General features: G+C 38.9%; 1 protein-coding gene across 1 annotated transcript; it reads left to right on the top strand.

The window, feature by feature from the left end:
• Window positions 1-7,689: 7,689 nt before the first annotated feature.
• On the top strand, window positions 7,690-37,730 carry LOC140233015 (chloride channel protein B-like). The gene is made up of 19 exons (XM_072313122.1): window positions 7,690-7,820; window positions 8,604-8,837; window positions 9,485-9,614; window positions 10,897-10,977; window positions 11,917-12,092; window positions 12,598-12,690; window positions 13,178-13,301; window positions 14,477-14,596; window positions 15,159-15,353; window positions 15,917-16,002; window positions 16,785-16,924; window positions 17,476-17,647; window positions 18,584-18,764; window positions 19,708-19,874; window positions 21,093-21,275; window positions 22,570-22,669; window positions 25,286-25,381; window positions 26,610-26,870; window positions 37,535-37,730. Exons 2-19 carry the CDS (start codon window positions 8,611-8,613, stop codon window positions 37,589-37,591), a joined length of 2,589 nt encoding a protein of 862 aa, XP_072169223.1. The 5' UTR covers window positions 7,690-7,820; window positions 8,604-8,610; the 3' UTR covers window positions 37,592-37,730.
• The last annotated feature ends 27,014 nt before the right edge of the window (window positions 37,731-64,744 follow it).

The raw sequence follows: 64,744 nt of genomic DNA, 5'->3' as shown, positions 1-64,744 counted from the left end.
CTTTGTGATCTATTTCATAGTAGGACCTTATCGCAAATGAGCATTTATCGCTAGGTGGCGCTGTTCACGCAAAGGATTGTGGGACTGAATAGGGGGCAAACGCCGATTCGATTTTGGGGATCGCGAAGCCACGCACCGCTGCCCGCACGCAACGAAGTCTCCCGTTTAGGGTTTGGAAAAGAGACTAATTGCGACGAACGCGCCGCATGAGTGCGAGATTGCGTTGGGTTACCCGTAGTCTGGCTTCCAGACCCTCTGCCCATACTATTTCGCTATCCATGATATTAACGCCCTCAACGTCGAAAACTAGTATAGTTTAAGTTGATTTTCTCGCGTTTGGCAAAGGCGGCGACTTCGTCGCCGCGGAGTCCAGTTGGCAAAGGGTCTGGAAACCAGACTAGGTTACCCGTAGCACTCGTACCCTTATGAACTCGCAATGGTCTTAGTGGTGAGTTAGTCTCAAATCTTAGCCACGTGGCTTTGCTAAAATTATACGCAAAGCCATGCGATTCGCGGAGTGACAGTGTTCAGCGCGTTTTTTACAACTCTGATTCTTCAACCAAAGGCAATAAAACAATGTTTGTTTCATTACTGCACATGACAATAACGACATAGCTTCTCGTAGGTTTTTACAGCTTTTTATAACTGATTTCAAGCATTTTTTTTTTAAGAATAGGCGAGTACAGTACCGTAGATAGCGAGTATAAGCCCATGCGGCATGAAGCACAGCGAACACTGATACATGTACATTTTATCGCAAAAACTAAGTTTTTTTGTAATAATTTTCATTTGTGGAACTACCAGTTTATCCCTCATTGCCAATAATGTTCCCCATCCGTGTATACCATAATAGATCTGCATGAGCTATGGCCTGGTGATCTGCTTGCATTTGTTCGTTGTTTTCAATAAAGTACACAACAATTATGGTATGATGTATGAGGGAAAAAGATAAATCAGAGAACAAAGAATGTGTGTGTAGGTGTGTGTGTAGGTGTGTGTGTACATGTGTGTGTTTGTCTGTGTGGCTTGTTATTCATTAAATTTTAAAAAGGAATAAATTATATGTACTGGTGTGTAAAGCCTTGCAAAGGAGGAAATAACATTTAGACATTATGTTGCAAATCTATTTTTAAGAGAGCTACTATGAATGTTGGTTGTGAGTAAATATTTGGAAATATTTCTTAATGAATTCTGATATGTATTGCCGTGTGATTTGAGTTTTCGAGTGTGTTGTGCCAGAGAAAAAATGAGAAAAGGAATATTTATACGTGTTGAGACATAAGATTCGATTGAAACAAAAGATTGAGCATTACTGTCATGGGTAATCTTTTTAGTTTCTCATTTTCTTTTAGTTCATCGTCTCTTTTTCACATTCTGATGTCCATCTCATTTTTTCTATGTAAGTATCTTTTCATCTTAAGTATTGGAAACCCACCGTTCAACAGTTCAAAAAAAAAATAAAATTATGCAACCTTTCTGTTTGATTAATTTCATTTTCCCTTCACTTACATGCCTGCCCCTCAAACACCACATCTTCTTTTCTATCTTTCTTCGCTTTCTTCTTGCGACTCAACAGAAACAGACAGGGCAACACACATGTTGCTTTGATGAAAAATCTCTTGTCCAACTCTCTCCAAAATTATTTGGAATGGGCTTACATGCAAATTCATAATTGTTACGTGAATATTCATACACCGATATATCTTGACGAAAATGCAATGAGAAAACAAGGACTTAAACAGAATGGTATTATTCATCACTGTGACAGAGCGAGTGGATCAATCCTGTGTCATACATGCACCACAAATTGATGATATTGAATATCAGTCATTTGAAAGGATGACATTTCATTTTACAGCATATAGTTAGTGCATCAATACTGCAGCCGCCATATTGGCTCTATGGTATAAAAGGTGATCATTCAGCAGAAAACTGTTTTCTCCTTTGCAAACCATAACATTAAGGGATACAAAGAAATTGTTGAGTTCGCAAACCATAATATAAAGAAATACAAAGAAGATGTTGAGTCTTTGGAAATTTGTGGAAAGTTTCGGCTGTTTCCCCAGTACAAACTGTTACAATCAAATATATAAGAAATGTCGAGTCTGGGGAAACTTATGGAAAGTTTTGGGAAGGGTGCTAGCCCCAGAGAGGAGGGAGAAGCACCACACATATATACATGGGATTTTCCATCATGACCAGCCAGGTGGTAGTGGACAGTCGCTAAGACAAAGTAGAGTGTAGTCTAGTGGTCAGCCTGATGGTCACTTTTGAACAGGCATGATCATGGCCTAAAGCCATGTAACCGACAACTGATTGGAGGATGGTTTGCATAAATTATTAAGGGGTGGAGCATGTAAATGCTATTATATCCATTATGTTGTTGCTAGGTGTTGCTAGGTGGTGCTAGACAAAATTTTCCATAGCACCATGTGCTGCACCCTCAGAATCATTATAAATAGAATGATTTTGTTCTTTGAAGTTAGTTGATTCGAGCATTCATGTATTCATCGGTCACTCATTGAGTGGGAGATACCCACTCTCTTATACCGCACCGGAAGACTTGTGAACTTCATCTACAAGACAATAAACGACCATCTTTGTACATATTGTACATCACTGTCTGCTTCGAAGTTCTTCAAAGTGTCATCGTGTGGTTGTTGAGCGTGAAAGGTACGCCAGTGTGCTGAGAATGCGGCATTGCTGAAAACCATCCAGTTACAATCACATATAAATGAATATGCAACCTCAGATGAGTTGAGGGATAAACTTCTTTCGGTTCTGCTGAGCTATTTATGTGTCATTGTATTCCACATTCGTAACAAAATTGCCATTGCTCTTGATGTACAAACTCTGCAAAAAAATAATAATAATAATAAAAATATCCGCGTGAAGCAGAGTAATCAAATTATATTCTGATATAATATAGGGCCTAACTGTTATAGAATAGCTTCGGCGGCCTCAGTCACGCCATGATTAGCTGTCACTCATTATTATCACACATGCACACATCGCCGCCGCTATATCCACGGTCATGGTACACTCACTATCAACAAGCTATTACGTCTCTTCGTAACGAGACTGCTTAGAAACACAAAAATGGTTCGTACCTGCCAGGATATATTCGGTCATTATTGCAATCATATATATCAAATCTAGCCCCACCATTACATTTCAAAATCAAAGTGGTCAGCGATTTCGCAAGGCAAATGTGAGGAGATGTTTTAGATGAAGAAAGTAGAAGGATGAATACGATCGACGCGATCGTGTTACATACAGCACTGTACACAGCACTGTACACATTACGTACGACGCGTCGGCTGCTAACATGTCGCATGGTCGCATTCAGACAATAGGTGGCGCTCTTGCTCCCTATTCGTTCCCATCGTCCCTTGCGTGAAGCTATTTGCGATAAGGTCTATTGAGTGCACGTATGTAGGGTTCCTCCTTAGCCTCGACGACTGAACACATTGTCGATGTCGTCGGGGCTAGCGCTTTCTGAGGAACATCATCAACAACAACACACACTGTAAAAATCAAGTAGATCTAGGTCTAAGCTGTGGTATACTACAACCTGTACGTAAACTCAAAACTGCCAAAAAAGCAGATTGCTAATTGAAAGTCGTCATTTTGAGATCCTAGCAGATGTGGTACGTTGTAGAAATCAGAAAGTGATATTTTGAAGCTGATCGTAAGTTTGCATTCGTTGTGAAAAATTATTTTTTGCGTAATGGTCATGGGGCCAAGGGGGCGTGAGGGGTTGGGGCCAGAAATATGTAGTCCCATACGTTTGATTGCAAGTGTGTGTTGGAAAAGTTGTCAATCGCCAAGAAACAATTCAGTTGTTTGCAGCTTTTTAGGGATCTAAGGAGCGACTTGTTTGTGTGATCTACATACTTTCAAATTATCTTACAGTATAGGGGATATGCACGACAACAGAATATGAGAAATAGTGAGATACGAAGAAGAATAATGTTTTTCGTAGCAATATATTGTGAATGAAACTGGCTTCGCTTCGTCCACAGGCACAGCTGACAGAGTACGGGGGGTGGAGCCGAGTGAGCGCGCCGGCCCGGGCTAGCTAGCGCGTAGCGGAACATTGATCCCCGCCCGAAGACGTAGACGTGACACCCTTGACAGTGTAGAGCATCGAGTTGCATCCCATCGGATGCAACTCGATTGATTGCAGTTGAGGATCCCAACTTCTCAAATACAGTTGTCGACCTAGATAGTCAGTATATGATGGAGATTGACAGAATATCCTATCCAGCTGACATTTGTTTTATATATGCCATGTATGATTTGTAGTTAGTATGAAGGGCACACAAGGACTAGGTCGGATTTAGTAAGAAGGGGGGGGGGGGGGGTGGCATGGCAAAAAAGGAAAAAACAACAACAATGATGTACTGACATAGTTGAAAATGAATGTATATTCATGCATGTGTAGAGTTGTGTTGCTTGTTTAAAATAGGATTACAAAGTTTCCAGAATCATACTCTGCGCGAGGACAGACAGTAGGGTACATATTAAAAAACATGGATACCAGAGTGAATTAAGGTAGGGTCAGGGTTTGAATAGTACCAGTTATAGGGTAAGGAAGAGTTTGGTTTAAAATTTTCTGAATAATGTTTAAAGAAAATAATGACACAAAAAAAAAGAAGAAGAACAAAGCAAAAGAAAAGCCCATGCCCCAAACCACTTTCACTCTACCCTTGGAAAAATGTTGCCCTCATTTAGAATGTTGGGTCAGAATCCCCCCCCCCCAAAAAAAAAAAATAGATAAATAAATGGAAGCAAACAAAACATAACAAAAGCTTTAATTTCATGGGGGGGGGGGGTACAAGTATAAAAGGAACTCTTTCCAAAAGGGTAATACATGTGCTACAATTGGCTTCACACTGAGCTGGCTTATCTCCAAGTTAACTTGAAGTTTTAGTTGAACTGTGAATAATGATATTATTGATGATAGTGGACCTCATGGGAGTTGAAGTTAGGAACTTTGTTCATGCTTTCATAGTTAGGGTGGGATTTCATGGAGCACGCGAACGATTTGCGAAGGACGCGAATAGCAAAATCCAGCATTCGTATTTTAGTCTGCAGAAGATCGCCAAACGAACGTGAGGGTTCGGAAGCGTCGTCAATTGTTCGCGAATGTCGTTTTTACTTCGGCGAGAATTTCAAAAAAGTTTTACATTTTTTGCAAACCTTTTCCGCACACTTGGTTGTGATTTGCTCGTGAATTGTTCTCGAAAGTGTCTTTAAAGCCTCGTCATATGCGCAAGACCTTTGCAAGACATGCGCGATGTTCGCAAAATGTTCGTGAAACCCCAAACAGACTCCGAAACTTTGGAGAATGTCTCGCGTATGTTACGCGAAATCTGCGAAGTTTTTCCGATCATTTTACGACGTAATCGCAAACTGTTCGCGTACCTTTTGAGATATTCTTGTGAACGTTTAGCGCACGTTTGAGGGATGTATGACCTATATGTTTTTTACAAATAAAAATCGTAACATACATCTAAACATCAAACAATTATTAACAACTATACAATCTACAAAAGAAATTAAAGACTAGCAAGGAGAAATAAATGTTTGATATACAAAAAAAAATCGTAGAATACACTTAAAATTAATCTAAAGTATGTAAAATTTCATTTGAACTATAGAGATTATGTGTTGGAGGAACTGCAAAAAAAAAAAAGATCAAAGGCTTTACTAGTGGAGATATGTCCTAGGAAAAAAAAATGTAGGCAAGCACACGATAGAGAAATGAGAGAAAAAGAAAGGAGAAATAGAGGAAAGAAAAAAATTCAACTCAAGACAGCTTCCACCTCTCCTTGGGTACATTTTCTCCCATGATTATTGAAAATTTTTCGTTGTTCCCATTTCCGTCGCGTGTTCTTCGTGTACGTAACATGCTGTACTTTAGCGATGATACACACGACATTCGCACACACGTCGTGGAAACTTCACACAAATTGCGCAAGAATAGTTTTCGGCTTCATTGTCGGAAAACATTCGGAGAAAAACTTTTCCGAATGTTGGATTTGGTCATTCGCGTCCTTCGCAAATCGTTCGCGTGCTCCGTGAAATCCCACCCTTAGCTTGTCTCCAGTCATCATGGACCAGGGAAGCTCCTAAACACATTGATTTCGTGTTGTTTGGTTGTGGAAATCTTCGTGATTAAGAACCCCTCTCTTCTCCACTCCCACTTATCGATTTGTTAGAATTTATGTATTTATTTATTTATTCATTTATTGTTTTATTTTATTTTATTTTTAATTTTTTTTTGCAGGCACTGTAAGGGATCCGTTGATATGATTTTTCTGTGTGGGCTTTCACAATCTCTCTGTTAGAAAAAAAAAAGAAATATAATAGCACATGTATCAGAAATATTTACACAAATTATACTGATAATGATGATAGAAATGAAAAATCAAATCTAATGGGATGCAGTGCCTCCATAGAGCCGCTAGCGGGAGTGCTAACAGTCATTGAGTATTCTATGACTAACAGCTGTTTGATTTAATGACTCCATCTTCTGGTTTTTCTCAAATTTCTTCCGGTTTTCAGTACACACATTTTCTATAGTAGTACTCTTGTGCACAATGTGGTTTTTGTTGGGATAACTTCGTCCTTACAGGGTGGGGGGGGGGGATGGGGGGAGGGTGAAATCTTCTACCTTTTTCTGGTCTTGATGTTCCTCAATTGGGAACTTCTGAGTATGATTCATATTTTGCCCAATTCAAAGTAAACCATTTCAGTCTTGACCTGAACAGATGTGCATTTCATTTTTAGTGATAGGAAAATGGTGATATCCAGTTGATTTTGAAAGTAGTATTAGATTTTATGTAATGTTATCCATTATTCAACTGAATTATTCTTTTGATATATTTCTCTTTTTTTTTTCATTTCACATTGCTGTCACTTACAATTCTACTTTGACATCCATTTAGTAGTTGTCAGATTTCAATGTGCCACCCCAATGCTTACCCTTTTATCATCCACTTAAGACAAAATATTTGTAAGCCTTTGTGTTGTACTGAGTGGTAATGCTATGATGTTTACAAAGCATGTCCATAGTTTTGAGAGGCAGAGGGTTTAATTAAGAATTGGCTATTAGTTTCTTATCATGAAATCTAGGCAGTGTAGATTTTTGTTTTACTTATCTCTGTGGCATGTATTGCCAAGCCTTGGAATGAACTTTGCCCCCATGGCAGGCTGTACTTTTGACTCCTAGCCAAATATTGATGTACATATCATTGTGTGTATGTGAGTCTTTGTGGTCCCTGCTATAATCAAGTATTACATTGTTTCATCGTTAATTGCAGAGTTTGGCATATATTTGGAAGATTTTGATTTATTGGTCACAAAGGTCACTGTCCAACAACATTTACTGCAGAATCAGCTTGAAGAACCAGCCTAACAAAAATACACACAAATTGACATGATATGTAAACACAGATAGCTAAATAGAGTACAGGCTTAATAGGCAAACTAAATGGATGCATATTCTGTGTTGCACTTGATTTGGATAGGAAAGACCCAACATGTCTCTTAACTACCTGATACTTGTACCAGCCTTTGATAATTTGTTCGTCCGTGGAATTTACAAAGGTAAAAGCTCGGTGTTCCTTATCCTTAGAATCTAGGATTTATTTATAAATATATTTTCAGAACTGAGCGGATTCACAGTGGAATGAATTCATCGCGACTGCATTTGGAGAAACTTTGGCATCTGGACTACAGGCTACACCATCCTAACTTTTAGTGGATGTCAATGGCAAAGTACACTTGAAGAAACACAACAAATTCAGCGAGTGAGTAATATAAATTTCTATTTCATGTGTTAAATTTATATAGGTAAAGTCTAGATTATGCCAGGCTTTTGAGCACCATCTACAGAAAAGAATCACAGATGTTTGCTATGCCATTAGTTCTTTATAGCAAATGTATGTATCACACACTACAGAGATATTTTCTGTTACACTCCTAATTTCAACTACTGTTCAGCTTGGTATTTGTTTCTCCTGTCAAAGCTTTAACATTTTGAATCAAGATTCAACATGTAGAGCATTGGGTGAATGGTTAACGATAGTCAAGAATAAACCACTCACAGTCGGATGTGCTGTTGCAGATTCTTGTACTCATTTACAGATATATGGGACAACAGGGGAAGATTGCTAACCATGGCATAATATGAATTCATCACTAATGCTTTATGATGTCACTGAGGTTATGAAAATTACTAAATGCAAGTCTAAATTTTCGTAGAACTTGACTTTGCATACCGGTATTCTAATCAGAAAAGAAAAAAAAAATAGATATAAAAAAGTAGCTATTTAAGACCTATAACAGGGCTCGATACTAACGGTGGCCCGGGGCCACCAAAAACGCAAGTCGGGCCACCAAAATTTCAGAAATGAAGAATTTGGTGGCCTGATTGGGCCACCAAAAAAGGTCGGATATTTGCCTTTGGGCCACCAAAAATAAAAGTTAGTGTGGAACCCTGCCTATAACGTGTTTTCGAGTACAGGGTTGATCGATGTACCTTGATATGTTTTGCCCCCCATTTTTCTCCCGAAATTGTTGCAATGTCACAGATTCAGAATGAAGATATCGGTTTCCAGTAAGGCTGTCATAGGAGAAGGAGATGACAGCCACCCGACAGACGACTCGAACTCTTTCTTCGCCAAGGGCCGTGACAGGGAGAGCCGCTACGACAACCACCAGTACACGCCCCAGGAGCGTGATCTCCTCGCAGCATACGAGAGTCTCGATTACTTACCTCCACACAGCCATGTCTACAGGAATTGGCTCAGGCAGCAACCGGCAAGGTGAATTTGTAAGACATTATTATCCATGGAGAACTTCAAACAGTCTGGTTTTCATACCTGGTGCCAAAGACAGTCTCCTCTAGTTCATCTTTTTGTTTTATCAAATTTATGTTCATCATTGTCATGAATTAAGATATAAGGTGCAAAAAAACAAAAAAAAAACAAAACACAGTCACAAAACCAAATGTGTAAGGTATGGGATATGCAGTTTTGTGGATGACTCACCCAAGCTTTGTAAGTTGTTAGTGTCGATGATGTTTTTTTTTTTTTGGGGGGGGGGGGGGGACGGGAGGGGGAAGAGGAGAGAAGCTTCCTTGTGGATGCCCTTCTTCACTCTTTTTCTGTTTACATGAAATCAAAGTTTGCTTGCCTAGTACTGCTACATTTGCTCTCATGGCATTGAATTGATCATGCAAAAACAGAAAGAAATGAAAACTTGAGGAATTCAGTCCAATTATGTTCGTGAACAAAAAGTTAGGATTTTAGCAGTGATTTTGATCATAGCAATCAATGAAATGTATATGGCTCTGCTGTTGATCAATGTCATGAGTCCAAACCCATGTTTCATTTACATATGTTTCATCCTTTGGAGTCTTCCTAAATTCTCACATCCTGGTTTTCGTATATGATTATTCTCATACCATCAGATTGGACTGGGATCGTTGGGTCATGATGGGTCTGATCGGATTCACCACCGGCATCGTGGGGTTCCTCCTCCATCAGATGATCGACCTCATCTCAGATTTCAAGTGGGACAAGACCGAGGAGTTCCTCCAGGTACACCTTTGAGGTCCTTTCCTCAGAAATAAAAAAGAGAAGTTTTCAGAAAATTTAGCTGGCCTTGCAACTATCTTCGTGGAACCATGGCATAAATGGCATATACTCACTCTCTTGTCTTCACAGAGGCTTCTTTTAACCAGTCCCAAGAGTGATGCAGCCTCCTTTTGGATTATGAATGTAATGCTTTAATCATGTGGGCCTGTGTTGTTTGTTTTGTTTAACTTCATTCAATGTAATGATTGCACTTTGCACACTGTCAAATCATTGTGTAATACAGTTGAACCTCTCTTATCCGGCCTCCCTTTATGCGGATCTCTCAATTATACGGACTCAATCTCGCCGTGATTTTTTTTTTTTTTTTTAAATAATTACGGGAGGAAAGGGGGATTCCCAACTCCTTGAGAACTCCTACACAAACACACATGAATTACATATTACTTCCAACATTAACATACACCTCTATTTTGGGGTCTGTTACTGAGTGTAACAATGAAAAGGTTGCAGTATACACATTACTACATGTGGTACTACAATGGGCTACATCAGTACATGTGTATGTATATGTACATGTATAAAGCATTGAGTCTCCCGTATCCGGCCAAATCCCTTATCCGGATGAGCCCCGGTCCCGACTTGTCCGGATACGAGAGGTTCAACTGTAGATGGAAAATGTCCATTATTGCCTCAGCATGGCACCTCTCTCAAATGACATAATTATGCTATCAGTGGGGAATAGCTTAAAATGGCTGCTGACTGGGATTATCATTTCAAGGTTAAAGGCTCATGTTTATGAACTCATGCAGCATATCTTGCATTACACTTACAGTACTTAGTCCTGCCTTGATAGCAGTGTCTGGAAAATGTTTCAAGGCTGCTATGTAAACAAAACGAACCAACAAGCAATTACACTCATACACCATTTTTTTTTTTTTTTTTTTTATTGAGTGTATATCACAATTCACATAGCATCCCTGTCGGCTAAAAAAGAAAGAAGGAAACAAAGACTTATCTGAAATGAATTTTAATTGCAGTGACAGCAGTGAAAACCTGCCCATCATTGCACAATACACTATTGTCACTTTCTTATGTAGTGATACTCTTTCATTCTTAAGTGCCATCAATGAACAATGAAAAGGTACATTTTCTATTTGTCACATGATACCCAATTTTGAAATGATAGATCTCGAGAGAAATTTGATGTATACAATATTTTCTGAATGAGAAAGAACGATGTTTGTGGTACTATGTGCTTTTTCTTTTTATTGTCTGTGATTTTTAGGACCGCAGTAAAGGGATAGCGTGGCTTTTCCTGACCGGCTTCAGCCTTGCCGTAGTCCTTGTGGGCACTGCCATTGTTGTGGTAATTTGTTATCCTTCCTTTTGTTTCCCATGATCCCATAGAGCAGCTTCAGTTATAATTGTTGTCTATCACTTAACAATGTGTAAGAGCATACCAATAAGTTATCTGAGTGATTGGACGAGCAAACCCACCGTCGTCTTCCACAAATATTTTGAAAATCATTTCTAGATAGATGGCAACTGATGATGAAGAGTAATGACAAAGAACTAGTTAATATGAAATGTATAAGTTTAAGCTTGTGGGTCCTATTATATAACATCTATTTGCTGGCTTGCTTGAGAGGCTTCACTAGCACTGATACAGTGTGTAATGTTGACAGTGGCTCTTCTGTTTGAAGCATTGTTATTGTAAGTCTCTTTTTTTTTTTTGACAAGAGTTTTTGGACAGTTTTCACATTCAGGCATTAGTACCCTACCTCTTGGAGAAGAAGGCATGAAACAGAGAGGCTTTTTATTTTTGGGTTTAGTGAACAATGATTTGAATGAAGTTGCTGTGCTTCCATATTTCTCAAGTATTGATTTGCCTTTGAAAATTCGAATTCATGATATCAAAATGTATATTTGATTTTCTTTTAATTCATATTTTTTCGTGGGGGCGAGGGGGAAATGCAAGAATGTCTTACAAATATAAACGTTGAGTACCTACCCATTTCTAAGGGATATGTAATCTGTGGAAATGTATGGAATGTGAAGACTGTGAAAGATTTTTTTTTTTTGTATTCTGTTTTTCAACATAGGAATCTATGTGGTAGTGTGTGCATGTAGGCATAGAGTAACAGATTTTAAGACAAAATGTGTAGGGATAATGATCAAAGTCACTCTTTACTCTGGTTCGATGGTAGATGCATTTTAATGATTCAGTCATTGGAGAGAAGAAATGCTCATACATGTATTTGCTGGAAGTTGACGTGATTCCATATTTCATCTTTTTGCATTTCAGTACTTGAGACCTTCTGCTGCCGGGTCTGGTATGCCAGAGTTGATAGGATTCCTGAATGGGACCAAAGTGAGGCATATCTTTAACGTCAAGACACTGGTGGTGAAATTCTTCTCCTGTGTCTGCGCAGTGAGTAGTGGATTGCCGGTGGGACCAGAAGGACCCATGATACACATGGGGTGAGACTACACATATATTTTTTTTAAATCTCTGAAGAAAACAAAATCGCAGTCAGATCTGCCTCAGCGGCCATCTGCTATAGCAGCCACCTGCCATATACGGCCACTAGAAAAAAAAAATCCCCTGGAGATAGAAAACATTTTAAAAACCCTGTCTATAACAGCCACCTGTCTATAACTGCCACTCTTTTTATCTCCCATGGGTGGGCACTATAGTAGACAGGTTTGACTGTACCAGCCAACATGGAGTAGTAACAGGAGATCTACTGTTACAAATTCATGCAAAACCTGCATGTAAATGCAAATATTTAACCTCAAATTTCATCTTGTCAGTGTGGCAGATAAGAAAAGATGTACAAATTGCCAAGAGAGATAAAGACAGATAGTTTGTGTAAAAGCCTGTTTGTTGTGGGTTTTTTTTTTCAGCTTTAATCAAGATGGACAGTTATGTAGCATTTTATTTTTTAATTTTGAGTTTGATTTTGATTTTGTTTTTGTCTTTCAGGTCTCTCATAGGAGCTGGAGTGAGCCAGTTCAAGTCAGAAACCATGAAGTTTGCCCTGCCATTTTTTGAGAGGTTCAGGAATCCAGAGGATAGGTGAATTGCATTTTAATTTCTCTCAATTAAAATCTCACTGTGATGTAGAAAATACACTTTCCTGCAGTACTGCATTTAAAAAAAAAAAAAAAAATTGTCATGTGTTTTCAAGTTTTTGACAAAACTTGAGAAAGAAACTTCTAAGAATTTTCACAGGAAAAGGGCCTGCTAGCACCAGACACCAGAAATGTGCACAATTAATGCTCTTGAAGAAAAAACAAAACAAAACAAACATACAAAACACCTACTGCTTGGGAATGAATAGGAACACCACTCTTCCTGACCACAAAATTAGAATACAGTAGATAGTCATTACCAGGTCATTACATCTATGATTAGCATATAGCCTTATTGAAGTACTATGGCCAGTTCTTATCAGGCATATCACAAAATATTTTAAGAGGCTGGTAAAAAAAGAAGAGAATTGAGAAGAATCTACCTTCAAAGTTTATTGAGAATATCTTGTTCTCTGATGTCTGTCCTCCAGGCGTAATTTCATCTCGGCGGGGGCAGCAGCGGGCGTGGCCTCAGCATTTGGTGCCCCGGTGGGAGGACTGCTGTTTGCCATGGAGGAGGTATCCTCCTTCTGGAGCATGAAGCTCTCCTGGCAGGTGGGTTGGTCCTACTAAATAATCACTTTGGAGTCGGAGAGATGGGACTTCCTTGACTATTTGGTTCCATATTTGCACATGAGATGTAACTTTTGCCTAACAATCACGGGATAGTCCTACGTGCTGGTGGTCTGTGCAAAATTGGTGCAGAACTGGTAGAATTATGTAGAAAAAAACCCCGAGATTTGATGGAACATAAATGGTACTCAATCACAAGACTTGTTGCTCAATTTCATTTTGCTAGTAATGAGCATTGATGGCAATGAATGATAATATTTCTCTAAGAGCTGTTTTTCCTCATGAAAGGTAAATTTCAAGTCTGAGGTAATGTCTAGTCATCATTGCTGGTATTATTGAAGTTGTCTATTTGTTTAACAGAACAAAAGCTTCTGTTAAACATTCAGAGCTTGAGTTTGGACTTTGTAAACTCTTTAATGTTTTATTTTATTTATTTGTTGTTGTTTTTTTGCTGAACAAACTATAGATTTGGCTTTTTATGTTACGAACAATTACATGTAGGTAATTTCTTCATGTATTCGTGTTGAAAACCCTGAATGATTGTTTTATCATCCTATATCTGATAAAAGAAACTGTTCTCATGGACTATAAAAGGATAGTAGGCCTACAGTATACGCATATACAGTTTGACCTCGATTATCCGGCCATGTCGGGACCGGTGCTCATCCGGATAAGCGAATTGGCCGGATGTGGGAGACACAATGTTAATGTATATAGCTGCCGTCCATGTTGCAGTCCCAGTGCACTGGCAGCTTGGCAAGTAGCGTACCCCGCAATGGTGGTGTAATCTATGCTAGCCTGCGTAAAATTGTAGTCCCTTCTTCACAAATATAAAGTATATCTTAATGTGAAAATCATACATGTTTTAACTCATTAGATATTGAGAAACCTATCATGCACATCTTATGAAATCAGTGAAATAGATCCATGAAAAGATGTTAAAGTCACTGTTTTTTTCTCAATTTTTGGATGAAAAAAAAGGTCCTTCACTGCGTGAACACGTCCGCATAATAGAGATTTCTGGATAAAAGGAGGCCGGATAATCGAGGTCGAACTGTACTCACATATAACTGGAAAATGCTATTTTCAGTGTACCCAGTGACGTGAAAAGGAAAAATTAGTTTGCGCTTCTAATTCTTGAAATGTATCTCCTGCAGGTGTTCTTCTGCTGCATGATATCAACAGTCACTACAGATCTCTTCAACTCAGCCTTCTCAGCGTTCCGCTATCAGGGTGATTTTGGCCTCTTTAAGGCAGAAAAGTACATCATGTTTCAGGTTGGTAAGGCCTTGTAATCTTCTCAGACAACTATAATAATTCATTTTGAATTTCGGGTATGCATAATTAGACATTTTGAGTTATTTTGCAAGTACATCACATCATGTAGATTCATGGTATGTTCACGCAACTTATGATGCTAGGGCAGTGCAATTAGAATGAGTTTACATTCAGTGGATTTCGAAAAGAATATCTTGCATTTGAAGCAAACATCCACTGTTACATGGCTAAGGTATGGCCCATGTGCACTTGAATAGTTAGTGGTCTTGTCTTCATGTTCTCTTTATGCTGCTTTTTATATCTAGATTACTGCTTCATTTGCTTTGACAAGGCATCAAATAGATCATTATCTAATGTATGTATCTGTTTGCCCAGAAGAGCAATTCCTATGTACTCATCATGGAAACAGTCAATTTGTTGGAATCGTTTTGTCGTTTTCTCTGTTGCCATTTTTTAGTTCCGTGTATTTTTCAAGCTCAGGTGCATTAAATGAATGGGGCATCTCTATTGATGCTCTCTCTTTTATGTTTATTTGTTTGTTTGTTTTTTCTTTGTGGTTAGGTAAGAGAAGGCCTGGACGTGAACATCATTATGTTCATCCCAACGGTCATCATTGGCGTCATTGGCGGTGTCCTGGGGGCGCTCTTCGTCTTCACCAACCTGAAGCTGACGAGGCTGAGGCGGCGGCTGCTGGCCCAGACCAAAGTACCGTGGCAGCAGAAGCTGATGAAACTCTGCGAGCCATGCATCATCATCGTAGGTCCCGTTTTATGGCTTCCATCCCCTATTGATCTTCAACATTTTCCAAAGTGTCAATCATGACTTCTTACATAGCCACAGTAAGTGGCTTTCTAATCCCGAACTATGCTTGTTATTGAAGTTCTGCAAATATGTCAAGATGCCAATGATGGCGATACTGCATTTGTTCTTGCAACAACTGCTCTGGTCTTATTTTCTCCAAGGACTTTGGGTTTGGGTTATGGTTGTGATAGGGTCTTACAAAAATGTAGGTTTAGTTTGATTTGAGGATTAGGATTAAGGTTAGGGTTATGTGTGTGGGTTGAATTCATGTTTGGCTATTAAAATGTGCAGGAGCAAATTTCATAGAAATGCCAATGATGTGTTGCTTATACATGGCATGTTTTATTATTTGATTCATGTACTTATAGTATGTTGGATAAATGTACCAGAAAGCTGCTCAGGGTCTTGTTGTGGTATATTGTAATTTGACTAGTCAAGCATGTCGCCAGCCTGATTAAGAACAGTAGTCCGCAATCCGAGTGATATTATTCTGGAAATAACTCTCACACTCTATACAGGTACTGGTGGTCACTGGCACAGTGTTTTTACCAGCAGCCTTCAAATGTTCACCCATCACATGTTACTACGAGGGTGAAGATAGACCGTGAGTGCTCAATCATTCGAAATAATGTTGGTATTGATGTCTTTTATTATGACAGTATGATACTCCCAAAAGCCTGCCACAGCAGTGAATGCTTGCTTCCCTGAAAATCAAAGTTTGAGTATTTTTCTGTACTCTGTTTATTCTTTTGCTGGATTTGGCTTTCTCATTTCAATGCATGTAATAAGGAGACTCATCAATTTGTATTACATTATTTACCTGGTGTACAAAACCTATTTTCTTACCCTGCTGAGGACAATTTGATTTTACTACAACACACATTTCCCATAGACATTTGCCTGAATATACTTGGGACTCGTCTTCAACAGGTTACATACCATCACAGTCACGTAATCATATAAACTTGTGTTTAGAATTCCTGCAAAATGCTGTAAAGCCAGAAGTATTCACAGTATGAATTTTTTGCGCATTGCCTCTGGCATTCAATGTAAATAATGCAGACAAGAACTTTCATGTGCAGTTTAGTTTCATGAATCTTGGCTCCATGCAAAATTAGTGAAAATTTTGTCTGCACAAAAATTTATGGCTTTACAGTATTCTCCTCTTTTGTCTCTTTTAGTTGTTGATTTTATAGATCAGTAAAAACGTGCCATCAGTCAAAAATAATTCACATTTGATTGGAGTAAAAAATATCCCAAGATTGTTTTTTTTTTTTTTAATGGAACTAGCTTACTAGCTGTGATTGCCAGTATTGTGTCTGAAATGCTCAGGTGATTGTAAATGTAGAATGTGATATAAGACTGCTTGCAAATTCTGGTTACCAGGCCAACAGGCTACAGCCCAAAGTGTCTGGATTCAACCAGTGCTACGGAGGGATCAGTCAGCTTATACACCTGTCCTCCCGGAATCACGGAAAGGTTCGACAACGGCTCCATCAAATTCAGCAACAAGTCTTTCAACCAAGGTTAGCATTGACGGACCCAAGTGTTGAAGTGAAACAAGACTTTTCATGCAGTCTAGCAAAATTCAAATATTTACCCAAATTTAATTGTAGAAGGTGATGACCACAAAGTGAAAAATATACAAGGAAGATGACCAAGAGGAGAAATATTCATATCAAATGAAAATGAATGAATTACAATCTACAAAACCGTTGAAATTATGTCATATTTTTATTCAGCCCTGATGGAACCACATGACACCAATCTCTACTGCTTAATCTTTAATGTTTTACCAGATACTTGGTTAGTTTGTCAGTCAACAGTGTCGCATAAAATGATTACATGGCATGTAATATATACTTCATTTTTTAATGATTCTGAGCGATCACGATTCTAAGCTTTCTGGTGATATCTTCATTTGGAAGCTTAGAATTATGATCATTCAGAAATACCAAAAACATGAAATCAATGTTCAGTGACTTTTAAAAGGTCATGTTCAGATTTAAAGAACAAAACAAAAACAAAACTACTGCATCTCTCTGTCCAAGTCGCCTATATCTCTCTGTCTGTGCAGTCGCCACTCTGCTGTTTGTGACTGGAGAGGAGGCTATCCTCCACCTCTTCTCCAGGGAGACCCACTGGGAGCTGACCTACGGCGCCCTTGTCACCGTTCTGGCCTTCTACTTCGTCATGGCCTGCTGGTCCTGTGGGCCGTCCATTTCGGCTGGCCTGGTCGTCCCAATGCTGTAAGTGCTTTTGATGATGATGATATTATGATAAGGTCTTCTTTATCCAGGGTAGCCTCTTCAGTGTTGCCACTGCTCTACCTGAGGGCCCTGCCATTATTATTACCCCAGCGTTGCCAGGTACCCATTTATACACCTGGGTCGAGAGGGATGTGGTGGGTAAAAACATCTTGTCCAGGAACATAAGCACTAGACGGGGAATTAAACTCGAGTCCTGTTATTGGGAGTTGGGAGTCTTATCCACTATGCCATGAACTTGCTGCAAATATAACCATGCTTATTAAAAAAAATAGAAAGAAGAGGAAGTACACAAAACAATAGGCAGTAAAGTCATATTGAGTCATCAGAATATTTCATTTCTTTTGGTGAAAGTTCTTCTTTTTTCTTTTTTTCTTCTTTTGAAGTGCCATGAGCACTAAAGTGTGGACCTGTGCACTATATAAATAGCCCCTATTATTATAATTATTTTTATTATTATTATGAAAGTGAAAGTATTGGAGTTTGCCTTTACATCCTTATCCTCTTTAGATATTATGCATTCCTTTCATATACTGACCTTCGAATTCTTCATTGTCAGTTATGAAACAAAAGCAGCCATTAAAGTATTCCAAGACTGGCTTACGACAATAGAATTGATTGTCGTGGGAGCGATGTGGAAAGCTGTCATGGGTGATTTATGACCAAGTTTCTTTGTACAGGGAGAAAGTCCTTAGTCCCAAGCATAATTGCTTCAAGCTCAAATGAGGATATTTTTTCCCATGAATAGACTCTCACATACTTTCACAGAGCAATTGGCTATGTACAGAAGATTTCATATTGATTTTTTATCTAACATTTTCATGCAATATTGTTTAAAAGGTGGTATCGTTATGGTGAAAAAAAAAAAACCACATGATTTTCAAAAGTGAAAAGACAACATGCTGATATCCACTCCAGTTACATCGGGGGTCTGTACGGTCGCCTGATTGGCCTCACCATGGTCTCCATGTTTGGGGTCATGACCTCGGAAGACAATGCCTACTGGGCATGGATGGACCCGGGAGCCTTTGCCCTGATTGGTGCAGCATCCTTCTTTGGGGGTGTGTCCAGGCTTACCATGTCACTCACAGTCATCATGGTGAGTGAGTACATACGGTGAATATGGTACAATATGGCCTCATTCACACACACATATAAGTTATCGGTTTTTGCATCATTATGCGAAATCGATTCTATTTGCCATTGTTCACACAAGGCCAAACAATGACCAGAGCATAAACCTGGGCTCCCTATTGTGGCTATTAGCACATGGGATGTTAAAAAAAAAGAAGAAGAAATTGATTGTTTCTTCATGAGCTGTTCACACACACAGCACGCCAGGCAAATTTTTGCAAGGATTTCAAAAAAAAAGAAAGAAAGAAAGATCCACTTATTTTTTGTGTTGCGGAAAATGGAGTGAGTGTACTATGTGAATAGGTTGATTCCAGTGACAGGGTGATGATAATAACTACATGGATGCTGTAAAGGTCTCTGGACCTCAATATTAAAGGTACTTATTATATTAACAGAACAAGTATGTTTAATAATCAACACTGAGAGAACTTGTTTTTCTTCAGTACATTAAAGGTATTGTTTACCATTGGGAGCAGTGATTTAAAAATATTTAAGTTTTTATCACATTCAATGCATATGTGTTGGTCAGTCGTGTCACAAAACATCCTACCGTATAAACATTTTACAATAAAACCTTGAGTATAAGGAGATATCACTATTTTTCTCAGTAAATCATAACTGCAGATGGTTTATTCTACAAACAATTTTATTATAACTTTTGTTTTAATTTTGTGTATTTAACAGTACTTAACATTGATTACACTGATTAAATTTTTTATGTTGGTCGTTTCTATTTGTAACTCACATTTTAGATCTATTTTGAAGCATCAAAGCTGGATTTTTATTTCATATGCAAATGGTAAATAGTGCCCTCGAATAACTAGTATTTTCATTCCCCACAACCTATTTTCCCCCTCCCCCTCGATCTCCCCACCCCATCCTCCCTTTTGTTTTTGTCCACTACCAAGATGGAGATAACGAATGACATCCAATTCCTGCTACCGATCATGGTTGCCATCATGGTGGCAAAGTGGGTGGGGGACTTCATCACCCACCCCCTCTACCATGCCCTCCTAGAGGTCAAGTGTATCCCCTTCCTGGACGAAGAACCGGTCATCATGCATGAAGGCAAAAAGTGAGAAGACCAAGCAGCACTCTATCCAAGTTGATAACCTATTATTGCACAACTCGACTTTAGCGGTGGCCCGGGGCCACTAAAAATTGATACTGGGCCACCAAATTAAAAAAAACTGTCTTTGAGAGTTTTGGTGGCCCGATCTGGCAGCTAAAATTCAAAATGAATTTGAATATTGGGCCATCAGAATGTCAAATTTCAAAGATTCTAGTGGCCCGAATGGCCACTAGAATATGTTGAAAGTTGTTTACTTCTCTGTTGTCATGTTTAAACATGTAAAATTATCTTTTAATTTTTTGAAGAGCCATGAGCACCAAAAGTGGACCTGTGGGCTGAACAAGTAGCCACTATTATTATTATTATTATTATTATTGTTGTTATTATTATTATTATTATTATTATTATTATTATTATTATTATTATTATTATTATTATTATTATTATTATTATTATTATTATTATTATTATTATTATTATTATTATTATTATTATTATTATTATTATTATTATTATTATTATTATTATTATTATTATTATTACAAGAGAAAAGAGTTTTGTTGAGCCCTGCCTATTGTATGTGTAAAGAGTCAGTCTAACTCTTTTTCTTTTTTTTTCAACATTAAGTGTTTATTTTTTTCGTCTTGCTGTCTTATGCTTTAGTTCTGTTATTTTGCTAGTACTGTTGCTCCACCCCAACTTTCATGGTCAATACCTTTTTTTTTTTTTTTTTTACATTAGTCCAGTTACTTTTGTTTGTTCAGTCTGATATTTTATGTCTGTTTCAATTTATGTACATATTAAGTTGTCTGTGCCTTTGCATTGTTTGTAGAAATTGGCATATTGTAAGTTGTGATAGCAATTGTAACTACTGTATGTCTAGCACGCTGCGTGGACAATGATATAGACATATCTGGGGCATGACAACACTCTAGTATATTACACTAGTTAATTTCCTGAAGAAATGAGATTAGATTTTGTTTCCACAAAATATGAGAAAAGTATTTATTTCCAAGCTATTGGAGGAGAAAGTTGCACTTAAAGATATTTATAGCCATCATTATTTGAGTCTGGAATATATTCTGTATGACTGTCAATGCTGTACTTGATTTGCATTTCAAAATCTTATGTGAAGATATTCTATTTGAACAGGCTGATTTATTAAAAATCATATTCTTTTTAATTTTTTTTTTATGTGAAATTCAAAATGGATGATGCCAGTGTGAACTTGGAGCTATACCAATCACGGCACGCCATGGCCTCACCGGTCAGGACTGTCCATCCGAGGATGAGGGTCAGTGACCTGGCTACGATGCTCCTGGAGACGGACCATGGGGGATTCCCCGTTGTCAGGGGGGGAGAGGATGCCCTGGCAGTGAACCAGTTTATGGGTATCATCACCAGGTGAGGTGCAATGCTTGGTCACTATTTGTGTAGATATTTGCCAGATAAGGTTGAGTTCATCGAGCAGGGCTGCACACTAATATATTTTTTCGACTGGTCTGACCTGTCTGTCGGACCAGCAGGTACCCAGTTTTCCGATTTTTAATGGTCCATTCCTGAAAAAGTTACTGGTCTGACAGTGATTTTTACTGGTCCTGAACCGTCAGACCAGTGCCTGTGTGCAGCATTGCATAAAGCCAATTCATCAGATATGGACACAATAACATTTAGTAGAGAATACATATGAAGGGTTTGTTTGCAAAAACCGATAAGTCCATTTTTAAAGATTTTGAAGTACAATCTCTGTCATAAAGTACAAAATAATACCTTTTAAATGATATATTGGTCACTACATATCGTCGGTTGAGAATGATAAGGGCGTTAAGTTGCCACTAAACCCATAGTGTTCACGACCACTTAACGCCCTTCTCATTCTCAACAGACGATATAAAGGTATATTTTTGAAGTTATGGTCAAAAGAAGCAAAAAATTTCTTATTATTCTCTTTATTTTTCTTGACCTTTAATCGCAAATATCTCCATTTGGCAAATGTGGACTTATCGGTTTTTGCAAACAAACTCTTCATATACTAATAGCACACCCGTCACGTGTATGAATGTAGGGAAGAAATCTCATGATGAATATCAGTGTGAAGGATTAGTGTCAACTTTTTGTGCATTTGTAATGGAGGTTTTTGTTGTGCAGTGATACTTGTTTATCAGGATGAGGTCATTGAATATCATAGTAAAAAAAAAAAAAAAGATAAGCCAGATAAGCCATTTTTGAATTTTGAAGTGATGCTACAGAGTGTACTATAGTACAATAAGAACCAGATAAAGAAACATTATAGGGTTGGATTGCCCACTCGGAAAGAAAGAAGTTGCAAGTAACTTTTGTTGTAGCTGTTTCTTGGAAAGATGTCACATTTTCTATTGGAAAAAAACAAAAAACAAAAACATGTGTACAGGATTTGTGAAAACTGTCCACAGTACCTTGCAATGCAAGGTTTTTTTTGTTTTTTTTTGTTTTTTTTTAAGAATTTGTCATCAGAAATGAATGTGAGAATAAATTTATGACAAAAACTGGCAGGGGTATTAAAAAAAGTTAAACCTGTTGATGTTGATGGCTTGCTGTTTTGGTTATGACTTGCGAGTATTTTCTATGTCTTCTGTTATCACTAGGTTCTGCAACTTTTCTTTGTTGATCTTTGTGTCCCGATGAATGTACCATGTCTTATTCTGTTTGCCTGTGTTAGGGTGGAGCTGATGGTGATTCTATACAGTGAACAACTCTTTGAGGCTCCCACGGATGCGAGTACAGAGACTCCTGAAATTAATGCCCTAGATTACCAAAAGGTCAGTATCATCATGTCATTGCATGTGTGTGTGTGTGTGTGTGTGTATGTACATGTGTCTGTAGTCTTCTTATACCCCCAATCCACAGAAATTTTCTCTCATCAGTCACTCATCGGAAGCAAAGTTTGTTGCTTCCGGCCACCCACCGAAGTATATCGGATTGCAGTCTGATGAATCTGACTTGGTTGGTCGACTATCGGGTGAGTGTCGGACATGTTGCGCGTGATCCTCGTCGGACAATTTTGCCTCATCAAATCAGTTCCCGACATGTCTTACACTCACCTGATAGTCGACCAGCACACGTCGGATTCATTGGAGTGCGATCTGATACGCTTCGGTTGGTGGCCGGAAGTGATACACTTTGCTTCCGATGAGTGACCGATGAGAGAAAATCTCTGTGGAATGGGGGTATTACCCCTTTAACTGCTGTTTCTTGGTTAAAGGGGAATTCCAATCAGATATTAAAATGTTGCTTTGTACGAAAACAGAATAATCAGAGATGTAGATCAGAGTGTAGATTCTGGGGGAAAAAAAAATTGGACACGTAAGAAAGTTATGAATGTTCAGTGTGTAGAGAAGGTAAGGTAAGCTGTCAACTCTGTGTGATACTGGTGATGAGCAGCTCTCCATTTGATTTGTACAAAAACATTTACCAATTTCTATTTTTCTCCTGAGAAAATTTTCTTCAGCCTGTTCTTTATATGTAATTAGTTTAATAGATTTCTGTGTGCCCTCCTCAGTGGATTATGAATATTCGTGCCCAGATATTTGAGAGAAAGGAGACTTTATTCTATTTAGTGCACAAAACAAATCAAGAGCTACTCAACATACAGAGTTGACAATTTGCCTTACATTCTACTTGTTTACTATTTACGAAACTTTAGTATCGAATTTCTGATTGTTCTCAGTTATTCACTGATCAACTTTTTCAGATTTTTTCTATTTTCATGCCAAGCAACACAATAGTAGGTTGGACTTGCCCTTTAATTGTTCTGCAGTCAAGCTGATAAGCATTGATGACCATGGAAATGCGTGGGCTTGCCCAGGTTCCATAGATATGCAAGCCATATGGCTTCATTGTAAAATCTACCCGTTTGTACTTAAGCTGTTGCCTCAGGAATATGATCAATGTCCATAGATGTGGCACATGGTGTACCAAGTGATGGTATGCAATGGGTTAGTGCTTGGCTTGAGTAAAAAGGTCATCTTAAATCCTTAGTAAAACACCCCCTGTGGAGCCCATTTCATAAGAGATCTAGGATGGCATCTCTTGCAATAATAGCGACTTCTGGTAGCAACATAACAGCCAATCAGGAAGCTGAATTCTTGGCAATCCAGCAGGAGTTGCTATCAAAAACACTTTATGATAGATAGGGCCCTGGTTTCATAAGATGTGAATGAGACTGCGACCAACCAACTTATTTCATAATGTCTTCTTTCACTGCAGAACCCTGCTTGTCCCGACAGCTCTATACTTAACCCTAACCAGGCCAGGCTTTTTGGGGTGTTCTGTGGTCGGGGAGGGTTGATTCAACCCCCCTGTGAGATCTCAGCCGTCGATCGTGCAATCGCCATGAAAATTGGGACATGCATTACCTGTGGCATAATCTACCAAACTATACAAAAAGAAATGGAAATTTTCATCACATTAATTAATTGTGCTAATATATGCATAAAATCATACATATTGCCCTAAATCAGAAAGTAAAGCTCCTAGAATCCTAATTTTTGGCGATAACATTCTTTGTAGCATTCCTAACAATGTACTTCCAAAAAAAAATGGCATCAAAATTAATTTCTTATTTATTTTATTGTTTCATGAACTTCTTATGTATTTCTCTGTTTTTCGACCCTTTGTTTTATCTTTTTTTTTCGCAAAATTTATGACAGAACCTATTTCAAGCATAATCGTGCTGAAATTAATTGATTTCAGCCTATGAAAGTGAAAATAATCATATCTTTATGAATAAGGTGAGAAAACTCTATTTGCATAGACTTAATACACAAAATCACGTTTTTGAGCCATTTTCGGTCTGATAGGCATGTATATAAGGACGTGCAGCATCGTAATGGTATGCGCAATTTTCGCGAAGATTGTGTCAAAAGTTGCACGAGACTTGAAAGTAAAAATTCAGCGAATGGCGCAGTCAGAAAATTTCGCGCAGCGGAATAGTCGCAAAAAATGTCAAGGGGGGTTGATTCAACACCCCCCCCCCTACCCTCCTCCGGCCCTTTTAAGGTTAACATATGATATCATGATATAAGTTACTATAAAAGCTGTTATTTCTGCAAGGGTTTAATTTTCATGAATCTGCTGTTGGCCAGTAAATTTAACACCACATGAACATATAGCTACCTGATCTTGATCGCATTAAATTTGCAGCAACAAATATTTGTAGCAGTAAAGTGGCAGAGTGACTAGACAGGCATTAATGCACTTTAGTACGAGAGCCTGGTTGTCAAATCGGGGAAAAAAAAAACATCTCTTGAAAATGTCTGTGACCCCCACATTTGCGAAAATAACAGCTTTTACAGTATGTCGTAACTAGCAGTATCCTGGACCTTTGTCTCCGACATCGGTTTTTTGACTTGAAATGCTTTGCTTTCTCTTGAAAGGTGAGGTTGGACCACCTGAAAGACGACAGAGCCGCAAAAGATCTGCTCCACACTTACACTGAAGAGGAGAGATACAACGACCTGTATATCACATTGGTAAGATATTCTGTACTAATCTTGGTCAGTGGCAAATCCACCACTTTATCTTTTCTTAAAACTAAAGAAAGAAAAAAGTGAAAGGGGGCGCGGGCGCCCCCTTTAATTTCTAAAGAAACCATTTTTAGTGCCCCCCTCTACGGAATTCCTGGATATGCCCTTGTTGGTTGTGGTACATAAGATTAAAGAGAGGTGTTGTCCTACATTTAGATATGACTCACATACCTACATGTAGCGATTTGTGGAGAATTGCATCATTATATTCTCCTATTGAATTTCATACCCCACAAGCATGATGGAATAAAGGTGATCACTGTACACATGTTTTCTGAAACCCCAAAAGGTTTGAAGAAAGGTTGCAGGTATTTAGACAATCAAAGAATCAGAACACAGCATGATTACTCCGCCTAGAAGGTTATGTTGTTGTTGGCATTGGCTCGTTTGTGTGTCTGATGGCAAAATAACCCAAAAAGTTATGAATGGATTTGAATGAAATTTTCAGGGAAAGTCGATAAAAGTTGAAAGATGATTAAATTTTGGCAGTTATCCGGGTCACTGTCTGCATCCAGGGGTTTTATTTGAAATTTTTTGAAGGATTGTCAGTGGGAAATAGGGCCAACATACAAGGGAAATCGGGCTGTGCGGATTTGAGGCTTGCACACGCGAACTTATCTAGGAGCGTGCGCTTGAGGTGTAGTAAGAAGCTAAGGTAGAGACACTCAAAAGGATTCTTATTGTGTATGAGAAACAGGGCCATTTTTACCATACAAATGTTTATATGGGTGGAAAGGAGCTGCTTGGCGGAGGTCTGCACTCTCCGACTGCTTTTCTAGTTTGTTATGTCACAGGAGGGCAACAATATAAAGAAACTATGAAGAAGATTCTCCATTTTTTTTTCCATTTTGTTAACATAATGAAAGAGGAGTCAATAAACCTCTTTCAAGAGGTGGGGGGGGGGGGGGGTTATACTACCCTTAGCATTATGTCAGTAAATAGTCAAAAGAATACAATTTCTTTACACTGTCCTGCTTTCACATCGCAAATTGTTGTAGTCTTCTGATTCAGTGATGATGGATTCAATCCAAACTTTTAAAAATTCATATTCTCTGAATGGATTTCACCATTGTGTACCACTCATATTTCAGCATTCAGTGAATATGCACGTACATTTAGGGTGAAAATTTCCCTTTAGTTGTGATATTAACGTATGTTCCCCTTAAACTTGCAGATGCCGTATGTGAATCGGTCAGCGCCGTGCATCCCCGACTATTTCTCCCTCCACCGGACGTACATCATATTCCGCACCCTCGGCCTGCGCCACCTGACGGTCGTCGACAGCCGAAACAACGTGGTGGGCATCATCACAAGGAAGGACCTGATGGGTTTCCGCATGGAGGAGAAACTGGCCCCGGTCCTCCACCCAGCCCCACCCGTCTTAAACAATGGACTTTCCGCGGGGCAGGACACCATCCATGTTGAACTTGCATCAGTGAGTGATATCTAAGGGAGGAGGAGCAAATAAGGAGTCCATTCCAGACTAACCCCCAAATACATGTTTATTTGTGTGTGTGTGTGTGTGTGTGTGTGTGTAGTGTGTGACATTACAGTTGAGCAAGGGCGGCATATTTTTGCATCAGAAGACTAATCAAGGTGTTGTTTGCAGCTGTTTTTTTTGACACGTACGGAAGGACAATCAACTTTATAAAATGCTGTCATCCTTCCCCCTGTTGTTCTGATGGGACTAATCAGACGCTGCTTTTTGAGACTTATTTTTGTTTTTAGAATGGTGCTGTTTCAGAAGGGTCTGGGACAGATTATAACCCAGCAGCAACTAACTTCACCCTTCCCTCTCCAGTCTCCCACTATTCACACCAGTATGTTTCTTCTCTTATTCTATTCCCCACAAGATTCTGAAGTCCACAAAGTGACTTTGCAAAGGATCTACTCTGTTAATGTAGGCAAAGGGTTAATGGACAAGTATCTTACATACAGTTACTTCAGAAGCCAGCACAGTAGGATACTGTAGTGTAGACGTCAGAGAAGTTTTCCTTATGATAAGTGTTGTGTAGTTGCCATTTGATCTGTCATGGTTGTATGTTGGGGGCACGATGGGGGGGGGGGGGGGTAGGAGATTAGCAATGCAGGCATTATCCACATTGAGGCTGTCTTAATTGGAAAATTGTCTGTGATAAACATGCCAGTGGATTCTGGATTTAAAGAACTCCACATGTTTTTGCAAATTGCTGGTCTGACATTCATACGTCATTTCATTTAGTTGCCATCTATTCAGTCCTTGGGATTGTCGAGAGACAAACAAAAATATAGTGGTGTTTTGTTGACCAAAATAGATCGTCTGTCCATGGATTATGGAGTTTTGAGACATGGAAAGCATTCATTTACTCTCGTGTCATGAAACCTTTACTCCAATGAAGTTGTAGGTTGTAAACTTTTTTTTTTTTTTTGCTTTTTATTCTGGTCTATTTGTTTTATGTCCCTGATATTGCAAAGACTGCATTTAATTTGCAACATTAGTTTTTTGTTTGTGTTTTTGTATGTAAAACTTGTAAATTTGATTATATACATCACAGAGATTTAGTGCCATTCTCAGGTGAGTAATATGGAAGATTAGTTGCTACTGGGGCCTCCTAATTGAAATAAATACTTCGAACTGCTCTCTAACGTGACCGTTAAGACACAAGTGGTTAACTTTCATTGTGCAAGTCTCCATCTTGCTCACCTTGCTTTACTAAATAGAGTGATATCATTCAAATCAATGCATTCTTGTGTCGAGCCTTCATCGAATTTAACCCATTGAAGACTACTCCCGAGTATACTCAGGCAGATATGGGAAATGCGTGTTATAGCAAAATCGCTTCGTCCTCAATGGGTCAATTAATCAGCTCTGATTATTCAGTGTTCTGGCATCAGCCGTGATACAAATATCATGGGCTTACGTACTTGGGTTGGATATGAACCAACAATCTCCTGATTACTAGACAGGCATGTAGTATCCACTACTAGACTACCAAGCTTCATTAATTTGAATAAATATGCAGTACCCTCCGCATGCTGTATGGATAATGATAATAAAGATAATACTAGAAGATAATCAGGAGATTGTTGGTTTGAATCCAGTCTGAGTATGTATGCCCATGATTTTGGTATCGTGGCTACTACTAAAATACTGAGTAATCAGTGCTTATTTACATTGATAAAAGGCAATTTGTCAATCAGTTGCAATAAAGAGTAAAATCGGTTAAACAGAATAGTAGGGGTCTCACCAATCAGGGATGTTTGTAGCAACCACTTTCATATCATAAACCAAGAAACTTTCACGGCATGAGATTTGCACAAATTGCCACTAGCATTCAAATGCATACATTGTAGAAGTGTAGATAAGAACTTTCACATGCATTATAGTTTTGTGAATCACGGCTCTTGCAAAAATTGCGAAATTAGAATGCACAGGAAAATTCCTGGTTTTGCAGTATCTAATTTGGCAAAGGTGATGATGTCATTACCTTGTAAGTTTTCCTTTTAAAGTGCAGTAACCTAGCAAAGATGACCTTCAGGGGCAATGCACTGTAAGGTCATTGACCCCTAATACACGACTTTACCAATATTCATTGTACAAACCAATGGGAGGGATATTGGATGATGTTATCATTGGCCATCCCAATTCGTGTATGTTTTAAAATGAAAACATGTGAATCTTGAAAATTCTGTAACTTTCTCAGTCTAGGTCAGATTTTGATAAAATTGTGCGATCGCCTTGTCTCATGGAATTAACCTGTTCCATACAGGAACCTGCTAGCCTGTGTATGATCAGCTCTTTGGGGAGTTCAGAATTCGGTATGAAATGGGTTAACAAGAGAGTGTGCAACACTACCTGGTATTCCCCGTACATGAATCTAGTTCCGTGAAATTATAATTCCTCTTGCCAGCGGATGTTTGTGCCTGGTACTGTAGTTGCTCTTATTATCGGTTTCATAATATGCACTGTCTTAGAACTTTCATTTCCCACCTTAACTTGACAGGGACTCTCTATCTAAACAGTATCTTACCACGTGACACCATGGCACATCATCTTTCATAGTCCGTAGATCCTGTCTAGATATTGGCTTCTTTGATTTCACTATGCACGTATGTAGTGTATGCACATACATCACTTTTTGATATGTAGGAGGTTGCACTTTATAACTGTCAGAATTGTGATTAAGAAGAAGAAGAAGAACAACAACAGACAAATATGGTGAGGTTTTGCATTTTTTTTTTTTCCTTTCTGATTTATGGTTGTGATGGTTGTTTCAAAAATCACTGCCAAGTAAATATGTTGAAATTTGGATGAATTTTTAATGCCATTTTCCCAAAACGTGTCATCAGCTGTTGAGATGATGGCTCTGCACTGCAAAGTCCAGTATACCCCACCAAACAAAGTTTGCAAGGGGGTATACCAGAAACAGGACATTGTGCAGTGGTGGGACAATGTGATCGAGTGAACTTTTTCAAGTTTATGAGTGACTGAAAATTAGTTAAGAAGAAAATGTGACAGTTATCAGATGTATGTTAACAATATACATCTTTTGAGTATGTCTGATGAATGTCTCTATGGCAACCATTTTATTCCAAGAAACAACTTTATGGTGCAATCTACTTAATTTCTTTTTTTGAATACTTCTGTCAGATCTTTGGATATGAAATGCTCGTGCCATTTTATGTGTAAAATAGTTTTTCAAGTATGTGACAAGCTGTTGCCATGGATTGCATTGAATAGGATGAAATTTCGTGGAGCGACTTACTTCCACAGTTTTCGATTTTTTTTTTCTTCAAGTAATGCTTGTGGTACCTATGATTGCCTTGTGTTATAATGGACAAGACATGATTTATATTTCTGTCAAACCAATTTATTGCCATGATAACAGTTTAAAGTAAAAATATATACATATATGGAGCAAAATAATCTGAAACATTTGTTAGAGAACTTGTACATGGAATGGCCTTTAGATGCTTTGATGAAAAATGTTTTTCACAACTCAAAGGCGCCATTGCCTATTCAACTCATTATTTCTAGTAAAAATAAAAAAAAGTTATAAAAAATTTCAGTGATCTTCGTCTGTGATTTTTTTTACCAAGCAACAAAGTACCAAGATGGATTTTCCCTTTAACACTTGCTCAAGGAAACCCAGTGGGTCCCTGTCCAAAGACTATGAGGATTTCTAGAGTCTTGTAGGGAACAAGTGTAGCACTCATACTGGTACTTTTCACCACATGCAGAATAATGACCTGTATAAGTTCCACCCAACCTGTGGAAGTGGTCCATACACTGGTATGGGAACACACTATGTGTCAACGCGATACCTCTCTCTGTGTATTTTGTGAGGATGATATCACGTTGGGAGAAGAAAGATATTCACCATGGCATTATTCACTTGGCACTCTGCTGATTTCAGAAATAACATGTTGCTATTGACATATGATCTACTCTGTCCCCCCCCCCCACCACAGACTGTTTTTATTTTTGCTAATTGTCATAAGCTGATTGCTACTAAAATGGTCTCTCTCTCCCTCTCTCTCTCTCTTCTGTTTTCTTTGCACAAAATTGACCGCACTGTTTTTTTTTTTTTTCTATTTTTGTTTCACGTGCAAGGTTAGCATGTTTTTACTATCTTGCCCTTAAGAGAGAAAGGAGTGTTTGATGAAATATCAAAGGCTTAAAGGGACAGTGATAACCAAACAACGTCAAAGTATGTACTGCTGTTACTCAGTACTGCCACATAAAATGCTGTTAAAGATACCAACTATGTGAGTACTAGAATATTTCCGTGGGGCAAGTGTAGTGTGAACTGAATAACTTTTTGCTTGATATTGAAAGAATTGCACAAGCACACCTCTCCCTTTGAGTCTGTCATATTCCCTCCCTATCAAAGTGTAATTTTAAAAATATCCTGGTTTCCTGCAGACAAAATGGTAATGACATCGTATTTCCATTTTTTGTTGTTGTTGATATGTCAGCATTTAATTTGTGCTTTGATAAAAATGAAATGATGATGTTATGTAGACCAAAGAGCACAATATGATCCTTTTTGTCATTATAATAAAGACATGATTTGTATGTTCATCAAACCAATTTATCACCATGTTACCACAGTTGAAGAGAAATCTAGAAAACCAAACCTTAAAACGTATAGGAGCAAAACACTCCCACACATTATATGAAATTGTTATGAAACTTATTGAGTGGAATGAACTTTTCATGTTGTTGTGGAAAGGGTTTTTCACAATTCCAAGGAGCCTTTGCCATTTCAACTGTACTATTTAGAGAAAACAACTCTGTGTATGTTTATACATGTAGTAAGATGTTGGGATAAGGCAGGGGATGACACAAATACATTGTAGCAGCACAAGTATGAAATTGACTGATTTTGGCTATGGTATCATTGCAATGTATTTTTCTTTTGGCTTCAGCTAGTTAGTTTTATACCTTTAAGAGCTAACGAAGATATTACTTAATCACAGGTAAGTGATGGATCAAAAAAATTTTTCCAGAATGAGTGAAAGTTTTTACTGCACAACTCGTACTGGAGACGGGTGTCTTATTTAGTCTCATTGAGTTTTAGGGTCTTGTTATAACGTTAGTGGTTTATGCACCTGCCATGACATGTTTTATCTGTACTAATCCCTTAATTGAAAGGAAGGAGCCCATATTACAATGTGTCTCAAGAGACGTTGATTAATCGATTGTTTTACCACAGCCAGAAGTAGCGCAAACTCATGATGTTGAGGGATATGGCATCTCATTAAAGTCTGCAATGATTGTAAGATATTTGAACCATTTACCCTTTTTTTTTCATTCAATGAGGATGTGTCCACCATGCAAGGAAAAATTCAGCAAAATGGAAGAAGATATTTGCTTTTATCAATCACACTTATCTTAATTCACAATACAATGCTACCAAATTTCATCCATGGATGAATTTTGGCGTGTATTGTGAAAACGTGAACAAAAGTGGGCTCCTACCTTACTAAATCACTTCATATCATACAGAGCTGTCATTAATACATTATTTTCATCCATGCCTTGTTGTATCACACCTTATTAACAGTAATTGTTTTAAAGCTGTACTAATAAATATAAATGCTTTATGATACCAAATCATTCTGTTCTGTGTTTTCTAACTGTCTATCTTCTTGTCTGTCATAAAACAAAAGTCTGGCTAGCTGTCACCTTCTCTCAGTTCTAGTAGCAATAATTATTGTAGTCGTAGAATTACGTGCATCGCACAGATCTGCGCACTATCACCTTGTGATGAGAACGATAGCAATGATGCTTGTATGTAGGCAAATTCCGTTTTAACGAGAGAGTCGGGACCACGAGATTTTTCTATTAAACGGAATAAGAAAAATGGACATAAATTAATAAGGGTAATGTTAACAATTTTACTAATAAAATCCTCTCCTACTAACGAAATCTCGTATTTGTGTTCGCTGAGACGGGGTTCGCCAGTGTGCTGCATTTTCTGTACGTTCTCATGTGTGATGGTGAACACTCTTAACGGCATATACATGTAGTACATGTACTAGTATTACTCCAGTGGCTGGAATGAATGAGGTACTCGCAGTGTGATCTATCCATTCACCTGAGTGGGCACTCCAGCCAACGGTTGCACACAAGCATGCGTTTGCTCATTTTAGTTTACAAGACCAATAAGATTCCGTCAATAATCCCAAACTCTTTCCCCACACGAGTCCTCGACAGGATCAACTCACGCCACCACCACCTCTCTCACTTTACGGTTCCATGACATTTGCTCCTGCGACAATTTCTCCCATGAAATATCTGCACGCTAAGTCATACACAAATTCTACCTACAAACATCACCCTAACCCTAATTCTAATCCGCACATCAAACTGAACCTAAAACCATATCACAACCCTAACCTTAATTCCTTGGAGAAAATAACACCGGAGCAATATTGTCGCAGGAGCAAAATGTCGTGTCACCACGTTTCGTACCGGTAGGTTTGATTCCGCGTTCCACAGTAGTCCGCATCGCTTACCGATTCAGTTTCTCTTGGCTCGTTTCGTGATTCATCGTTTTGAATTTCACATCTTCACTTCTCTCTCTTATCTCCTTGATTTTCCTACCTTCTCCCTCTCTTCCCTGCTTTTTGGGTCATCTTTCTCCTCGCTTCCACCCTCTTCTGAGCCCTGTATCCGATTTTACACTCTGTTCTTCCTTTAATATTACTGTCCCATTCTCCTATTCTGCCATCTCCACGAGTCCAACTTAAATTTCCAGCTCACCGCTGCCCCACGACTGTCACAATTTGCCTTCCTTACACACTCTCCATGTCACTTCCCTCCTCCACTCTCGTCTTTGTAGGTTCTTCTTTCACAAAACAACAGTCCTTTTAAGGACTACGTACACGTGGTGTTACCGCAAACATCTCTTCCTCACTTACATCACCGTGCAAACTTTCAAACCACGCATAACCCTAAGCACAACTCGCACGTTGAAAAACATTTTCTAGAGTCTACTAAATGCTGACATGTGATGTAACGATAGAGATATCTTCTTGGTATCTATCTCTATAGATGACACCTGCAGAATGTCTACTTCACTTCAAGACACCGTTGTTTAATCTGATTTAGTAATCATAAGCCCCAATCATCAATGCATAATAATGCATGGATATTCGTTTCATTTTAAATCAGTGAGAGTGATATGGGCGATACGCAAAACTCAGAAAGCACAGACCATCACATGATCATAACTGTGTACCGGAGCGTTACAAAAGCTCCCGGAAAGAATTTATTGGGCCTGCGTGACGCCAGACTCTTACTGCAAGTAATGACAGGGGCCTGATCATTATTGGCGATATCGCAATTTTGTGGCATTTCCGCTCACAAACACCGAGAGTCTTCAAGCGAAGCCACTTCGAGAACTCTGGAACACAATAAGGTCATCATCAACAGCAAATCAAGTGTAACAAGAACATTGGCAATGTTCGTAAATCTAGGGCAATCTAGGGCTTCCATAATTAACCTTCAAGACATAATCCATCATAACAGGCCTACCCTGTTTTCTATCGACCACACCTACATAACAGCCACCTTTAGCTGTCATTAGCAAAGTGATCGCCGCGTAATGTTGTTGAAGATATAAAGTTTCGTGCAAATCTTTGACTAAAATCCTCCTTATTTGTCAGTCAGTCAACCTTTGTGTCCTTCTTTCTCTTAAAATATCTCCGAAGGATGTCTCGTGCTCCTTTTCGTCTCTTTTTCATTTTCTTGGTTTTGTTTTCTTTGGCTTTTTTTTTTTTTTTTTGCTGGTGTCTCTTAGTTGAGAGTCAAAAATAATGTTGCGCGGGATCCCCATTATGTAAAACGCAGGAGTATACGTTGCTAACACATTGCCTATACTTCAACTGGTGATGCAATGTACAGTGTCTACTATGAATAGTAGGATCCTCGAAAGTAACGGATTTGTACTCGGTGAAAACTCGTGTGACGAACGTAGTTGTTTGTGGAGTACGACGAAATGCTTGCACATAATTTGTGGTGTCAGTGTTTTTTTTTTTTTGGGGGGGGGGAGGTAAAGATCAACAGTGGTAAAATCTAGAGTTATGTCCACGATTAACACTTTCACACACTGTAGCAACAGCGACTAGAAAGGAAGAAGATACGATTAGTTCCGTTACGATTAGCATAATGAGGACATCAGTTCACCTCCTAGATTTTAAAAAGACCGTAAGATTGAAATCAACGCGTCAGAGCAACGAAAACTCCTTTACATCTGGACGTGGAATAAGTACTGCATGGAATTTAGAAAAACCGCATGTTTTCGCAAAAACTGGGATTTTCGTAGTCAGTGGCGTATCTAGGGAGAACGGCGCCCGGGGCAAGCACGAAAATTGCTCCCCTAATTTCTGAAAAAGTGTTCAACCCCAACCCCATCCCGGTAGGGACTTTAAACAAAGTCCACGTGATGCTTTTTCAAGCACTTAAAAGGGATCTTTTTCAGGGTGATTTAAATGTAATGAATTTTGATAGATTTTGGCGAGCGAGCGTAGCGAGCGAGCCGAAAATTTTTGTATTTCAGCTTACAAAACATGGAATTCTTGTCATTTTTTGCTTATTAAATCTCACATGTATAGTGACGACCTTATAGATAACGATTTATACCAACAAACTCTAAATTAGTACGAGCGAGTGAGCCGAAATTTGTACAGGTGTATATTATTTCTGCGTCATCATTACGTTTTTTTTTTTAATCTTTTTTAATTTTTTGCGCCCCCCCCCGTATGTTCGAAACCGTTGGCGTCCTCTTTTGATCCAATCGGCGATCGCTTCAGAACGAATGAAATTGCAGTTGCTGCTCCGTGTAACATTTTTCCTGCTAAATATAAAATGACATGAGTGAACACAATAGACATTATCATTTTGTCCGCGTCATCGTCACGTTTTGTTCTTATCTTCTTCTCTTTTTTTATACAAATTTTGGCGAGCGCAGCGAGCGAGCCGAAAATGTTTGTATTTCAGCTTACAAATCATGAAACTCTTGTCATTTTTTGCTTATTAAATCTTACAATTCTAATCAAGATATAGTGACGGCCTTATAGATAACGATTTATACCAACAAACTACGGACTTGAAAAAATACTCTAAATTAGTACGAGCGAGTGAGCCGAAATTTGTGTATTTCCGCGTCATCATTACGTTTTGTTCTTATCTTGTTTGATTTGTTGTTTTTTGCGCCCCCCCCCCCTATGTTCGAAACCGTTGACGCCCTCTTTTGATCCAATTGGCGATCGCTTCAGAACGAATGAAATTGCAGCCGCTGCTCCGTGAAACATTTTGCCTGCTAAATATAAAATGACATGTGTGAACACAATAGACACTGTCATTTTGTCATCATCACGTTTTGTTCTTACCTTCTTTTTTATATAAATTTTGGCGAGCGAGCGCAGCGATCGAGCCGAAAATTTTTGTATTTCAGCTCACAGAACATGGAATTTTTGTGTGAACACAATAAACATTGTCATTTTGTCCGCGTCATCATCATGTTTTGTTTTTTTCTTCTTCTTTTCTTTTTTTTCTTCTTCTTCTTTTTTTTCTTCTTCTTCGTTTTTTTTTTTTCGTTTTTTGCGCCCCCAAGGAGTGGCGCCCGGGGCACGTGCCCCCCTTGCCCCCCCCCCCCCCCTAGATACGCCACTGTTCGTAGTAACAGTCACATTCATTAATGAGGCGATGATGACCGGTCTTCATATAACCGTCTCATTGGTTTTCTTCACGTTGAAGGTAATACAAATAAACAATAAAAAACATGGAATGGATAATGTTGCTGCCTCAATTTTCACTTCGTTGTAACCGAAATTTCGTTATAACCGTGTTCGTTATAACGGGAGTGCACTGTAATTGAATGTCACGCAAAGTTTCTGTTGTACATGTAATATCATTCAGTAGCTGCAGTTTTCTTGTTCTTTTTTTAAAAGAAACATTTGGAACATTAGAAGAATGAGCATTTCAAAACTTTAACTAGGACCATTCCATTATATTACTAGGGAGGTTGTGACAGTAATTTGCATATGATGGTAACTGTCATTTTGTTTGTGGGTTTGTGTGTGTGTGCGCTCGCGCGCGCGCGTCTGTGTGTGTGTATGTGTGTGTGTCACTGGTGTGGCATGTAACTATCTGTCTTATTTTTCCATGTAATTTCCAAACGTACAGTATTTGGCTCATTCGTGGTTCATTGATGTAGAGACGAACAATTGCTCTCATGAAGACGTTCATTGGTATAGTGAGGTGATGTTCGTTATATTCCGAAGGTTCATTTATCCGAAAATGTAAAGATGGCGCGTATTACTATTAACGAATCTTCAAAATTACGAACCTTATTCCCTTTTCGAACTGACGAACTTTCGGAATAACGAACTTTTTTTTTTTTTCATTTTCGGATTAACGAGCATATTCCATTTTCGGATTAACGAACGTTCGGAATAAAGAACCTTCAGAATAACGAAATGTAACCTTCCTTTCAGGCCATATCATGTTCGAATTTCGCGAGACCAAAAGTTCATTCCATAGCTGACTAAAGTGGGATTTCTACATGAGGCACTTTATATTTCGTATTATATATACATTTCCCACAGGATTTTGAGGATTGGGACTACATGGATGAGACTACCAATAGCCTTGACCAACAGTGAGGCAGCGTGCGTCAATTTCTACCATCCCATCTCAGCAGCCAAGATAGATGGGTCAATATCTTGTTCATCATCAATGTCATCGTCAACGTTATCATCGTCGTCGTCATCATCTTTTTCTTTTGCTTGATCTTTTATTTTCTTGCCCTTCTTTTTCCTTCTTCTTCTTCTTCTTCTTCTTCTTCTTCTTCTCCTTGTCCTCCTCCTCCTCATCATCATCACCATCGTCAGTATCATTCCACAGTCTGAAAAGCTGCCACATGTGATTTGAAATGTTTGAATTGTAATCAGTCTTGGTCCGGGGATAAACTCGGTAGATCGACTTTTATGTAGACGTCGCGAGTGCCGGAGGCCACATCATTCCATTAAAATCTCTGATAATCATAGCGGCATCCTCATACATGGGTGCTTTATCTCTACATACGATGCGTCCGATATGATGTACAATTCTGCAGACCGTATATAGAAATGCATGGCATGTGGATAGGTTTGACACTCACAAAAAGTTGTTGCGATACACGGTAGAGTCCCACTCATGAAGGGACCTGGCAGTGCCTTATATACGGCACTGGGACCTGGTAGGAGGGACACTAGGACCCGGATGATAAGTGCGCCCTCTTACGACTTAGGTTGTCTGTATGTTCTTCCTTTTTGTTAATTTCGGTTGGGCGTGTCGTCTGCTGCGACCCACCAGGTAAACTGCCGCACGACAATCATAAAAGGTTTTGATATGTACTCAGTAGCAGTGTGTGATTTTTGCAGTTCGCCTTTCTATAAGGTTCTTTGTTTTGTTGTTGTTGTTGTTGGGTTTTTTTGTTTTTGTTTTTGTTTTTTTGGTTCTATGTCAGCACGTGGGATGTGGAAAATCCGTTGGCCTATGATGTCATGGACATTTTGCCAATTTGATCAAGCAATATTACATTCCCTTTCACCAACGGCCTCCGTTACAACCATCAGCGTCACTCACACATAGATTAAAAGATGTAGTTCGCAGTGCAATGTATTTGTTTTATAAAAACACATTTAGAGGGCCCCATCTCTCTCTCTCTTCTTTCGATCTTTAAAATAACAACAACAACAACAACACATTTAGACTAGTGCAATACTACTCTCTTGTTTTATTGAGCATGCATTTTGTTTGTAATGCCGTTTTTTTGTCAAAGTTTTAGATGACTTACGAAAAATGTGATCGAATCATTTCAAAACTTTTATAACATCTCGTGATGAACCTTGGGACATGTAATGTCATCGGTTTCCACGTGCTCTGCGTAGTTTGTTTCTATTTAATTATTTTTTTTTTCTGATGCAAGGTTTAGAATCAAGAACCAGTACTGCAAGTGTATGTGGCATGAGCGCGTGTGTCTCTATGTGTGTGTGCGTATGTGTGCGTGTGTGTGTATGTGATATCTTTCTGGAGTTGTACAATGTACTATTTTTGGTAAATACCTTCTAGGTGAAATTTGCGTTATATATTGACAAATTCAAGTGAAGTGCATGTTATTTTACATGTCAGCATTTGCAGATGGAATGTAAGCCATATTTTCAAGCAGAATACAATGCATGTTATCAAAAGTATTGATTTGTTAGTATTGTCGAACTTGAAGTTAAGATGGTTGAACTGTAATCGAATTTTTTTTTTTTTCGCCATTGTCGATGTTAAAGTTTTGTTGGTTTGACTTTGACCGACTTTCCACCATTGTTGATGTTAAAGTTTTGTTGTTTGGACTTTCATGGATTTGTCACCATTGTCGGTGTTAAAGTTTAGTTAGTTGGACTTTAATTGATTTATCACATTCCGTGACGGATCCAGAGAGTGATGTTATGAAATGAGTGAAGATCAAAGAAACATTAAAAAGTATGTGTTTACGTTTATCATCATGTACACCGCTTTGATAACAACTACCGGGAATGGTTTCATAAAGGTAACATAACGTGGCTGACACCCATGTTTATTTCCTTGTATATACTGGGATATTCTAGGTATGTATAAGGAGGACTGTGCAGTTGTATTTTGTCAAATTGCGTATAATGAAAACGAGCGTAGCTTTCCGTTTGTGCGAGTGGCCCTTCCATTGTGTGTATGAAGTTGGAAAATTAGTATCAGGTCAATACTGTTTCGAACCGCAAACAAGGATGCTAAATCTGTAAATGGATTTAAAGTCCCTTTGTCTGTAATGTGATAATAATTGTAATTATGCGACATGTATGTAAATGTACATCAAGTATATTTTTTGTTGTATAATATGTAATAATACGAAAGATGAGAATTCAGTTGAATATTGAAATTAAAAAGAAAGCCAACGTTTCATGTCTTCTAAACTTGTGAGAATATACAGTAAGCCGTCAATGAGATTTTATTTTCTAATAAACCGACATATAAAATAGACAAATGTATACTTTTGCTTTTGTTTGCGTACATTTCTTTCATTTTCTCCCGTGTCTCAAATTTCACAAACGATAAATTTTTAACCATAATACACGTATATATATTATATGTATGTATATATTTCGTCTTTTTGATCTTTTCTGTATCATTTCTTCTCTCAACTTTCTGTGTATGTACCGATTCACATTTTGGTCTTGTTCTTTTTTTCCATGGTTTTAGTAGTCCTGGGCACCGTTTCACGAAACTTGTCAGCCCTGACAAGTTGTCAGTTTCTGACAATCACCATAGTAGCAGTTAGTGACCAGAGCTTGTCAGCCAATCAAAACCAAGGATTGCACTGTCAGAGCTGACAACTTTCATGACACGGTGCCCTAATAATGTCATCCTGATGATACAGTATATAAAAGCCATAACTCTGTTGTTAACTTTTATCAGGTAGGTGTGAGATTCCACACCTCCCTGCTGTTATAGGGTGGCTATACTGTGTGGTACAGTACGGTGCTGAGTCACGAATTTCTACCAGTCATTCTTATGCGCTGTAAACTGGTCTTTTGAATTGAAAAGGCTAAAACACACAAAAAAAAGAAAGATAGAAAGGAAGGAAGGAAGGAAGGAAGGAAGGAAGGGGAGATTGAGAAGAAAAAGAAGAAGAAAATAGATGAAAAGAAGAACGTCGGAGGAGACGGAAGAGGATAATGAGAAAACAAATGTTTTCTCATTATCCTCCTCATTATCCAAATGGATAATGAGAAAACAAACAAAAGTTTGGTTTGTTTTCTATGTAGGCCAATCTCATTTATAAATGCTCCAGTGATTTCTACAAACTGATGTTCATTCATGTCCTTGCCAGCAAACATGTCTTCTTAGAAAAGTGGGTTCTCAACTGACTAAAAACAAAAATAAGCCAACAAACGATGAGATATAATGTGACGAGGAAATCTTGAAGGTGTATGTGTGTGACCGTGTGTAAACACCTGCTTTTGATCGGTTGCCGACAGGTGCGTTTCCAAACGAGTACTTTAAGCAAGGAGCTCCTTACGATAAGTTAGAGAGAGTGATTCCACAAAACGGCTATGATATGCCCCACTAAACTGCGCAGATTATACGATAGTAAGGCAAAAAAAAAAAATAAAAATAAAAGGTATACAAGACGAGCAAGGTGGTAGCGAACTTGTGATCAAACCACAATCGCTCATTACTCGTGATTGAAACAGGTTATAGACACCCAATTCATCTTCCTTGTTTATTATCGTGGTTGCTACTTCCCAAACAGTAAACACTGGGAGGAAAACAAAGCAGTCAAAGGATATCATGTGTGATTGTATCATGGGAATCAGCGCGAGATTGTTATTACAGCTCTCACGATGTCACCAGCTCTCTGTCGATCACTGGGCCACACGTCTCTTTCGCTTTTCCTTTTGCTCCCAGATATTGGGTTTACATTTTAAACGACCTGTTTGATACCGAAATTCAACGCGGCTTCGCGGAAGTAGAGGAGGAAGTGTACACTTCGCGGCTGCCGACCGCCCCGGCCAACGGTCCCGTTGCTTCGTCTTCCGCGGACCGTGGCTTTCACACGTCCCAGAAGAATGCTATAAACATGATTACTAATAATATGTATTTCTATTGGACACACATGTTTCCGCTGACAGTCAATCGTAGGCCTGTATAAAATATTTTTCGTGTTCAAAGATACAGTATAAGAAAATTGGAAATGTCGCTCTTGCAACTGGTACATGAATGTATATGCCTCCGCATCTCGCATTTCCAATACTCTCCTAATAGGTCCCCAGTACATCTGGACAATGTGTGACGAGTATTACATGATTGCACAGACTTACTAATGACCCATGACCTTTTACCCCTTGGACCAAATCTTTCCCTACACTCTAAAATATGAAATGGTAAGTCGGTAAATCAACATTTTTAATGTTGTCACTCCTCCAATCTTTTGTTAAATGTTAGATTTAACCCTAAGAATTTGAAATTTAGCACTCAAATGTTGGATTTACCACTTCGGAAATGGTAAATTCGCGGCCCTTCGTGGCGGAGGCATAAAAATGAGATACAATATGCATGAATACAAATATTTCTTTCGCGGACATCTTCCGAAGACAGCTTTTATGAAAGAGTTTACTCTCTGTTCTGTCCTTTGTCAAGCAGTCTATAGCGCGCTCTGTCCCTGGTGTGCACGCACGCACGCACACACAATCATACTCGCAACCAAAGAGATTGCAGTCATCACGAAAAAATCTCTTTGCTCACAACGCACACACATAGCCTTCTGCCATTCTTCCGCCCTTATACCTACATGCCCTATCTATCTGACCACTTTTACTTTCCTTCTATAACTTCCTTTGTTATTCAAGCATGCGAGCACTGGCGCAGAGTGGTCGGTGGACAATGACTTCGATACAAACCTGCGCTGGAGAATGACTTCGAAGCGTTAATCTATTCAGAGCTGGTTTCAATCTTCATGATGATGGCTGCTACTTGAACTAGGCTTTCACGCGGAAATAAACCTTGCGTTTTCTCAAGAGGACTGAAATAAAATACCATATATCTCACACTCGGTACTGAGCGCTGCGGAAATATAACTTGCCCATCCCCACTATTTTAAGATCATTTTGGTATTTTCACTCATTGTGATGAGGAATGTAAACGTGTATGTATACATTATGATTTACCGACAGCTCAGCCCAGGAACTGTAAACAATACAAAATGCATGTTAACTTGTATTGATTTTACGACATCCTGATGATCACTTGGCAAAGAGAATATCTTAATAAAATTATGTGTCATGTAATTTGTAGTGATATTTCTGTTATTTTTCTTCAGACTATACAGCTATACATGGATAGAAAGAAACTAATCCAAACCAAGATTCTGACTGTGACATCATCTGTCAATCATTGCTACACTATGATCAACAATGTAATATGCCAAACTGTACTTATATACAATAAAAAAAGGCATTGGAAAAAATCTTTCCCTATACCGGGCATAATTGTATTTCGGTAATCATAGTATCATGGAAACATGGAAGTTATGTTCGGTCTAGGGAAAGGTATATTCCAGTGTCTCTTGTTAATCATTGACGTCACTGACAATATTGGTTTAGAGGTGGTTGTTGTTTGGTTGCTTTTTTTGTAGGTGCATCCAAGTAATCCAAACAAAATAGAAGAAAAAATATGATAAAACATATGTCACTATCTAGATATTCATTCGGCAACATAAATATAAGTGATGTCAAAACGCAACATGACTGTTTGCATTTTGGTTCCTTTAATCTGCATATTCTTGGAAAGGCGGGCTGCGAAACATGGTGTGAGTCGAATGTGAGTCAAATGCTGTGCATGCATGCGTCAAAAGCAACGTTGCGCTTTCCATTTCTGTTTCCATTTCCTGTTATTTTGGATTCTGAAGAAGGAAAATGAGATATTGGACATTGAAGTTTGTCGAGTAACAAATTAATATCGGGTCTAGGGAGGGACGTACAATGACGTGATGATATCTACTCCATTGCAAACAAGCGTGTTATGTAAGAGCGGGAACTTTTGAGTCGAAGTTGCACGGGGACTAGTTCCTTGCTATTGTAGTAACTGTGGAAATGAAAGTATGGAAATACGTTTTCATTTGTAATAGATACAGTGTATCAGCCCCCCCCCCCCCCCCCGATGGATGAGCTCAGCTCATCCAGTTTCAACCAGCCCTGGTACAACACATTGACCAAAAGGATTTGTCGGAGGAAAGCAAGATCGTACAAGAAAGCAAAAAGGACCAACAGAGATAGGGACTGGAGGAGGTATCGAAGACTGAAGAGGGAAGCCCAAACTACCTACCGCCAGGCCTACAACCAATACATCAGTGATATTGTCTGTAGTGAGCGGGGCGTTAGTGGCAGGAGACTGGGTGCCATCATCAAGGCAAAACGCTGCGACCAAACTGCTGTGTCCCCCTTGAAGGATGGGAACTTGTTGTACACAGTGATCCCATTCGGAAGGCTGATATTCTGAATATATATTATATAATCAGTTTGCATCCGTTTTCACTGTTGATGACACTCCTAACCTACCTGACCTTGGACCGTCCCCTTACCCACCAATGGACCATATCATCATCAACAACAAGGGGATTGTCAAGCTACTCAAGAATCTGAATCCACACAAGGCGACAGGACCAGATGGTATTCCTGCCAGACTTCTTAGAGAAATTGCAGAAGATACTCGTATTGCACCAGCACTTACACTTCTGTTTTAGGCCTCTCTTGACCAAGGAACTGTACAAGCAGCGTGGAAGAAGGCGTCGATTGTTCCCATTTTCAAAAAGGGAAGCAGGTCATCTCCAACCAACTACCGGCCTATCTTCCTAACTGCCATCCTATCTAAACTGTGTGAGCATGTCATCCATAGCGCCATCATGAACCATCTCACAGTCCATGAAATCCTATGCGATGCTCTGCACGGCTTCCGGAAAAGACGATCATGTGACACTCAGCTGGTCTTGACCATCAATGATCTAGCACGAGGAATAGAGGACAAAGGGCAGACTGATCTCATCCTACTGGACTTTGCAAAGGCATTTGATACGGTGTCCCACAGACTACTCCTCCACAAGCTTGAACACTACGGAGTGAGAGGATGTACTATGCAGTGGGTTGAAGACTTCCTCAGAGATCGCACACAGCAGGTCCAGGTTGAAGGTGAAGTCAGCAAAGAGGTGCTTGTGGCATCTGGTGTGCCACAAGGGAGTGTCCTCGGGCCCTTACTCTTCTTAGCCTTCATAAATGATCTTCCGGACTGTGCACGTTAACAACTCTACAACTCGGCTCTTCGCATATGACATATGACTGCTCTGCACAAGAGGATTATCATCTCCCCATGATGCGAGACTACTCCAAGACGATCTTGATAACTTGCAGGCCTGGGAGCGCACATGGAACATGCGTTTTAACCCAGCAAAGTGTCAAGTATTGCGTGTGACCAAGAAACGCAAGCCAGTCACTTCTACCTATAACATTCATGGAGTACGTCTTGCAGAAGCTGCATCAACAGCAACCTTGACTTCAACAACCATGTCGACATAATTTCCAAGAGAGCTAACTCCACTCGAGCTTTTCTTCAGCGTAACTTCAAAAGGTGTCCTCGTAAGATCAAAGAAGCAACCTGCAAGACCTACATAAGACCCATAATAGAATATGCAGCAGTAGCATTGGGATCCACACACACAACGAAACATCAAGAAAGTTGAGCACGTCCAGCGGAATAGTGCAAGATATGTCATGAACAACTAGTACCGCCAATCAAGTGTCAGCGTCATGCTAAATGATCTTCACTGGCCTATACTACAGAGTAGACGTCGGCACAGTCGGCTAGCAATGCTCTACAAGATACGGTTCAACCTATTTGATATTGGTTGGAAGGACCACCTCACACCCTTGACGTCAAATACCAGAGGCCATGCTAGCCGATTCTGGATCCCACACTCCAGCTCACAAGTTTTCTCTTCATCCTTCTTTCCCATCACCAGCAGAGAATGGAACAACCTAAAGAAGGATCCTGCAATCTTCCCATCACTCGATGTCTTTAACAAGGCATTGAGGGAAGCCCTCATCTAGCAGCACTACACATGTACATAATACTGCACAATATATTGTTCACTCTATGTAAATAATGATTGGCCTTAAGGGCCGTTCTCTCAAAGTGCCATGACGGCATGTACACGACTCTGCAGTGCGCTGATCTTCAACTATGAAGGATGCACTTCTACAGAAGAAGAAGAAGAACTCAGCAAAAGTATAAGGAAGAAATTCGTAAAGCATAACGTAGTATACTGACAAGCATACAGTACTGTAGTAACATTATAGAAGAGATTACTGAAGAGATACAATGAGCAAGGAAGGCATTATACAGGAAAAAATAAGGGGCAGAGGTCAAAGTTCACAGATTCTGGGGGCAATCATTAACATGTGAGGATGGTGTAATGTTAATCTTATAAAGTTATTGCCATTACGATTTATTGTTTATGATTATCGTATAATGTGCATGGCATTCCAAATCAGTGGTAGATATGACGTTCGTGGCATCAATGAAAAGAATGCATGGAAACAAAGAGAAATCATAACCTAAAATCATTATGTTTTCTGAACATTTACCAGTGGCGGATCCAGAGGGGGGCGCAACCGGCGCACGCCCCCCCCTTTATTTTTCGTAAAAAACAAAAGAAATAAAAAGAAAAACAATGAAATGAAACCCGGAAGTGGCACCAGAAACATTAGTCACGCCCCCCCCTTTACAGAATTCCTGGATCCGCCCCTGTTTACAGTGTCAACGAGAAGAAGACGAATGTAACTAAACAAAACAAAGTCTGGGATATTTGATTTGAATTTTCCAACGCCATGTGTCAAGCATACGAAGTGTCATGGTGTTATTCACAAACAACTTCCCGTTCTTCCGACCTCGCTGCATGATTAATGGTCCTATCCCATCATCCAACATGAACGCTATACTACACGCTACCGTCATTTTCTCATTCGGTATAACTTGTTATAACCAATAATTGCTTGTTACGCTTTCTCTTCTCGCTTTGTTTTGTGTCTATATTGTGTGGAGGCACTGTGGCATTATATATTGAAGAAGACCATGACTTTAAATCGGCGGACCCGAGTGCGAATCCCGTCCAGTGCTTACGTCCTTGGACAAGATGTTTTTACCCACCATGTCCCTCTCGACCAAGGTGTATAAATGAGTATATCTGGCAACGCTAGGGTGATAACAAAGGCAGGGCCCTCTGGTAGAGCAGTGGCAACACTGAAGAGGCTATATTGTTAAAGAAGACCCAATAGCGATGATGATGATGACGATAGCACATTATCATTATTATTATATTATTATTATTATTATTATTATTATTATTATTATTATTATTATTATTATTATTATTATTATTATTATCATTATTATTATTATTATTATCATCATTATTATTGATTATTTCATTTTAGATGCATATACTGATCATTCCTACCCAATCTCATTCTGTATGAACTGGACGGTGGTAAACATGCTGGGTCACCATGAATGCACTGCATATGAGACAGGCATATCGCATTCACAGTGAACTGATCGCTTATATTTTTGTTTTTGAATGAATATTTATAACGGCTCAGATTTCTAACGCATCCGTAACGAATACAGATGCGCATCCTGTATAGACAACCCGCTAGTCCTCCGCTTCCCAGAATTTAAAAAAAAAAAAAGAAAAGAGAAAGACGTGCTGTATTTCTACATACATGTACCGCTCTACAGGTTTTCACGAAGTGTTCAACCTGTACGACTTCCGCGCTTCCTGTCCGTGGTGGTGAACGAGATAGTCTGCAGCCATATAACATTCAGTGGCAACTTTTTTCCCCTTCTTCCAATTTCCGGACATTTTCTTCAAAAATAAATGCCGTGTTAGGCATTCACGTTCGCATTTTCGTGTGATCTTCGAGTTTATAGCACCTGCAACTACGAAATGTGATAACTGTTTACCATTGCGATTTACTTAAAGTCACACCCGGGAAGGTGAGCAAAGTGTGTGATCTGTTTGTGCGCGTTATGTTCATAATCTATCATGATGTTGTGCTGATGTGTGTGTGTGTGTGTGTGTGTGTGTGCGATGGCATCATCATATGGCCTGTATGGTGTGTGTGTGTATGTGTGTGTACCTGTTGTTATCGAACCTCGGTGTTCCCATTTTGCTGTGGCCGTTTACCTGTTTGTTTGTTTGTTTGTTTGTTTGTTTGTTTGTTTGTTTGTTTGTTTGTTTGTTTGTTTGTTTGTTTGTTTGTTTGGTTGGTTTTTGCACCATCAAACGAGAATAATTTATTCACATGCACCTGTTGAATACTATGGGGCACGGAATGGACATAATGCACTAAACCAATTTCACGCAACATACAAGAAAATCACAAGGAATACATAATGCACTATACTATCTATCTAAAGTGCATATTTCGAGATTTACGTTTAATACTATATATTGGTGGCATTAAAACGCAAGAAATTCTAGTGTTCTGTGTAAAAGTATAAATCACTAATATCCATTTAGTTTTTAGGTACATAAGAAAGTTATTTCGTTTACTTCAACAGAAGACCTCAGAAAAACTTATGAAAGCGATGCCTTTACAGCGCCGAAAGTGATCATAGGCTATACTTGAAGACTGAATTTAAAAGAACTTGCATTTGTCCTATTAATAAACTGATAGTCAAATGACTAAGGTCACCACTATCACGATTTATGCATAAATCACGATTATTGTGAAGAGAAAAATGAAAATGATATTGATGGAATATATATACAGACCGAATGAAGTGTATGCAAAGGGCAGTCCTAAAGACTGATGTTACTTCATCAGGACAAGAGTGGACTATGAGACTCGGAGAGCTCATTTTCTCACGCGATGAGAGAGAGAGCTGGAGAGAGCGCGGGAGAGTGAAAGTGAAGGTGGAAGGGCCTGTTCACGGCCAAACAATAGGCTAAGTGTCGGCAATTACTGACACTCTATCATTGCACTTATTATGAGCTCTTTCAGATCAATCTCTTTCACTCTTATACGGAGCCTTGGGATAATAGTTCTTCGCATCGACCCGACTAACCCCCCCCCCCCATTAGAAAAATAACAACAAACAAATATGAAAACAAAAAGGAATGAAACTTTATCCAAAAAAAAAATCAAACTAAAAACATGAGGAAGAGATCCTCGGATTCGCTCGAAATCTAAGCGGTGGCAGGATGTTTTTCAGAGCGGAAGAAACCTGTTGGCCCCAAACTTCCAACGCAGGTGTCACGACATCATGCCTGCGCTATGTGATGTGTCTTTTCCCATGCTACATGCTCATTAACCAGAGCGTAGATTATCGAAACGATGTTATGAAACTAAACACGGCACTTGCAAAACGGGAGAGATATTGAAAGTCAATGAAGTGGATATTAGCAGCTTTGGAAAAACTGTGCTGAAGCTTGGATTATCTTTATGCTGATAAAGTCACAGCAAACGAATTGGGAGGGAACCGTTTTACTCGAGCCATAAAGCGTCTTGTATTAGTTGGTGTAGTGCACGGCTTAATGTTGTATCACGCTTTTTACCCAAAACACTATGATTTCCTTGAATTGCTGGAATGTGTTGAGTTGATCTGAAAATGTTAATCGGTGAATAAAAGCATATATTTGCAATGTAGGACAACATCCACGGTGCGACTGTACAGGAAATAATTATGTGTCTGCCAACCTCACAGAAACAGAGACAACATACACACAAACTTATAGAAAACATGTCTACGAAACGAATCATATAATGATAATATAGCTTTCACAAATTGATTATTACATGACAAAGTTATAAAAATACTAACACATTGGTAATCGTACTTTACCAAGATCACGAACAAACACTGAAATATAAAATATAACATTGCATTATATCATACTACTACAATGTACTCATCAATAAATGTTATATAAAATCAATTACTTGTACAGTCTACAAACGCATAATTCACCAAATTCGTGAATATAATGTCACGGATTGTGTACATACCTACTATCAATGGTCATCAAATTCTCATAATTTCAGTTGAATACAGAACCATGATACTGAGTAAATAAGTTTTTAGAGGCCCGTTTGTGCTCCACAAAATATGCACTAAAATATGATCTATGTGAGGCCAGAATTACAGCTGTGATAACTGAAACGAAAGTTTGAGTGAATTCAATAGTTTCTTTTATCAAAAGCGAGTGACGAAATGCTATTGGCAACATATTAATGATAATCATAATCATGGCACAACCGCTGAACAAGCTCAGAGACAAAATTGAAAGAAATGATTTCGCACAGTGATTCGACAGTATGAAATTAGATGGGCTTTCCATAATGTTGACTATATAGCACTGTAGCACATGCCTCGCTCTGGTAAGACTGCAATTTAATTGGTCTGCGGTGGAGTCTAATTTCTTCACGTGCCCCTTTAACTTTTGCGCATGCGTGAATCTCTTTTCAAAAGTTCGCCACTTGAGGATATGTAGTGCTCCCACCATAAGTCCTTGCATCGTTAAATGAGCGAGAATTTTCCAATTGATTCAAAGAGTAGAATAGATATGCATGGATCTATAACGCAAGAATCATGAAGTAGCATGATTATGCTGATGTGTTTTAAAGTATACGTCCGTCGTACGTACCACTTTAAGACAGAAACTTACGTTCTCGGCTAGATAGTTCAAACTTCAGTCATCTTTCTGTTGGATTATGTCTATCAAAACGATGTTGCTCGTTTTGATGGGAAAACCCTAGATGGGACGGATGACTGCGGTTTTATCATCCCACTGATTGTTCCGATTTCTTTTCCAGATTTACCCGCGCTGTTTCACTCCGGTTTGTCAGGATTCAGCGCCACTCTTAAATACACGCCGGATTTTGCTTTGGGTTTTGTTTTTGTTTTTGTATCGCAGCATAACAGGCAGGTGCAAAGAAAGTGGTTTCACACGATGAATTATTCTACTTGCTAAACAATGGACAAGTGTCACAAGAACAGGGACACTTTCACTTTCGCTCTGCTTTGAATTATTACACAGTCACGAGGTAGCTATAGACTGTTGCCATTTCATTGCTGAGCTTTTGATCCCAACTATTCATTGACCAAAGGAACATTGAATAATCCATGCTACCTGTATTCACATTACGACATACATTATCATACCGACTGAAGTACAAGCATACGTCTGCCATTTCGTTTATTTCATTTCCAACGAAAACATAATTGCAAATGAACATTTGAATACATCATAATGAACTACACAAAATCAATACAGCATTATTATCAATGCATGACAGCATTGATATTCTATATGAAATATTAATTAATGACCAATATTTATGATAATCAATATTAGTATTATTACATCATGATTGTTCTACTCTTTTTGTCCAGTGCAGTCTGGGTACGAATGATGTAGAAGGTGCATGGCTTACAGGGAGAGCGTTGGTCATATTGTGACAGATGTACTGTACATGATTTTAATATGGACTTTACATGTGAACATGGTATCCTATTTTTAGACCGGTTCGAAGTTAGCGATGGTTCAAACGACCCCGAATTTTAAACCATCGAAACAAAACAGTTGTAAAACTAGGTGTTATCCACTTAGGTAATCTATCTTGCTTTTATATCATAAATGTTTTCGAAAAATGCGCTTTCACTGCAACGAACAAAGAAACTGTTTTGACGCAGTCCATGCACATTGTTCATTACAACTTCTGTGTAGCATTCATTGAACTTGCATTACGTCGTTTTTCTCAGATGACATTTATCTGCTCATGGGCAGAATGTAACTCCGAGCTGGAGCGAAACATCTTCAATAACACCAGTACGAACAGGGCTAAAGTAGAAATAATATAAGCCTGTGATAGAGTTATGCATCATAAAAATTAACCCCAGGAGGGGTTGCGGATAGCTTTACGTGGTGGGGGGGGGGGGGGGAGGCTGAATCTTTGGCGGAATCCCGGAAGAGCCTGGGTTTATCTGGAATTCACAAGTTGTTCTTGTTATGAGTTATCACTTTTGATTATTCTGTTGTTAGATAACTAAGTCTTGTAAACATTTTCTGTTGTTGTTGTTGTTGGTTTCACGTCTTGCGCCTTCTATCACACTTTAGTGGAGAGGAAAGTTCCAGGAGACATTTCTGATAAACGATGTTTCGAGTATCGCCGAACGGGCTTTCCGAAAGCCACTGATGGTCTCCTAGCGCGCATTTGTCAGTAATCAAGGTGAAAGTTGGCCAAGTTTTGACACCCAATTAACCATGGACTAGATCCCTCAATGTCCGACGTGATGTGATTACTAGTATCGTTTCGAAAATGATCGATGGAGCTAAGGATCATCTTTAACTGGTGTTTGTCAAAATGCCTTCGAGGGAAGCGAACACAAGGTCGTGAGGAGCGGCAACCGCAGCAAGAGCTCTCGAGCTGACGAGCTCGGCTTCGGTCCTTCGGCTCTTTGGCTCGGTCCAATTGTCGGCACTGACAATCTCCAAAAGGGTCTTTGAAAAAGGCTAATTCATACTTCAGAACAGGTATTGCCTCTCATAATAAATATCGCCGTGCCGCATTGTGACGCAACCACTTTCATACGGCACTACTTGTTAGTTCCAATTAGAATTTAAAGAGACAGTCGTGTGTTAACAAGTCCCTTTCAATTCATAACAATGAAAAAGAAAATCAGATCTCATGTTTATGCCCGCTAACAATAAGATCCTCTTGTCAAGACTTGATGTAATGCGTTTACTACTTGATAAGATTTGTATTTATCAATTTTTCCGCACTAGATATTGACATTTCCAGAAGATATAATGAACTTTAGTCTGCAGACTCTGCACCGCGATGACCTCATCCTTCCCTCTCAACAATATGGCGAATTGTTCTCTCCTCTTCTGAGATGCGAACGGCTGTGAGTTCTAATTCATTTGCAGAGCTTAAAGTGTAAGTATGACGATGTATTTCGAATATCAGCAGGTGAGTTTTCACAAATACTGACGGGCTTAATGATCTGAGACGGTTTTGAAACAAACAATGTTCTCTCTTTTTCCCCACTCATACTTGACCCAATTTATACTTTATTTCTCAGATGCAGAATGAAATGCATTGGAAAAAATCACAACAACATGCCATGCAAATACTGCATCATTTTCTATGATGAGTTAGATGATTGTGATGATAGCTCTAATTAAAAGAAAGGCATGGCAACATGATCAAGATATTAAAAAATACAAATTCATATCGATGTGCTACAGAGGTTCTTGAATGAATACCATGTCTTTCATAGAAGCACGATCGAGCTTTAATTGGCCTCAGAAAGTTGGTACCAACTTGACTAATGGAGCAAGTAAGGCGGTTGTACTGGTTATATACGGAAAAGAAGGAAGTGGTATATGGTGATATTTCCTTTCGTGAGATGGGAAACAGCAATTGCACATTATACCTGTTGAGGACGGGCTGATTTTGCATACACATTTCCCATATTATAGATACCTGCCCGAGTGTCATCGGGACTACTCTTCCACGAGTTTAAAGGGGAATTCCAGACGATTTTAATATTTTCATATGTAGTACATAAACTCCATGTATAGATTTGTGGAATTTATTGTGGTTCTTGAGCAGAGAAACAATACTTTGAAAAACCTTAAACAAATTACACTGAACAAGGATGATGACATAGGAGGCTCACATATTTCAGAAATGTAGCAGTGTAATTCCATCACAATACCGCTTGCTTGCAAGTTCACCTGTGATTAATACATACATGCCTTCTTCTTTTGTGCTGCTTCCTTGACCCCCAACTCATGTATTATTATTGTGACTCTGCCATGTAATCATCCTTGTTCATTGCAATTTGTTCTAAATTTTGAAAATATTCTTATTCTCCATCCCAATTATCATAAATTCTGAAACTCCGTCCTCAGTATAACTAATTTATAGTTGTTCAAATGTAAGAATCTGAAAATCATCCGGAGGTCTCCTTTAAATATCTGCTCTTTTCACATTCAAATGAATCTCATGGAAGCAAGAAATGTACTCAGCAGGTGCTGTCAGGTGTCAGTGAAATCATTGTTCGAAGATCACTCGTTGCACAGCTGGTAATGGCCAACATTTTCTTATCTATTATCACTAATATTTTTATCATCAGTATCATTGCTATTATCATTACTATCATCATCATAATCAATAGTTCATTAATTGTCTCATCATTATTATCATCATTGCCATAAAGTCATGGCCTCAAAATCATCTACTGAGTGATTAAACGCAAGTGACAATGCTATTTCCAGCCCTGCATGCAGAGTATGTTGTTATGCGCTTTAATACTTAATTACCCAGTGTAGCCTTGCCACTATTTCCAGGGACTCATTTATACATCTGTGTTAAGAACATTGTGAGCAACCTAGGATGAACGTATTTATAACGGACTATGGTCTGGATTCGAACCTGCGCCCGTCTGTTAAGGATTTATTGTCTTATCTCATACATTGCGGTGCTTGAGATGACTAATCTGCACTTGTGCGTCAGATATGTCATATCCAGTGCGTCTTATTGAAAGAAATATGAAGACATATCGTTTCCATGAATATTACTTCTAATTGATTAATGAATGTGTTGTGCTATATCATGTAGAAATGGATGCCATGGGAATGGCAGAGGTAATCAGTGCTTCACTACATGCACATTGCGCGTCTGAAATATTTGGGGCTTTTAAGCCCCTGTCACACTTTGCCGGACAGACCCACCGTACGTGAAACGAGTGATATTTTGCTCAACCGTTGTTCAAATCGTCAATCCGGTAGACAAAGTGTAAAGTTTCCGTTTTAGAGGAGCGTGCATGCACGGTCTAGAGGCCGAACAAAAAGAAAAAACAACGCCCTGGGCGATTGTGTACTGGACAGTGGAACGTGCGCAAAACGCATGAGAAACGAATGTGAACCGCATGTCCACGGGACAAAACACACGAGGAACAAACAGGTGACGCATGGGATGTATATCTAACGTCAGAGAACCTTGCGTATGCGTTTGATGAGTTATGGACATTCCATCCATCCTTTCCTTGTCAACTTTACAGGAGGCCTAGCGGATGGAGACGCGTGGTAAACGACAAAGTACAGTACAGAAAAAGGAAAATAATATCGGATTAGGGTCAGATTGTGCTTTCCGTTTTTGGTGGAATCCCCCCTCCCCCCCCCCCCCCCCCCACAAAAACAAACTAACAAAACTTTGTGCATGCTCAAAGTTTTCTGGCCGCTCTGACGGAAATCACCGGAAGATAAACGTCCATCCAAAGGATAAAAAGGACATGAAACGCATTAACGGATATCGACGGATGCCAAAAGTCGAAATTCGTTTCTCATGCGTTTTGCATGCCTTATCCGGCACAGTGTGACAGGGGCTTATTATAACACTACAATGATTCGGCTACTAGTAGGTGCCTCGCTCGGATCCCAACACACATCATCTGCGATGCCATGGCGTCGAAAGCCAAGTACGCATTGGTAGAGCGCCATCTCGTGCTCAAAATCACTCCCGTAATTATTGTGACGTATGATCACTGGTGGTTTTTGCTGTATAATACAGCAGATTTTGCTGAAAGCAACATAGATACTTTTTGATTGACGGAACTAGCCGATAGTACATTGCAGGTCTTTGAAATGCGCGAATTCCATGAGCACATCAAGAGACATTGATATTTCTCCTTCGCAGAGGTTTTGCCAACAGATATCAAAGCGGCTACACTGACAACCCTCCCATTTGTGTTCACATAAAGCATGATTATACAAAAAAAAAAAAAATAAATCATGTTGTGATCAATAGATCAGCAGCTTTAACCCTCACTCAATAAAAACTGTTACATTTCAATACAATAACTTTATGCGGTGGTTACACTTTGTCTTTAGCTGCTTCATATCAACAATCACAATTTTGTAAACAATTTTGTCTCTGTCAGTCGTAGATTTGATTTGATTTGATTTGATTTATTTCTGCTTAATTCCGTTACATCAAATATGATTATGTACATGTCATTTATGACAAACAGTATATCGACACATAGTTTTTAGTACAATTATACAAGACAAATACAATAATAGTAATGATGATAAATACAATATGATAATGATATTAAAGTTTACACGTTCAGTTGCCTTTGCCGGAGTAATGACCGAATATGCACTATGAAAATAATAATGTGTGAATACAAAGTGTCCTATACATATTGGTATCTGATATGGAATGAAATATATCGTGCTTATTTTATGTACGCAGTAATGGTAAGGCACATCGTACAAGCGTCATACACATACATAGATACTATGATAAGCACAGTTTAAAAACAACTGCATGTGGAAACAAAACAAAAAACCAAACAAACATTACATTATTATATTTAAAATTTTCCAACATCATATTTCAGCATGATTTGAAAATGTTATGTCATGCTTTAAAAAAGTTAATTTGCAATTTGTTAGCTAAAAACCATGAAAAAATTGTTTTCATTTCAGAATTTAAAACATCATTCAAAACTTTAATATCTTAACATGAGATAAGAAGACTGTAGTAGAATATCATCAGCAAATAAAATGAATGATTATCTATTGCCTACGTTTTGCAAATATTTGATATGAATTAAAAACAGGAGTTGTTCAAGATACGATCCTTTAGGAACACCTCCTGAGATTATTTCATATTCCACCTTTAGATTATCTTTACACATTACGATTGCCCCATGGTAGCACTCCAGTGCTTAAGTTATTAATTAAAGTTAAACGATCAACGCAATCTTAATGTGTATAATAAAAATCTGATTTCTATTCACTAACGTAAGAGTATATTCCATTTTTAACTAATCTCTGGCTTTCAATAAATTGTACATTTTACATTTGTGAACATTTCATACCGTATTACCAAACAGTTGTTATTACTGAGTAAATATATAAATAAAAAAAAATGTATGAATTGAATCATACGCTATTGATTTAAGTCTTAAAAGATTCCTGTGGATGATTTGTGTTCTAAAGTGGTATGTCAAATATACATAATTATTCTGTAAAAGCAAAAGGTGCATAACTTGAGTAGACATGTGACTTTTTCTAGAATCATGTGACTTTCTTCAGAACCGGATTTTTATCACACAAAACATTATGCTTATCAAATAAAGGAATAGATTAATCAAAACAGTTTTCTGTAGGTGTTTACTAAAAACAGATAGGATAGAGACTAGAATGTAATTATGGAGTGGATTTTGCTCTACATTCAAAGACAGGTGTCACCTCGGCAATTTCATTATGTTTGGAAAGATTGCTTCCTCAAGTTTAGAGTGAAAGATATTACACAAAGAATTAGTAATTACACATTAAACATCAAAAAAAAAAAAAAATCTTGCACTCATTTCATCATTACCAGATGACTTATTTTATATCAAATTTCAAAACAAAATCAATTACATCTGGTTCAAGAACACCAGGACGAAAAACATTGAATTTCGAATACTACCTTGTTGAAAACTTTCATGTTATGCACTGGGCACCTTTCTTACACTGTTATACATTTTCTTGTCATGTTTGTATACTTTTCAAAAATTAATCAAGAGTTTAGAGATATATAGTTTCAAAAGTGTATCATTTCTATTATTCTATCAGGCGTTCATTATTATTTAACAGAGTGGAGTTTTGCTTTAATCGGGTGGGCCGAAGGGTCGGGTGGCACGCAACTCTTTCCTTCGTCCTTAATATACCAAATTTTATCTCGTTCCACAGGTTAATCATTCTTGGGACAGGAACCTACCAGCCTCTTGTGATCTATTTTCATTTGCTACTGATTGCTCGGTGAAGCGTTTTTTTCCCATGCACTAAAAACTCTCACTTTTACAGAAAGTTTTGGATTCGGTATTAGTTCTCACGCTCTGGAGTGTAGCGTTTATACTGCCAGCTATAGGAAGATTTTTGTTTCACTTTTAACTTGTTATGGTAAAAAAAAAAAAAAAAAATCCGTCTTGTTTGTGTTGCACTGTGCAATGCAGTGACCAATACTCTGTGCTTATCATCAGGAGCCTGCATTATCAATTAGAAGTAATTAACACCTGTAATCAAGTCTATTTTTAAGAACATAGTACAAAGGAATTTCCTATTCTAGGCAAGATCAGACCTCCACGACGTATACAGAACCATTACTGTGTCACGTTCCGTGGGTAATATTTACTGTCGTTTGGGCTTTCACTTCAGCAATTTCATGGCCATTCGAGCTAAGATTTTGAAAATTTAGGAAACCATATTTGCTATCCCAATGAGGGACACTAATCATGCTAATTATGAAAAGTGAAGGGAGCTTAATTAACTTTACGGAGGTTTTAATCGTGTGTGATCTTACTATTACCTATAGGACAGCCTCCACACCTTACATAATAAAGGTTTCATTATTAGCACAATTGCAGGTACTTTCTCGTGGGTAATGTTCGTTATTCTGAACGTTCGGTAATCCGAAAATGAAAATGGTGCGTAGAATACTAAGACGAAGCTTCAAATTAACCAGGGAGTTGGGAATACCCATCTCCCTGGATTAACGAACTGAAACTCTGTCTCATCCACACCCTTAACCCTATTAAGCCCAAGCTCTTTTGACCCCTCACAGGCCCAAGGGGGAGGGGGGGGGGCACATTGTGCCCCCCATATAACTTTGTTATTATTTGATGTATCATCGCCATATTTGGCACATGGGTAGAGTAACTCATACTCTACATGACCGCTTATTTGAATTTTCTCAAGGTCACCCATGGAGGGCGCTATCAACCAAAATATAAAGAAATACATACGAAATATGCTAAAAACATGATTTTTCTGTATAATTTCTTTATTCCCATTATATATGTCTTATTATAGACCAATCATTTCCATATTTGCCACAAATGATAAGCAAGTGGAATCTTATCATTTGTTATGGTTGAAATTTCTCAAGGTCACCACATGGGGGCGCTATTCATATCAACATAAAGAAATACATTATGAGACCCGAGATGATAATGGGATGGGTACATGTATAGTTATGACATTTCATATATGCATAATAGTGAAATTTTGAGATTGCAAATTGATGATATGGTAAACTAATGATATTAGAGGCATAACTTGGGTGAAGGAATCAAAATAACACAAAATAGAAGGGCAATCTTTAGAAAATATTATTGTTTTTAATAATCTCTATTATATCTATTGTTTTATGCCTTTGTCACATAAAAACAAAGGAAATAATATGAAAAACTTTCCAGAACCATAATTACTGCAAATTTTGCTCCTTCGACAAGTTTCAGTCAAGAAACACCCATTTCATACACTGTAGATGCTGTTAAATGAAATGGGAACAGAAAAAAGATGCAAAATCTGACTGACATGGTTGTCAGTTTATGGTTGCCATGGCAACCAGCAATATCAAATATAGCTAAATTATATATCAAAATGTTCACAATATGATTTTAGGAAAAGTCACCAAATTTGGTTGAAATCAGATCAAGGGCGAAGGAGTGGCAAATGAAAATCTTGTAGGGGGCACAATGTGCCCCCCCCCCCCCCTTGGGCTTTATAGGGTTAAAGCAGGGAGGTGGGTTCTTTCACTTTATTGTCTAGTAAGTCATAGGTCTCCACAGTAAACGGATGACCTTGTGATGGCTACATACATTATTCACTGGTGACTCAAACATACAAACTTTGTATACCACCTTCGTGGAAAGCAAGATAGTTCTTTTGCGTTTCCAGTGTGCACGGTGACATCTGTGCATATTTCTTAACAGTCTGTCGATGCACTTTAGGTATTCAGTAAATAAAGGAGGCGATGTTGAGACAATCTACAAATATATCCTATTTCTAGGCAATCGCTTAAACTATTGACCATCAGTAAAGACTGGAAAAGCTGGGATGAAGAATGAAAACCGACTGTCGCTGTCCCTGTCTTGGAGGTTTGTTTGTTTGTTTGTTGTTTAAAGAGGAAATTCTACCTACCCTCCCCCCCCCCCCACAAAAAAAAAACTATGATATTAAACTTACTATAATTACAGTTTTGTATGAGACGGACAATCCAATGAGCAGTACATTATGCGGGGGGGGGGGGGGTTAACAAAAATAATGGCTGCAGACCTTAGAACTTTCATTTTCAACTATACTGATAGGCCTATAATATATTACGAAATAACTTCAGCGATTGGTCACAGAGAAAAGTTTAAAGGGGATGGCTAGTAACTGATCAGTGGGAATGCTGGGGGATGCTTGTTCCAATCCTTGTGGGATTCATTTAAGAGTACATTTTATATCTATTGCTGTGTGAAAATTATTTGCTTCAGAATGGTCTCATATTCAAGTAATGTGTAGTTCAATGTTTCCAGGTTTGCATACCTGTACAGTGTCGGGCGATCAGTAACTAGCCATCCCCTTTAATAAGCTTATCCATGATGGACGTCAAAGATATCATGTTTTGACAATAATTTCACTTTCTATGCAAATGATACTGTCCGTTGACAGAGAAAGTGAAAACAACAAAATGAAGCAAAGCCAGAATGATTTACGTACTGACATAATAGTCATGACAGTAATATTTACAGCAGACACCATTTACTGGTTTCAATTATGTAATATCATCTATATTTGCATATTATATTAATGAAGTACCTGATGTATTGCAGCCTGTTCTTGATACTGATAATCTACCAACTGCAGTCTTGTCTGATTATCATTGATCATCAAGATGTTCACCCCTACTGTGTTATTTTGCTTCAAACAGAATCTGAGCGCTCAAAATGTTAGTTTACCAGTGAACTGAGCCGTGTCTCATGTTAAAACTTTTCATCTCTGTATACCCATCTACCTGCCCCTCAATAAATCATCCCGTCAAGTGGGAATGGTAGCCCCCACAGGGTCTCTTCCTCCACCCTGCTCCATCCAGGGCATCCCCTTTTGTCTAAATGGAAATGAAACCAAAATATGAATGTGGGTTGAGCAAATGGAGAAATGTTAGTAGAGCACATCAGTGGAGTTTGAGACAACCCGTAAAAAAGTTCTAAAGTTTCATAACCGACTTTTCTGCAATGGAGGACTATATACACTTCTTTATGTCGTTGGCCTAATGTGACATCTCGTCAGAATTCATCAGTGAAACACGGTGTGCATTTTTATACGAATGTCAAGATTAGTCCTTTTTAACGATCTGATTACCAAAAGGCTTATTTAATTTGAGAATTATAGAAGTAACATTCCACTGCTTCTAAGAAAACTCCTGGATATGTAGTGTATGGGAAAGGTAAACGTATGGAAACGAGAAAAAAAGAAGAAGAAGAAGAAAATGAAGAAAGATAATGATACAAAACGTAGCAGGTGCAATGAAGTCACAATCACACTGCTAAACCCCCACTTCAGGTTCAGACACACCTAAAACAAACTGCACTGAACTGAATTGAACTGAACACCTGTTATATCGCCCATCAGGTTGTATTTCCCGTGATAAAACGTCAACGAGCATTAATCTATTGCTGCTTTCCACCCGCTGCCTGAACCGCATGGGGACAATGACAGGCAAATTATTTTCTCATTGTCATTCACAAAAGACTTTCATAAGAATTTCCATTAACGCGAAGTGCATTGACCTACCGCAAGTCTTTGTTCGCTCGTACAAGAGTTAAAGACACCCAGTCGCGAGGATACGTGGACATATTTCAGCCGCGGGCGGCAGCACGTAAACTCGCTTCCGAAGTTGCTACGAAACGAAATGTGTGTGTGCGCAAGACATCCCTAAAGCAATGTATCGCGCTATAGTATCTCGTTTGCTCGCTTGATTGATCTGAGCGCGGGGAGTACGTTTTGTGTAATGTGAATTGAATGTATGGTATACTGTATGTAAGATGCAATGTTCGCATGAGCTATAGTAGCTAGCTGCCTATACTTCGTACGACTACAGTGTACGCCTTCTCTTCATCGCACCGTCGATCGTCGTCACTCGTTAACTACAGTACGCTGTAATCGTCAGTGTTATATATAGGTAGGGTGGCCATCATGGACGATGACACATCGTCATGGGTAGCGGATATTACCGCCGAGTTGTCCATTCTGAACGCGGACGATTGGGTCGGAGACCCTGTGTCTTGTATGGTAGTCCTACTACATATCGACCACCCTTATTGAAACCGACCGCGTATAATTCGCGCACTGAACACTTAGTACACACTTCTCTGCGCGCAAAGCACATAAAATGGATTGGCTTTGAATGTAGATGAGGATGGTGTGGGAAAACGCGATAATTCATTGTTCATTAATGGTTTTAATCAAGGACAAAATTTCGAATGAATATTTTCACCGAATCGTAATGACAGCACAATGTAATGTCTATGGAAGTTTCTAAAAGGCTTCTAAAAAGCTTCGTACAACACGGTGTTCAATACAACTCGGTTTGCGTGCATTGTCAATGCGAAAACAGCGGTCGATCCTAATAACGCGATTTACCGCGGGGAGCAAAACGAGGCCACGCAAGTTCGTCGGCGATATTTTTGCACTGAAACTTCGAATCGAAAACGGAACAACGGCATTTGATAGAGCTGGATTTTCTCAATCACGTAGGTCAAGTTTTTTTTACGTGAATGTCAGTGTTAAATATTCTTATCAAGCAGATAAACATTAGGCGGTCGATTAGTAGTAGGTCCAACCATACTTGCCCTGGCGTGTGTAAATTCAGGACGGGGAAGCTGTGCCCGTGCAGGGCCAACGGCCACAGTTGCACTGCACAGTGTACCTGTGGCCGTGGTAAAAGGGGGCCGTGCACCAACCGACATACCTTCAAGTCGAAGTAGGGCCTAAACTAGAATCTATTATTGTTAGATCTATCATCTTTGAACCTATAGTTCCCCTGTTTAAACGTTAGAGTTCTACCAGATCTATTGGGTTAGACTACATGTATGATGGAGCTTGCGATAGATCTATTAATTTTTTAAAAATTTATTTGCAAATCCTAAATCATATTCTTGGGGAATTTGCATAACATGATTGATATGAAAACTTTCCCATTTAATGGGACTAATGACATTAAACTGCCCCAGCAAATGTCATTTCAATTACGGCATTATCATAATTTGACATAAATGAGAACTTAGAGAAGTTTTTCGCGGAATCATACATAGAAAAATAGGCCTACTTGTCGATCAAACGCAAATGCCCTAAAGTTACTGATACTAGATTAGAAAAAGTCATTCCACTTCAATCATTGATTCATGTGTAGACTTCTACTTACACATCATCTGGATCTGGATTCCTTGAAGTTGTTGACTTGGCCAGCTGGGGTTGCTTGATTGGCGTAAGCCGTGGCAACACAATTCCACCGTGCATGTCGTAACACGAATCTGCACATTCTAAATAAAAATTCCTGCAAAACTGTTCATGCAACTCCAGCAAGTGGAAAGCAAATTTTTCATCGGCACGCTGACGCTGAAGCCTCCCCCTCTGGTCTCTTACTTGTCCTCCAGCTAAGAACACGTCTCTCTGCGTTCTCCACTCGTCGATAGCGTCAAACAAGTAGATACATGTACGTTGCCTCGAGTTGGACGGCTGTTTGATCTCCATTGTGAGGTTTCATTACTAAACCAAAGCCAAGGCTAAGCCGAAACAGTACAGCACTTTTTATTGCAAACAGTACGCGCATACCACACACAATATTGATATTGACATACCGGTACCGACGACTTTCTATCAACTTTGTTATGTTACGATCCGGCCCAACGTACTGTAAGCTGTACGTATAACACATGCAGCTGACGCAGCAGACAACATTGCACGATGAGATCATAACAACCTGCCATATGGCCATATGCATTGCAACTTGCTATACATTCTTCATCAAAACATATTTATAAATACCAAATATCAAACAACGTAATATATGAATAATTTATGATATTGTTATATAATATTTTCAGACATTTTGAAATATTATTGCTTAGATTGCTGAAATTGGCACCATAGTGCATATAAACAGAGACTGGAGCCAGATACGTACGTACGTACACCCGACAGCTCTCACTATGTTGTGTCGCGGACCGGGAGAGATTTTCATGCGCATGGCTGTTGTGCGGTTTTGTTCATGCACCCATTCGGCCCCATTCGGTAGGTGTTCGGGCGTCCATGTTGAAATTACAGTGGACAGCTCGCACGGCGCTCGTGCCCCATCAGGTTTTCGCTGGTGCGCTGCGTAGCGTCGTGTTCGGCATTCGGTACGTACGGGGGTACAATAACGGGAGGAGCAGCTTGTCGTGCTTTTCTACTGAGCTGCGAATCGCCTGCGACGACCGGCTGCCTTTAACATACTTGTTTCTAGAAAGTTAAACAAAATGAGGGGGGCAGTGACGCACCCCTCCTCTGTACAGGAGGTGGGTGACTATGGGAGAGGGGAGGGGGATAGGAGGCTCTGAAGCGTCATAGTCGTATTTCTGGATGTCAAGTTGAATTGAGACGTTATGATTTATATCTACGAAAGGGTTTGACTCGCCCAGTGACTGTATCCGAAATAAATTGCAACATGTGTAATCATTGTGTGCTTCGCACAATTAATGGCACGTATCCGCCAATCATATACTCGTGTGTATGACTGGGTGTGTGTTATTGTCCTCAATTAATACCCCGCAAATATTCGCTATACACTTGTTATTTGGCGAGTCAGAGCCACCTGTACGAGTTACGTGGTGGGCGTAACCAGACGTGCCTAACTTTCGTTCTCACCGACTGATCCAGGCGTGATACTAATGATGACGTACCGGTCTAGTTAGTCTGCAGGGAACGACTCTGAGCAGTTACTTCACTTCGGTCTCTTGAGGTATGGACAGGTTGCTCTTTCAAAGGTACTAAAATAATTATGTCATTAAGACCTAGACGACCGTGTGTCAGCTGCAATGCACGGATAAACCCCTCAGTCACTTTCTCCACACTCGTCATAATGATTTCACTAAACTGGCCATTGCAACTTTCAGGCTGCGAAACCCAAGTCCATCACTAGTGACAACAGACCAGATTAAATCAATGCGTCACTAACTTAGGGCTGTGTAGGAGTCATTTCATTAACCGTTGCAGCACAAAGCCAAGAATGCGTGATCCATTTTGGCGGAAATGTGTTTACTTTTATTTTCGCGTATTGTGGATATGGCCTTGCTCTGTAGAGTTCTTCACCACAAAAAGAGAT

Source organism: Diadema setosum, chromosome 9 (assembly GCF_964275005.1).
Source record: "Diadema setosum chromosome 9, eeDiaSeto1, whole genome shotgun sequence".
Lineage (NCBI taxonomy): Eukaryota > Metazoa > Echinodermata > Echinoidea > Diadematoida > Diadematidae > Diadema > Diadema setosum.
The sequence above is the reverse complement of the archived record's forward strand: the minus strand, read 5'-3'. Positions and strand labels throughout refer to the sequence as shown.

Coding starts and splice junctions, on each gene's coding strand:
- LOC140233015 (XM_072313122.1), top strand. CDS start 8,611: ATGAAGATATCGGTTTCCAGTAAGGCTGTCATAGGAGAAGGAGATGAC. Junction 8,838..9,484: donor CTCAGGCAGCAACCGGCAAG/GTGAATTTGTAA, acceptor TCATACCATCAG/ATTGGACTGGGATCGTTGGG. Junction 16,003..16,784: donor TACGAGGGTGAAGATAGACC/GTGAGTGCTCAA, acceptor TCTGGTTACCAG/GCCAACAGGCTACAGCCCAA.